This window comes from Petromyzon marinus, chromosome 21 (genome assembly GCF_048934315.1).
Source record: "Petromyzon marinus isolate PM22_M1 ecotype Great Lakes invasive population chromosome 21, UKy_Petmar_22M1.pri1.0, whole genome shotgun sequence".
Classification (NCBI taxonomy): domain Eukaryota; kingdom Metazoa; phylum Chordata; class Hyperoartia; order Petromyzontiformes; family Petromyzontidae; genus Petromyzon; species Petromyzon marinus.
In genome coordinates, this window is record NC_133687.1 from 11830285 (window position 1) to 11887703 (window position 57419).

At 52.4% G+C, this 57419-nt stretch overlaps 1 protein-coding gene across 1 annotated transcript; it reads right to left on the reverse strand.

Moving 5' to 3' along the window:
- Positions 1-421: 421 nt before the first annotated feature.
- LOC116944387 (fibroblast growth factor 4A-like) lies at positions 422-28306 on the reverse strand. The gene is made up of 3 exons (XM_032957966.2): positions 26958-28306; positions 5354-5457; positions 422-1236 (listed from the first exon to the last, which is right to left on the reverse strand). The coding sequence occupies exons 1-3, from the start codon at positions 27478-27480 to the stop codon at positions 1060-1062; spliced, it is 804 nt and encodes a 267-aa protein (XP_032813857.2). The 5' UTR covers positions 27481-28306; the 3' UTR covers positions 422-1059.
- Between the last annotated feature and the right edge of the window lie 29113 nt (positions 28307-57419).

The window sequence follows — 57419 nt, forward strand, 5'->3', positions numbered from 1 at the left end:
GGTTCAATCACAGGCAGTGTGGGCTGAGAGCCGGATTCGATCCCGGTTGTCGGAGTCTCTGACCTCTGACCCCCCCCCCTCCTATACGCCCAGAACACGTGTTCACGCATGCTTGTTGTGCCGAGTCGAGGGATGGGGCCCACCACGTCCTACTGTTGTTTTGTAACCTCGGTGAAGTCTCGCGGACACGCCTCGCGTGACGTGTCCACAGCTGACAGCCGTGCGGAATCACCAAGCAAAACGAGACTACCACTTTGTGGGAAGTCAACAGTGGCTCACGGAGATGAAGCCACCGCCAGTTGTTCGCTTGGTTCAGTGGGTCTTACCTGGTGAAGTGAAACAAAATTAAAATGATTTGCGGAACTAACATCCCATCTTTAAAAAGGCCAACACTGATGGCATTGACGATGAATCCAGTATGTAGCGTGCGTTCCGCAGACAACATTTATTCGCTGTCATCTCTACTTCCCGTACACATCGCTCGACAAAAAATCACTCGTCCCTCTCTCTCTGTCTCTCCTAGTCGCCTCTCTTCGCAGCTCGTTCGTCTCCCTCGACGCCAGAACTCTGTCCGCCGCGGAACCGTCGCGCTGGGCGTCACCTCCGCCCTCTTTCCGGAAAGGACATCGAGTTATTTCCTTCGCGGAGTGCAAGCGCCCCGAGAGCTTCTTCACTCGCACGTGCCGGGGCACGACAAGCGATGGGTCTCAGATCCTCTGGCTTTCAGTTCCTGGATTTCAGATCCTGGATTTCAATTCTTGGATTTCAGATCCTGGATTTCAGTTTCTGGATTTCAGTTCCTGGATTTCAGATTCTGTGTTTCAATTATTGGATTTCAGATCCTGGATCTCTTGGATTTCAGTTTCTGGAATAAAATTCCTGGATTTCAATTCTTGAATTTCAGAGCCTGGATGTAAAAAATTCCAACAAAACGAATATTCGCGACTTAGCGTGGAGAGGGTGTGCGGTGGTTTCCAACCTCCACCGTGATCATCATCATCATCATCAGCGTCGTCGCCATCATCATGACCATCATCAACATCGTCATCGTCACCCGCGTCATATCCTGGGCAAGAAGTGCGTCACGCTCATGCGAGGAGACACCTTGCTTCCACGCTTAGTCCTGCCGCCCTTGTTGAGAGCGATGTACATTCCCGGGTAGGCGTCCGACTCGTACGAGTTGTAGTTGTTGGGGAGCAGATGCTCCCGGAACTTACACTCCGTACCGAATTTATCCTGAGAAAGGTGAAAGGAGGAGGAGGAGGGGGGTGGGGGAGGCGGTGGGGGATATGGGGAGGGGGTGAAAAGAGAGGACGACAAACGCGGTCATCACGGGGGCCGTGATGCTCGCCGCTCGGTTTGCAGAGGTCCGCGGTTGTGTTCCGGCAGGCCGACCTGGTTAATGCTTGTTTTTAAAAATAAATATGTTGTAATGATACTACACCGCCATCTGCTTCTTCACTCACAGTGGACGTTAAACATCCCGTGACGTCGTTCGTAAGAGCAGGGGAATCGCGTGCACCGCCTAGCGTCGCGGTCCAAATCTGCCAACCTTGACCCGATCGGGGAAATCGCTTCACGGCAGCCACCTCAACGGAGCCGGGGAGTCGAATCCAGGGCCCCCCTTTTATTTGTGTCACCCATCTGCGCCCCCCCCCCGCCTGATCGCCGACGCTAAGATCCCGACGGCTCACTCGGAGGCGCCTTCCGTCCCCTCCCTCCCTCCCCTCCCTTCCACCCTCCCTCCCTCCCCTTCCTCCCTCCCCTCCCTTCCACCTCCCCTCCCTCCCTCCATACCACCCTCCCCTCCCTTCCACCCTCCCTCCATACCCCCCTCCCTCCCCTCCCTTCCACCCTCCCTCCCTCCACTCCCTTCCTCCTCCCCTCCCTCCCCTCCCTCCAACCCACCCTCTCGTCCCTCCCTCCCCCTGTCTCTCGCGCGCGAGGCACCGCGCGCGCTGCTGCACCAGCTGACCTCACGTCACCGCGTGCCTTGAGAGAGGCAGGGCGCTATTTTAACGGCGCCCATCTGTCAGGATCATGTTAAAAGGGAGAGAGGTTTTTGAAAATGTCGCCGGCCAGGCTGGTGCAAGAAGGACGGACGAAACGAGCGGCTCTGTACGGGGTGGTGGTGCGGGCTCGGGGAGATGGGGGGGGGAGAGGCTCATAATGGTCGCGTTATAGACACTGAGCCAGAACTGCCGAGAGCCAGGGTTCGAGCACTGGGTTTGGCTGTTTACGCGGGAGTCTCTGTCGCTCTCTCACGGACGTTCGCGATGGCTGTGTCACAGACTCTGGGTCATCACCGCTGAGATCTCGGGGTTCAAGGCCTGGGTCTGGGTGGTGTCTCGTTCTCTCTCGCAGGGTTCATAATGGCTGTGTTACAGACACATAGCTGGCATTGTTGAGATCCAGGGTTCAAACTCTGGGTGTGGGTTTCTAGATCTCTCGCTCTCTCTGAAGGGGCTCGTGATAGCCGTGTCAGAGACACTGAGCTGGCACCGTTGCAGCTTGGGTTCGAGCCCTGGGTCTGGGTATTTACCGCAAGTTTCTCTCTCGCTCTCTCACAGGTTTCACAATGGCCGTGTCAGAGACACTGAGCAGGAATTCTCAGGTGTCCTGAATTGATGACAATAGCCTGGTCATCAATGGCTGGACACACACAAAAATCAATCACCATCATATTAAACGTGGGGTTTTCACTGGATTTAGCTGCATTACAGACGTCCACGGACGGGTGAGTGCAGGAGGTCGTGGGTTCGATCCCTACCCTGACAACTGCTGTGTATTTGGAGTTTGCGGTGTCATTCCCGCGGTCGCGTGGATTTTTCCCTGGGTCCTGGCGGTTTTTCACTCCACATTTAGAAAGAGCATCACACGTTGATTTGAAGCTTTCGTGACTGCAAGAATCCATACTCTTTGGTTCTTTCGGTAAAGTCACGTGTTTCCAACTACGTGACTTTACGGAAAGAACCAAAGAGTAAGCATCACACGTTTAGAGTGTCTGGCTGCTATACATTTCCACGTGATGAGCCGCTGTCATTTGCGGCCAGGTCGCGTCTGAAAAGGAGCGAATTGTTCAGTGGGCCTAACCTGGTGGTTGTGTTTGAGTAATCGAGTGAGTGGATGAGTGGATGAGTGGCTGAGCGGATGGGTGGTTGAGCGAGTGAGCGGTCGATTGTTTTCGCATTTAGTGACCGCGGCTGAATAAATTGTACAAGTTGGCGGAGCGGTTGTGTGAGAGGCCGAGCAGTCGATCGAGTTAGTGAGTTGGCGTCGAGCGATTTGCGTGCGTGCGTGGATGGCCGATTGGGGCGGCAGTGCGGGTGGCCGAGTAGCCCGCCGGACGAGCGAGCGAGTCAGCGAGCGGCCCAGATCGTGAGTGAGCATTTCGAGTGGCTGAGTGTTTGAGAGGCATCAGCAGGGGGGGGGATGTGGGGTCAGTACCGGAGTATCCTAGGAGCAAAAGTAGCTACATATGTCGTAGCTTCGGGCCCCGCACTTTCATGGGCCCCGCGCTAAATGCTTTCAAGCTATCAATTCCGGTTCAGTGATTCTGCACTTGCTCTATCACTATAGTACTATACTGCCTTCGACTTTGACGAACGACTGGGTGTTTAAGTTTAGCGATTTGTCGTATTATCTGGCTGTGGAGCAAATGAAAAAATAGAATTACTTTACTGTGCAATAAAGCTTATTGGGTTAGATCGCGTTTATTTATAAATGTGTCGTAACCCTCCACCACCCGACACGGCCAATCAGCAAAAAAAAGTGTCACGTTGACAAAAGACAATTCACTACTTTAGCCCACCGGTGTGTTGAAGAGTGAATCCACATTTACAAGTTGAGTACGACGTTTCGCTGGTAAATACATCCAGCATCATCGGGCAATTCGCCAGAATGGTAAAGCCCTCGCTTGCTCCCGGTTTTATATAGAGCAGCAGGGTGACGTCATCACTTAACTCATATCAGGTGCAGTGATTAGAGGCGGGGGGGGGGGGTATTGTAATTATATAATGGATTAGTAATCAGTCATTGGTTATGATCAGTAATGAGTTGTAGATTAGTAATTCTTTAAATCAAAATGTAATGTGTATTATTTAATAATACGCTTCCAGGCCGCACTAAGCCTGTAGCTGTCAGAGCGATTAAAGTTATTCTTGTTCCTCTCAATTTCAATGGATTCTCTAATTAGTCTTTGCCAGTAATAATTAGTTTTACACACCACTGCAACATTGTCAAAATCAATTGAGTGTCCTTGTTGACAAGCATGTTCTGCCACTGCCGACAGTTGTGTTTGAGATAATTTAATATTTCTCTGATGTTCTTTTAGTCTTACGCTGATGTTACGTCCCGTCTGTCCAATGTAGCAACTGCCACATAAACAATTAATCCGATATACACCTTCTGTTGATAATTTAGGTAATGCATCTTTAGTGCAAGATACTAGTTTTTGAATTTTGTGTACTGTACCAAATCTTACTGTAATGTTTTGTTTTTGCAAAACACGGGCTAATTTGTCAGTTACTCCTGAGATATATGGAATTTTTATTGTTTTAACAATCTGGTCGCTTTCAGCAGTATTGCTTTGCATCGTGATTTGGCATTCAGTGCTCTGTTAATTTGAGCATTATTGTAGCCATTCTGTCGTAGTGCGTCTTTAACGTGTTTAATCTCTCTCACTAGACTCTCTGACAGCTACAGGCTTAGTGCGGCATGGAAGCGTATTATCAAATAATACACATTACATTTTGATTTAAAGAATTACTAATCTACAACTCATTAATAATCATAACCAATGACTGATTACTAATCCATTATATAATTACAATACCCCCCCCCCCCGCCTCTAATCACTGCACCTGATATGAGTTAAGTGATGACGTCACCCTGCTGCTCTATTTAAAACCGGGAGCAAGCGAGGGCTTTACCATTCCGGCGAATTGCCCGATGATGCTGGATGTATTTACCAGCGAAACGTCGTACTCAACCTGTAAATGTGGATTCACTCTTCAACACACCGGTGGGCTAAAGTAGTGAATTGTCTTTTGTCAACGTGACACTTTTTTTTGCTGATTGGCCGTGTCGGGTGGTGGAGGGTTACGACACATTTATAAATAAACGCGAACTAACCCAAAAACCTTTATTATGAATAATATTGGTCGCGAAAGCCTACATGTTAAACTTTACTGTGCAAGTTAAACATTAATGTGTTTTAATATTTAGGTGTTTTTTTTTTCGTAAAATTTAGGGCCCCTTTAAAACATCGTGTTACAGGCCCCGCACTCGCTTCATCCGGCACGGGGGGTGGGGGGGGGGGCGAGGTGGACACGCGTGTGGTTGTGAGCCTTACCGCTGCGTACATCTTCCCGCGTGCGTTCATCGCCACGAATCGCCCGCCCTTCATGCCGAACATGCTCACCACCCCTCGCTCCACCGTGGAGATCTCCAGGACACCTACATCGCAAACACGAGCGCACGCCACGCACAGGCAGACGTGCTGTTAGCGAGCGCCTATTAAGGCCGGAACGGAGAGCGAGAGGGGGGCGGTGGTGGCCCGCACCACGGCTGTGTGTTAATGCGCTCCCACCCCCCCACCCCCCATTCCATGATTCATAATTCATTGTTCGGCTCGCATCGAGTAACCAAAACGTCGTTGTGTCGTGCACCCTCCTCCACCCGACGCATGAATATAGTTGTCACGGGAATCAAAGGGGGCCAAATTGTTACAGCAGCAGCACCGGTGTGGCGTGTTTGTTCATCACGTGACAACTTTATTCATTGGCTGTGTCGTGTGGGGGAGGGGTGCACGACACACAAATTTCACTTGCACAATCCGACCCAAAAATGAATTGCGAATGGTGATTTTTTTTATTATTATATTGCTTGCGAAAGGCCGCCTGTTGAAAACTTCATTCAAAAAAATAATTATCATCGGGCCCTCTGCCTATTGTGTAAACAAGCGCAGCCTCCGACTCCTATGCTCATCAATCATCTACTATGTGTTTTCTCTGGCCTCACCATCCATGTGCTACTAAAGGGGCCCATTGCCCGAAACGTCGCCGCCTGCTACGTATCTAATTTTCGGGACGCGCCCGCCCACGCTGCGGTAGTGACGGACGCGTTGGGATATTCCTCGAGGCTCTCCCCCCACCCCCCCGCGTTCCCATTGGACGGCGCTAACGCAGCCTGGCCCAGTGCCACTGGCACCCCCCCCCCCCCCTTCAACACCCCACACTGAGCCCGGCAAAGGATTCTACCCACGACCCCAACGCTCGTTACGGAAGTCGGGGCTCATCGCCCCGCGCCGCCATAGATTACGCCACAGATTGTCCTCAACCAGAGATAACGCCGCCGATTGTCCACAACAAGAGATAACGCCACAGATTGCCCACAACCAGAGATTACGCCACAGATTGTCCACAACCAGAGATAACGCCACCGATTGCCCACAACCAGAGATAACGCCACAGATTGCCCACAACCAGAGATTACGCCACAGATTGTCCACAACCAGAGATAACGCCACCGATTGCCCACAACCAGAGATAACGCCACAGATTGTCCACAACCAGAGATAACGCCACAGATTGCCCACAACCAGAGATAACGCCACCGATTGCCCACAACCAGAGATAACGCCACCCATTGCCCACAACCAGAGATAACGCCACCCATTGCCCACAACCAGAGATAATGCCACAGATTGCCCACAACCAGAGATAATGCCACCCATTGCCCAAAACCAGAGATAACGCCGCCGATTTTCCACAACCAGAGATAACGCCACCGGTGTCCACAACCAGAGATAACGCCACAGATTGCCCACAACCAGAGATAACGCCGCCGATTTTCCACAACCAGAGATAACGCCACAGATTGCCCACAACCAGAGATGGGGGGCGGGGAGGGCGGGACAGGAAGCTCGTCTCGTCATCCAGAGAGTCCGGCGGGCGGTGTTGGCCCGCGCGCTCCCTCCCGGGCTTGGGCACCGAGCGTCGAGCATCGATTCTCGTGGCCGACACCGAGAGGGCCACCGACACGCGCCCTGGTCACCAGCACCCTCGCCTCCGCTTCGGGCCGCGCTTGTCACGGTGCACAACGCGCTCGCGCGTAGACCGAAGCGCCACCCAAACATCGAACGTTTGCGCACCTCATCCCGTTGGCACGTTCCGAGGGGAAAAAAAGGCGCAGCCCCTGCAAGTGCCCGCCCCGCGGCACTGCTGATGGAAGGGCCTCCGCTTGAGCGGAGCTCTCGAGAGTCACCCTCTAGTCGTGTGTATTTGGCCTACTCTTTTAACGCCAACGAAGACGTGGAAGTGCTCACACTTTACCCCACCACGAACTGCCTGCTGATCGACTGTGGTAAACCCGCGTGTTGCTGTGCCGCTGGACGAGCAGAGGAGGTGGGAGGGGTTGAGGACCCTGCCCCGTTCTTTGATCGCCTGGAGTCCAAACGGCGGCCGCTGGATTTGCACGTCCAGTGCGCTGCTGACCAACAACACCGCGGCGTTCGACTGGTATCAGCAATGATTTTTTTTGCAAAGGACACTTTTACGACGAAATTCTACAATTAACACCGGTATATTGTTTTGTAATGTAAAATCATTCTCCTGGAGGGAGAGAGATAGCGAGGACGACTCAGAGGTGCGAGGGGGAGCCACAGGCGAAGAGCTTGAAGGCAGCGCGCCGGGGCTACCGACGATTTCCCAAGCTCTGCAGACCTCCGCTTATCTTAAAATGCCTTCAGCCAAATTCACAAACGTTGCCTACATGTGGGAGGAAATCGAAGCGCCAGGTAAAACAAAACAAAAAATGTAAATCCACGCGTTGCGAAGGGACAACACTCTATCCCACGCAAAGCTGGAACAGGTGGAGTCCACATTTGCGGTCCTATCTTCCCCTGGCCAGCCAGGGTGCCGGCTTCTCATCGACGCCGATGGGCAAGGAGTGTCGTGACATCGCTGTGCGGTGATCCGTCAACCCTCTCTGCTGCCTCCACAGTGCTGGATTGCAGGCAGCCACGTGGCTCAGCGCGGCAGGAAACTCGAGAACCCGAGAGCAAACTCAGCACCGCGCTGTGTACGAGGAGCTGACACTCAAGAGATCCGTACGAATGGTTTCGCGAAACCCGCTTGCTCTTCTTAGCACGACACCAGGCCGGCCGCAAGGTGTGGACATTTGACCGTGTGATCCACCCAACCCTTGCCTCCAAAGTGTTGGGTCACAGACGTGTGAGTGCGAAACCGCACCTGATGGCAGATGAGTGATTGATTAATATTGCTTGACTCAAGGCCGTAATTATAATATGTTGGCGGGGGGACACATCCCCCCCCCCAATATTCAAATATGCTCAAAATGTCCCCCCCAATATATTGCTATAAAATAGATTTATGTTTATATGATTGTGGTTCTGGTTTTACTTTATAAATCCTTAATCTCTGCCATGACATACAATGAAACAAGAAAAGGTAAACAATAAAAAAAAACAGAGCAATGTAATACAATATACACTATTAGACATTATTGTACAAAATACAATTAAAAAGTCCATCCTATGTGTTAATGAATTTTAGTTATATTTTAGGCAGGAAATGAGTTTTCAAATTTAGATTTTTTTCCTGGGGGGGGGGCCCTCAAGCCCCCTAGAAGATTTGGTCCCCCCCCCCAATGTTGACTCCATGGCTCCGGCCTTGGTCTGACCCCTCGACCTAAAGGTCAAAGGGTCAACTCTCTCTTCTGAACCTCAAACTGAGTTCCTGTTCAAATGAGCATTAAGGCAATGGAGCTCAATCTCCTGTTTTCAGCCCTGAGCCGGTGGTGGAAATTCCACATTCCTATGGCGACGACGAGAAACCTACATGTGTGGGAAGCCGGGCGTCCCTGGGGGTCAGAGACACCGATCCAGCACTGCTGAGACCCTAGGTTCCAAGCCGGGATTCAGCCGCTCCTGATGAAGCCGGCAATCTCAAGATGCGGAGAGTTTGACGGTCTCAAACCGGTCGCCAGTGACCGCTGCACACACAAACATCGGATCACATTCGGCTCTGCGCTTCATGTGTCTGAACGCCGAGCTCTGAGAATGTAGGTCTCCTCCTCGCCTCTGTCTTCAACCTACTGTCGGTCTCGGTCCCCTTGCACGCCTCCACCACCCTGCACACCACGCGTCCCACCCATCGCCACCAACAACCACCACCTCCTCCTATGCCTAACCTCCAAATTGGTTAACCCACACCCTGCCGTAACATTTCTAACACCATGTAGCGTTCATACTTGAGTCGGATATTATTTGACGACAACGTGGCGGGATAGTCCTGCTGCATTGAGATGTTTGGCCAACTCGACAAAAAGAGAGTTTGGTTTCATGTTGCACGATGGTAAATGTTATTGGTGCTGCTCATGATGATGATGCTAAATATGCTGCTGCTGATGACTATGGCGTTGTTGTTGATGCTGATGCTGTTGCTGCTGCTGTTGCTTCAACAGCTGCAGATGATGATGATGCTGCTGATGCTGCTGACGATGATAATGACGATTAAGCCAATGCTGCTATCATTGCTGCTGCTGCTGCCACTGAAGATAATGATTTCATATTTTACAAAGCGTTCGAAATTCCACATTCCTATGGCGGGGTCAGTTATGTCTCTCTGTCGCGACTTCACACACAGGCCGGCTGATCGAGTGGCTTGGCCCCGTAAATAAGTTCGACACCTGTTGTCTGACCCTGCGTGTGCCCAAGTTCTGGCCCCAACTTATAAACGCGTATTCTTAGATTTAACAGGACGGTCTCCTTCGTTAAATCTATCGAGCGTGCAGCATGAGAAAAACGCGAATCATCCCAGCCAAGGTGACGCTTTATGCAACTCGAACCCTGGGGCCGTAGTCTGCGCGACTTTCAACGTAGGAGGATGAAGAGGAACAGCAAAAAACGACACGAACTTTCTCTCTCTCTCCCTCTCTCCCTGTCTCTCTCCTTGAAGCCCGCTTGCTTAAAAAAAACAAAAATGCGTTTTTATATATATAGAGGATGTTCAAATTTGCGTGCAGTAAATTTTAAATGTATTTGTAATTGTATTGTTTGTTGCGGTTGCACCCGAATCAAGAGCCGAATTGGCTCACAGGGTAAAACCAAATAAATAAAACTCAAAACTGAAAACTGTCGTGTCCAGCGCCACACCTCGACACGGGCACCTTTAAACATCGCGCCGCTGCCACCACGCGCAAGAATACAATACAATAATTGTGGAGGGCGAAGGGGGGGGGTAACTACTGAATCTCCAGGGACAAAGGCCATGAAGTCACCCTCCTGGCTTGATGGACTTTTAAGTTTGACTTCATGCGAATGCGTTCAGTGTGCAGAGCGCTCTGCACGTGGCGCTGCTACGAGGTGGAATTTTAGCTCTCGTTGTACGGGGGGGGCGGGGCTCGGGCGACGTCACGCGCCCGCTCAGCCAATGAGCGCGCGCTTTTGCACGCGCTCCTCCAATTGGCTGTTTTTGGACCCCGCGCACACCTTCACCGCTGGCACTGGCAAAGAATAAAAAAATTATCCCACGATGCAGGGGCTCACCCCGAGCAATAAATGCTCTGATACGTGCATTGGCTTTGTACTGTTCGCCTTTTGCCGTTGTTCGCTGGTCTGACACACCGATGCCGAGACTAGGCACTACGGGCCCGTCCATAAATGACGTCACGCGATTTTAACGATTTTTGACACCCCCCTTCGTCATACGGCGTCACAAAAAGTCAGACCCCCCCCTCAAATATGACGTCACAAAGCTCTGCCCTCCCCCCCCAAAATTTTTTTAAAACATGCTTCAAATCGCTTTAAACTATTGTCATTGTAGTGCGTATTTAACGTGGCGCTGCACTCGGATGTTGTAGGAGAAAAACATTTATATATAAAAAAGTCTATTTAATTAAGTATAACGTGTTGTCTAGATTTATTTAAAGTTGCGGATTTTGATGTGACGTCACATTTTTCACCCCCCCCCTCGTCACACATCGTCACAAATGTCTGACCCCACCCCCCAGGTGCGTGACGTCATTTATGGACGGCCCCTAGGCCCTACAGGAGGCTGTCACTATCGTAGACCAATCAGTTTCAAAGACAATGCCATATATATTATCAGAGCATGTTCGTTTGCATTTTCGCCACGAGTACTGTGTTGGAAAACGCAATAACTTTATTCCGTGCAAAAGGTTGCAGTTTGGTGCTTGGACATCTTAACACCAATACTCTTTGGTTGTTTCGTAGGTAGAAAAAAATTAATAGATCACGACGTTTCAGTCACAACTCAAGCGACCGTCTTCAGGTGAGAGAGAGAGAGAAAGCTACCCTCTCTCTCTCTCTCTCACCTGAAGACGATCGCTTGTGCTACCATCGAATCGTCGTGATCTATTATTTTACTTCTACCTACTACGTGACTTTACCGAAAGAGTGTGGATTCCTGCAGTCACGAAAGCTTCAAATCAAGATCTTCACACCTCCTGTTATATTGCCAGAGATGATAAAAAAACCTCTTCTTACTTTTTCACACATAACCGCTCGGTGTTACGATGGAGTTGCGCTGTTTTCCCATTAAAAGCGCATTTTTGGGTTTCCGACCTGAAGATGCTTGACGCAGTTTCGAGCGTGAACACCGCATGAGGTCTAGTCGCCGATAACATTTGGTGATGAGGATTTGTCCTTTGACCTCGGGACCTTGTTTCCCCCCCCGCGTGGAGCCGAGAGCACGAATGATTGGCGCACGTGACAATTTAAAAATGTGCGTGGCTGCGTCGGGTGGTGGAGGGACTTACGACACACCTCGGCCAGAACATTACGTGACCAAAACCCTGAAAAATGGTCATTAATATGCTTAACGACCTGGTTACTATTGGCGGGTTGCTGTTACAAGACGCTCGCTCTCGTAGAGGGTCGTGCACCACCCTGTATCACGAAGCGGTCTCTGGTCCGGTGCAGTCGGGCGGACGGGTGGGGTGGGGGATGGCGGTCGTTATGTGTAACCCCTTTGTCAATGCACTGCTGGATAAAGACCTCCACACTCGGTGTCGGTCATGGAGGTTGATTGACCATACTTCACCTGCGCTGGTCGGATGAATAAGTACCCAATGTGGAAGTCTCGTGCCACCGCGTGTTAAGAGAACGGCCCGTGGAAGTTGACGTCACAGATCTACTTCTGAGGTCCCCTTCAATTGCCTGTCATCACATCACGTGACGCTGCAGCTTCTCACGTGCGCTGCTGTGGAGGTGTCGACTGCCTGCCCCTGATTACAGAGAGGCCCAGAGACTCACAAAACAATGCATGTACTCACACAAATCCATAGACTCACACAGAGACCCATAGACTCACGCGAATCCATCGACTCACACAGAGACCCACAGACTCACACAGAGGCCCATAGACTCACACAGAGAGCCACAGACTCACACAGAGACCCACAGACTCATACAGAGACCCATAGACTCACACAGAGACCCACAGACTCACACAGAGACCCATAGACTCACACAGAGACCCACAGACTCACACAGAGACCCGTAGACTCACACAGAGGCCCACAGACTCACACAGAGACCCACAGACTCACACAGAGACCCACAGACTCACACAGAGGCCCACAGACTCACACAGAGACCCACAGACTCACACAGAGACCCACAGACTCACACAGAGGCCCACAGACTCACACAGAGACCCACAGACTCACACAGAGACCCATAGACTCACACAGAGACCCGTAGACTCACGCAGAGACCCGTAGATTCACAGAAACTCAACGAGCTCTACACGAGGCCGATTCCAGAGCAATCCTTTCACATACCAGGCCGGGCGCTGCTGCTGCTGCTGCCCACCACCCCACCGCTGTAGAGAGCCGCGGTCCCAGTATGCTCCACCTCGTGATTCATATTGCGATTTCTAAATTTGCGCGTGAATATCGACCGCTGTATATATATCCCTCCGAATATCCGCTTGGCAAGGACGCTCCGTGCGTGTATTTGCAGACCCTCATTTTTCAGGACTTATTTTTACACTTTTTTTTGTTGGCAAATGCAGACGGGGTTGAGAGAAAACGTTCGCTGGGCTCGGCCACGATGGTAGTGGTGGAGGAGGGCTACTGCTGAACATTGACATCATCCTCTACACGACGAGTTGGCCCAACATTAACTCATTACGAATCGCGACTTATTGATCGTGAAAGTCCACGCGTAAGATGATGATGATGATGTCGATGATGACGATGATGGAGCCACCGGTGGTCGAGAGCAGCTCGGAGTGGCAGTCAAATGCACGGGGAGGCAACTCGAGCTTGGGATTGCCCCCGAGGGCAGGCGACGAAGAGAGCCAGGAGAGGCGCCCGGCACCGCGCACACCGCCTCCGTCGATCACGCTCCTCACAGAGACCGACCTCGCCACAGAAATGTGGAACTTCCATCATTATGGCGGGTGGGCCCCCTCGTGCACAGCAGCAGCGGCAGCGCTGGGGTTGTCTCCGCGTGTTCTGCAGGGGGGGGGGGGGGCAGGGGGTTTCCCTACTTCGCACGCACGAAGCCAAACCCTCGCCGCCGATGGAATCCGTGGCTACCTATCAGCAGCGTAGCGGCGGCCCTCCTGGGTTCGTTGGTTTGGGACTCGTCTCTCCGCGTTGGCGGCATTCTTACACGCGGGCTGCAATGTCACATGCTGGTCCCTAAATACACGGGGCGGGCGGGCGGGCGGGCGAGTGACCGGCGATTGACGGGCGAGTGGATGAGTTTCCTGTTCGTCGCCTCATTAGGTAATTATAGAGGGCGGGCTGGAGGGGGGGGACGAGCGACCTCGCTAGGGCCGCGGGAACAAAATCCGCCGAGAGCGCGCGGACAAGGTCAAGAGGTCACGAAGTCAAGGTCAAGAGGTCACCCGCCTGGCTCCTGCGAGCGCGCTCAGCAGCGGTGCTGGGATCTCCCCCTTGTGTTGTTGTTGTTGTTGTCATGGTTGCCTAGACAGGGTGCGAAAGAAGTTCAACATACACGCATGCCGACTGAAACGTCGTGTTTGCATTGCTCCCGCAGTTGTTTAATAAATAGTACTCTAATTCACGTATCAGTGGTTACGAGACCACACCGTGAGTGGAGTCGCGCTCCACTACTTCATGAGTCGCGTGCTGAGAGAGAACGACCAGCGAACACCGCACGGGGTGGTGCACTGCTCTCTGCGGGAGCTGTCTTGGTCATGTGACCATGGTGAGTACGTGGGTCTCTATGCGAGTGAGTGGGTCTCTTGTTTAAGTCTGTGTGTCTCTGTGTGTGAGTCTGTGGGTCTCTGTGTGAGTCGGTGTCTCTGTGTGAGTCTGTGTCTCTGTGTGAATCTGTGGGTCTCTTGTGTGAGTTTGTGGGTCTCTTGTGTGAGTTTGTGGCTCTCTGTGTGAGTCCGTGGCTCTCTGTGTGAGTCCGCGGCTCTGTGTGAGTCTGTGGCTCTCTATGTGAGTCCGTGGCTCTCTGTGTGAGTCTGTGACTCTCTGTGTGAGTCTGTGGCTCTCTGTGTGAGTCTGTGGCTCTCTGTGTGAGTCTGTGGCTCTCTGTATGAGTCTGTGGCTCTCTGTGTGAGTCTGTGGCTCTCTGTGTGAGTCCGTGGCTCTCTGTGTGAGTCTGTTACTCTATGTGTGAGTCTGTGGCTCTCTGTGTGAGTCTGTGGCTCTCTGTGTGAGTCCGTGGCTCTCTGTGTGAGTCTGTGGCTCTCTCTGGCGTGGGTACCGGTTATTTCGAGGGCACTCGCCACTGATGTCAACCGTGAGCGGGGAACTCGGGGTGCTGGATTCGTAGCGCGGCGCGTCAACAGCCGCACCTCCCATCCTCCCTTAGTGCATTGCTCATCACTCGAATGAATAAAAAATAGTCGTGTGACTCAGGCTGAGGCTTTCCCGGATAAGTACAGGACGGCGATTATTATTATTATCATCATCATCATTATTACCGCGCGGTATTCCTTACTTGGCACCCACCGTAGGGAATGTGGAATTTCCGCCAGCGGCTTCGGCCTCGGCCAATGGAGGTTTATCGCGGGCCACTCAGTCATTCGCCAGAGCGGTAGAGAAGCGAATAAACGTCAATGGTACGTGGGTCATCGATCCCACTTTAGATTAAGTGATTCATTGATGCTCTTCAAATCACACATTTAAAATAAAAAGAGGAGGCCGGATAGCCGCCCAGAGGTCAGAGGTCAGAGGGCTGGTGCGGATGAGAGCACATGGGTCCCAATCCGGGTCTCAGCCACTGCCTGTGATTGAACTGGACTGTGTCGCGAGTTGGTGGTGGTCTCAGCACAGGAGTCAATGACTGACATAGAGACCCATAGACATACATAGAGCCCCATAGACTCACATAGAGACTCAGACTCACATAGAGACTCATAGACTTACATAGAGACCCATAGACTCACATAGAGACTCAAAGACTAACATAGATACCCATAGACTCACATAGATACCCATAGACTCATATATAGACCCATAAACTTACACAGAGACCCATAGACTCACACAGAGACCCATAGACTCACACAGAGACCCATAGACTCACATAGAGACCCATATACTTACTCAGAACCCCATACACAGTGCTCACACGGAGACCTACAGACTCCTATAGACAGCCATAGACCCCCATAGACCCCCATAGACCCCCATAGACACCCAGAGACTCACATAAAGACCCATAGACTTGCAGAGATACTCATATTCTCACAAAGAGACCCATAGACTCACATTGAGACCCATAGAGTTGCAGAGAGAAGCATCGCCTCATATAGACTGAGATGCGTTCAATCACAGCTCGTTTGACAGGTGTGGCATTAAGGGTGTCTGTGTGTCTACTGAACTCCATGTGAGTCTGTAAGTTTCTATGCTAGTATGAGTGACTTTGTGTGAGTCCATGGGTTTCTGTGTTATTATATGGTCAATGTGTGAGTCAATGGGTCTCTGTATGAGTCTCGGGTCTCTGTGTGAGTCTACGGGTCTCTGTGTGAGTCTATGGGTCTCTGTGTGAGTCTATGCGTCTGTGTGTGAGTCTATGGATTTGTGTGAGTCTACGGGTCTCTGTGTGAGTCTACGGGTCTCTGTGTGAGTCTACGGCTCTTTGTGTGAGTCTATGGATTTGTGTGAGTCTATGGGTTTCTGTGTGAGTCTATGGCTTTTTGTGTGAGTCTATGGATTTGTGTGAGTCTACGGGTCTCTTTGTGAGTCTACGGCTTTTTGTGTGAGTCTATTGATTTGTGTGAGTCTATGGGTCTCTTTGTGAGTCTACGGCTTTTTGTGTGAGTCTATGGATTTGTGTGAGTCTACGGGTCTCTGTGTGAGTCTATGCGAGTGGGGGAAGCATAGTGAGGCGGTCGTAGGCGACAATCGGAACCCACTCTTTCTTTAATCGCCGCTTCGCCGAGGTCGACTCCGCATCACACTAAAGTCGCGGTGTTCAAACATCACCACGATGGCCACGGATGTGGCCTGGCCGAGGCCATCAAAGTCGCCGCACCTGAGACATCCCAGGACGGTGGCGTCTCCCCCTCCCCTCCCCACCACTCCCCCCCACCCGGATCCCCGCCCGCATGCTCCGAGTCGCCACCTCCCCGTGGAGGTGATGACGATAACTCACGGTGGGCCAACAGGTGCCACGCGTGACGCCAGAGGGATCCTCGCGCGATAAATTCCGGGGGTGGTGGTGGTGGGGTGGTGGTGGTGGGGTAGTGGTGGTGGTGTGGTGGTGGTGGTGTGGTGGTGGTGTGGTGGTGGTGTGGTGGTGGTGGTGTGGTGGTGGTGGTGTGGTGGTGGTGGTGGTGGTGTGGTGGTGGTGTGGTGGTGGTGGGGTAGTGGTGGTGGTGGGGTAGTGGTGGTGTGGTGGTGGTGTGGTGGTGGGGTAGTGGTGGTGTGGTGGTGGTGGTGTGGTGGTGGTGGGGTAGTGGTGGTAGTGGTGTGGTGGTGGTGGTGTGGTGATGGTGTGGTGGTGGTGTGGTGGTGGTGGTGGTGGTGGTGTGGTGGTGGTGGTGGGGTAGTGGTGGTGGGGTAGTGGTGGTGGTGGTGGTGGGGTAGTGGTGGTGGTGGTGGTGAGGTAGTGGTGGTGGTGGTGGTTTGGTGGTGGTGGGGTAGTGGTGGTGGTGTGGTGGTGGTGTGGTGGTGGTGTGGTGGTGGTAGGTGGTGGTGTGGTGGTTGTGGTGGTGGTGGGGTGGTGGTAGTGGTTGTGGTTGTGGTGGTGGTGGGGTAGTGGTGGTGGTGGTTGTGGTGGTGGTGGGGTGGTGGTAGTGGTGGTGGTGGGGTAGTGGTGGTGTGGTGGTGGTGGGGTAGTGGTGGTGTGGTGGTTGTGGTGGTGGTGGTGGTGGTGTGGTGGTGGTGTGGTGGTGGTGGGGTAGTGGTGGTGGGGTGGTGGTGGTAGTGGTGTGGGAGGTTTCGCGACCGAGCCACGCGGGGCCGAGTGGCGAGGGGGCCCAGGGCACCCCGAGTCCCGGCACGCGGCGCGCAGTCCGAGCCGTGTTTGTGGGCACACACGGAGGGGCCTTGGGGAGGAGGCGCGCGCCGATGAGAGACGAGGGGGCGGGCGGGGTTGGTTTCGGGTTTGTGGTGGGTTGGTGGGTGGGTGGGTGGTTTGGGTTGGTTGGTGGGTGGGTGGTTTGGGTGGGTCGGTGGGTGGGTGGTTTGGGTGGGTTGGTGGGTGGGTGGTTTGGGTGGATTGGTGGGTGGGTGGTTTGGGTGGGTTGGTGGGTGGGTGGTTTGGGTGGATTGGTGGGTGGTTTGGGTGGATTGGTGGGTGGGTGGTTTGGGTGGATTGGTGGGTGGGTGGTTTGGGTGGGTTGGTGGGTGGGTGGTTTGGGTGGATTGGTGGGTGGTTTGGGTGGATTGGTGGGTGGGTGGTTTGGTGGGTAGGTGGGCGGGTTGGGTTGGTGGGTGGGTGGTTTGGGCGGGTTGCGTTGGTGGGTGGGTGGTTTGGGTGGGTTGGTGGGTGGGTGGTTTGGGTGGGTTGGTGGGTGGGTGGTTTGAGTGGGCTGGTGGGTGGGTGGTTTGGTGGGTAGGTGGGTGGGTTGGGTTGGTGGGTGGGTGGTTTGGGTGGGTTGGGTTGATGGTGGGTGGTTTGGGTCGGTTGGTGGGTAGGCGCGTGGATGCTGTGCTAGTGGGTTAGCGATATAGTTAGTGGGAGGGTGAAAGAGTATAGGTGAGTGAGAAAGTGTGTGGGTGAGTGATCGGATAGAAGACTGAGCGTGAGGCTGAGTGAATGGTTAGGTGGATGAGTGGATGAATGGGGTGGATAAACGGGTAGGTAGGTGAGTGGGTCGGTGGATGGGTGAGTTCGATCGTGGGTGAGTGGTTATATAGAAGACCGAGCGAGTGGTAGAGTGAGCGGGTGGGTGAATTCATGAATAGGTGGACATAAGATTGACATGTGAAAGGGCGGGTGAGTGAATACATGGGTGGATAATCAAGATTGGTGTTATTATTGTTACAAGAGCTTGGAGGGAAATGAGACCACGATGACGAGATGAGTGGATCAGTGCAAGGGAAGAAGCAGCAAGAAGTAGCGAGTGCGATGACCTGCGGGTGTGGTGAGTGGATGATTGAGTGAGCGGCTGGGTGGGTGAATGAGCAAGCGCATTTGTTGCAGTCCGGCGGCGGTGGCGGCGGTGGTGGCGGCGGTGGTGGAACACATTCAATAGTCAGGCAGAGACCGAATTCTCGTCCAAGTGTGGAGACAATCAGCGAGTGAAGTTCACGGGGGAACAGTAATCACGGTCGGGTGCGATGCAAGAGCGATTGAGGTTTGTGACCGCGAGAGTGGCGTGGGCGTGCTGAGAAGAGGAGACGCGGGGTCGGTGGAGGGGAGGAGGAGGAGGAGGAAGGGGTGGTGGTGTGCAGGGTTGGAGATGTAACGGGAGACTGTGTTGTGCAGTAATTCGTTACTGTAATCGGATTACGCACTGCGAGAGTGTTCCTGGTAATCGGGGAGCGGCACTGTTTTTAACGGCTCGCAATCGGATGTCGCGATGCGTGCACCTGTGCGCGCGCGCAGGTGCACGTGCGCGCGCGCAGGTGAGTGGGGAGCGGTGGCGTAGTGGTTAGCGCGCTGTGCTTACGAACCCGCCTGCCCGGGTTCGATTCCCGCTCACGGCCAATACCGGTGACGATTATAATTATCTGCACCGGTCCTGGGCCTCCCCCTGGGTCGACTCAGCCTCGAATGAGTACCCGGTACGATGTGTAAACATCGCCATTGGGGAGACAAAGGCGGCCAGGCGTGGTGGTGGCCACCCACCCCCTCGTGTGCCGTGCCGGCCTTCGTAGGTGTTCGCTAACAGCACTTGCCCCAACAGTCTGTTCAGGCTATACGGGGGATTTTTGTCTTTTATGTGAGTGTGGAGAGCGGTGGGACAGCGGTAGCGCACTGAGCTATGAACCAAGTGATTACTGCTCACGGCCACCAGTCCTGGGCCTCGCCTAGGTCGACTCAGCCGTCTGACATCGAGGTGGTGGGGGTTGTTTTGCCAGAAACACACACACGCAAACACACACACAAAGACACACACAAAGACCCCCCGTATAGCCTCAGCAGACTGTTGCGGCAAGTCCTGTTAGCGAGCAGCTATGATTTTTGTTGGAGACCAACACCACACCAGGCCGCCTTTGTCTCCCGAGTGACGATGTTTATACCCCCGTACCGCGTACTCATTTAAGACTCAGTCGACCTAGGGGAGGCCCGGGAGCGGTGGGGCTGGGTTAGAGTCTCATTCGCGACCACAACATCGGTGACGAATATTTGAACGGGTCCTGGGTCTCCCCTGGGTCGACTCAGCCTCAAATGAGTACCTGGTGCGATGTGGAATCATCGCTACTGGGAAGACAAAGGCGGTCCAGAGTGGTGCTTTACCACCCACGCCCTCATGGCCAGTGCCGGCCTATCTATGGGTGTAATTGTGCACCATACAACCGCATTTGTCTCTCCCGGTGATGGTGTTTACACACCGTACCATTATTTAAGGCTGAGTCAACCTAGGGAAAGCCCAGGATAAAAAATGGGTTCAGATTTTCGTCTATGACTGACTACCTCACTCTGCTTCTCAGTCTCTCACAGAGTTCCACACACTCACACAGCGACCCACAGACTCGCATAGAGACCCATAGACTCGCATAGAGACCCATAGACTCACATAGAAACCCATAGACTCACACGGTGACTCACAGACTCAAATAGAGACGCACAGACTCACACAAAGACCCACAGACTCACACCGAAACCCATAGAGACCCACAGACTCAGAGTCCCACAGACTCACACCGAGACCCACAGAGACCCACAATATTACACAATGACCCATAAGACTCACACAGAGAGCTATAGACTCGCACAGAGACCCAATAGACAACATGGTATTTTCAAATTGGTCTAGTTTAACCAGGGAGGGGGGGGGACGCAGGAGACTTGGATTGAGTCTAATTTGCAAGAGTTGCCTAGGTCACCGAAGCAACAATATCAATATGAGCACAAACACTACGCAGGACGGAGACGGCCACATAGACATCAGAACAGAGACAACCAAAGCTAAATCGGAGCAAAAGCAATGGCACTGCAAGAGGAATCGAAAACAGTGAGCGCGCATACGATACGTGAACATCAAATAACTGCATCACCTGTGCGTGTGCTCTAGCACAGGTGATGGGAGGAGGGAGGAGGAGAGAGAGGAGGGAGAGGAGGAGGAGGAGGAGGAAGGAGGAGGAGCAGGAGGAGGAGGGAGGAGGGGAGAGGAGGGAGGAGGGGGGAGGAGAAGGGGAGAGGAGGAGAGGGGAGGAGGAGGGATGAGGAGGGAGAAGGAGGAGGGAGGAGGAGGAGGAGAGAGGAGGAGGGAGGTGTGAGTGTGCGCTATGAGAATAGGAGAGGCAGGAGAGGGGATACGGAGATTGGAGATGGGGGTGGGAGGGAGAGGGCGACATTCTTAGCGGTCTCAAAGAGCTGACTTGAGGATCCAAAATTGAACATGCCTCGTGCGTGTGTGTGTAGGTGTGTGTGTGTAGGTGTGTGTGTAGGTGTGTGTGTTGGTGTGTGTAGGTGTGTGTGTAGGTGTGTGTGTGTGTAAAGTGTGTGTGTAGGTGTTTGTGTGTGTAGGTGTGTGTGTTGGTGTGTGTGTAGGTGTGTGTGTGTAGGTGTGTGTAGTTTAACAGCAGAGGTCTTACTCCGAATCAGTCGAGCGGCAATATCTTTTCATCGGTTGCATAACGCTGTGTGGAAGCTACCTGGTCTGTCGCTCCGCACTAAGCTTCAGGTCTTCTCGGCCACGGTCATTCCCTCCCTTCTCTACGCTTGCGAAACGTGGATCCCCCTAATGGAACATCTTCGCCGGTTAGAAACATTTAGGCTAGCCTGCCTACGATCCATCCTGGGTTTAACCAGGCTGGATTGTGTGAGGAGCTCACAAATCCTTGAAAGATCTGGGCAAGGTCCCATCGGTGAGCTCCTCCGGCAGGCAATGCTGCGTTGACTGGGCCATGTAGCTCGCATGCCCAGCCACCGCATGCCGAAACAGCTTTTGTTCGGCCGGATCGAGGGCGCTTAACGGGCGCGGCATGGACTAGAGAAGAGATGGAGTGATGTGGTACAGGAGGACGTGGAGCTGAGTGGACTTGCCGATGACTGGTACCAGCGGTGTCAAGATCGGCCTCTGTGGAGGAGGCTCGTGAAGGATGCTACTGGGCAGTTGGAGGCAGTCGCCCTCCAACAACAACGGAGGGCGGAGGAGCGACGCTCACAACAACGAGCGGAGCGCCGGGTGGCTAAAGCACAGCAGGTTGGTACAGTAGGGGGCACAGGTGGTGCATCAGCCAGTCATCTCAGTCATCTTAGTCAGTCGACCCGTGGCACTTGGGTCTGCCCCGTGACCTCCTGCCATCGGGCGTTCGACACTTCATGTGGCCTCAAGGTGCACATGGCCTGGCACAAGCGTCGTGGTGACGTCACCGCCACTTAGTGGCGAATGGCGGTTGTTGTTGTGTGTGTAGGTGTGTTTAGGTGTGTGTGTGTAGGTGTGTGTGTGTAGGTGTATGTGTGTGTAGGTTTGTGTGTGTGTGTAGGTGTGTGGGTGTGTGTGTAAGTGGGGGTGTGTAAGTGTAGGTGTGTGTGTGCGTGTGTGTAGGTGTGTGTATGTGTAAGTGGGGGTGTGTAAGTGTAGGTGTGCGCGTGTGTGTAGGTGTGTGTGCGTGTGTGTAGGTGTGTGTGTGTAAGTGGGGGGGTGTAAATGTAGGTGTAGGCACGGGTGTGTAAGTGGGTGTGTAAGTGGGGGTGTGTAAGTGTAGGTGTGAGCACGGATGTGTGTGTGTGTTTGTAGGTGTGCGCGCGTGTGTAGGTGTGTGTGTGTGTAAGTGGGGGTGTGTAAGTGTAGGTGTGTGCACGGGTGTGTGTGTGTTTGTAGGTGTGTGTGCGTGTGTGTAGGTGTGTGTGTAAGTGGGGGTGTGTAAGTGTAGGTGTGTGCACGGGTGTGTGTGTGTTTGTAGGTGTATGTGCGTGTGTGTAGGTGTGTGTGTATGTAAGTGGGGGTGTGTAAGTGTAGGTGTGCGCGTGTGTGTAGGTGTGTGTGTAAGTGGGGGTGTGTAAGTGTAGGTGTGTGCACGGGTGTGTGTGTGTTTGTAGGTGTATGTGCGTGTGTGTAGGTGTGTGTATGTAAGTGGGGGTGTGTAAGTGGGGGTGTGTAAGTGTAGGTGTGTGTGTGTAAGTGGGGGTGTGTAGGTGTGCGCGTGTGTGTAAGTGTGTGTGTGTGTAAGTGGGGGTGTGTAAGTGGGGGTGTGTAAGTGGGGGTGTGTAAGTGTGTGTGTGTAGGTGTGCGCGTGTGTGTAGGTGTGTGTGTGTACGCACATCTATGTGTATGGGTGTGTGTAAGTATTTTGTGTGTGTGTAGGGTGTATAAGTGTGTGTGTGCGTCTGTGATTGTGTGGGTAGGCACTTTGCCCCAATAGCCTATTTAGACTATTCAGGGAATCTTTGTTTTCACGTGTAGGTATATTTGCGTGTGTCTGTGTGCGATATTGCGTCCGTGTGCACGTGTTCACCATGTGTTTGTGTCAGAGTGTCTGCCCCCATGGGGAGCGGTAGCGTCGCGCGCTCCCATTCACGGCCAACACGAGGGACGATTATCTGAACCGATACTGGGCCTCCTCTAAGTCGACTCAGCCTCAAATGAGTACCCAGTGCGGTGTGCAAACATCGCCACTGGGGAGACTAAGGCGGCCAGGCTTGGTCTTGGCCACCCACCCGCTCGTGTACCGTTCCGGCCTTCATAGGTGCTCGCTAACAGCACTTGCCCCAGCAGTCCGTTAACGCTACACGGGGAGGAATCTTTGTATTTGTGGGGGGCGGTGGCGCCAATGGTGAGCGCACTGCGCTTCGAACCCGGCTAACCGAGTTCGACTCCCGCTCGTGGCCTACAAACACCGACGCCCAACGCAGGGACCGGTCCTGAGCACCCCCTCCACCGACAGCAGCAGTGGCGAATACGCGAACCGGTCGTGATGTCGACTCAGCCTCGCACGAGAACCCTGGTGCAGTGTGCAGTAAACAGCAGCACTGGGGAGACAAAGGCGGCCGGGCGTGGCGTTTGCCGCCCTCCCGCATCCACCGTGCCGATCCAGCCAATCATTGTCGCCCGCAAAACAACACTTGCCCCCAATATTCTGTGAAAGCTATAGATGGGGTGGTGGTGGTGGTGATGATGGTGTTGGTGGTCTTTGTCTTAGTGGCTACCGCCTAAAAACTCCACTCCGCCGCTCTCTCTCTCTCTGTGTGCATTGGTGTGGCTAATTTGTTTCCTTATTGCCTCTTCCCCCCCCTACACCCACACGCGCATTGGGGGGGGAGGGGGTGTAGGGGGGGGGGGCTGCGTGGCCGAATGTGTGTAAGCCGTGACTCGAGGACGTCCAGGATGTGAATCGCGCGACCTCGAGATTTGTCGTGACACCGACTCGGGCAAAGTCGCCCGCGGCCAGCAACCAACACTGGCACCGCGGGCCCACACTCGAGCCGCAAGACGACGATGACGATGTCTTTCAAGAAGTGGTTCGTCCGGTGGATGGACTGGTCACCGTCATGGGAATGTGGAATTTGTTCCCACTACTGGTTCAAGGGGGCCCGCTAAACTGAGATAACCACTTGCTCGCTTGAGACGGGAGTGGTGGGTGTGGGGGGGGGGGGTTGGTGAGCTTTTGCGTGCACGTGTTAATCAAATAATTTTTTTAAAATTCCATTCAATCTGTAAAATAATTGCGGGGAACGGTGGCGCTTCGGTTAGCGCGCCGCGCTACGAACGCCGTCGTCTCGAGTTCGAGACAAAGGCATCGCTCCCCCCCCCCCCCCTTCAATAGGTGCTCGCTAACATCACTTGCCCCGGCAGTCTGTTAAGGCCACGCGGGGGGCAGGGGGGGGGGGGTCGTATAAACTCAACGAAATCGCCACCACGTTGCCTACATCCAACCTCACGACGGCGACTCTGCAGGACAACCTCGCTGGCGATTGTGTTGAACGCGCATCTTCTATGCATGCTCACGAACTCGTCTAGTCGTCGCCAGAGAGCCGATGGGCGTCTCTCTACATTCGCCACGAGCTGCAGGAAATGTAACGTCCTCTGGACGTTTGGTTCACTAGCGGCGGTGACTGACTCTTGGTTGGTCTTTGCCCTGAGCGGCGGTCGAATCGAGTCGCTCTATGAACTCGCATCCGTCTCGCTTCGGTATCGACCGACACTGAGACCCATAGACTCACGCAGCGACCCGTAGACTCGCACAGAGTCCCATAGCCTCATGCAGGGACCCATGGACACAGAGACACGTAGACTCACGCAGAGAGCCAAACGTTGTACGCTACTCACGTGGACGCCGAAATGCTCACAGAGACCCACAGTCTCAAGCAGAGACCCACAGCCTCATCCAGGGACCCATAGACATAGAAACCCATAGACTCACACAGAGACCCACAGACTCACGGAGAAACCCACAGCCTTATGCAGGGACACATATACACAGAGACCCACAGTCTCAAGCAGAGACCCAAAGCCTCACATAGAAACCCACAGCCTCATACAGGGACCCATAGACACAGAGACCCACAGTCTCAAGCAGAGACCCACAGCCTCACGTAGGAACCCAAGCCTCATATATGGACACATAGACACAGAGACCCACAGTCTCAAGCAGAGACCCACAGACTCACGTAAAAACCCACAGCCTCATCCAGGGACCCATAGACACAGAAACCTATAGACTCACACAGAAACCTCAATTCCTCAACGTAGAAACCCACAGACTCACGCAGCGACCCATAGACACGGAGACCCATAGAACCACACAGGGTCCTAAAGCCTCATACAGAGACTCATAGACACAGAGACCAACAGACTCACGGAGCGACCCATCGACCCACATAGACACCAATTATTGGGCTCGCAAATACACATGGCCACTAATTTTGTGCAATGTTTGAGATGCTGTCACATTTAGAGACCTCTATATTGATCTACAATGTGTTGTACGAAGTGCAACTTTGTCAAGTTCTTGTAAAACAAGTATTGTTTCTGTTCATATCAGACGTTAACAAGTTGCGTGATCAGCAACATCATCATTAATGTCACCTCCTTAATCACGAACCGCTCACTCTCGGCATGCAGAGGTACAGCCATTGAAGCTCACCGCTCGTGTTTAGTGCACTAACCGTGCAATAACAACCATCAGCATCATCATCATCATCGCCGTTACCAGCCGTGGTCGATCCACTGCTGGATGAAGGCTTCCATCCCTCCCAAGTCGCCGCCGCCGCCTCCTCTCGCGACGCCTGGCGGCGCGGCGATCCGCCCGTCGCCGCTCTACACACGAGGAGCGACGATTCCGTTTCCTGGTCGCTCCGTCTCCTCCACGGTGGTTCCCGACATCCGCCAGGACGCGCTCCGATTCCTCGGCTGCCGCTCTCCCTTTATTATTATCGACCACCGTCGGAGTCCCTTCTGGCCGTGACGACGCGTCTCCCTGCCTCAAGCCCCACTCGTTTGTTGTCGTATGAGCACTGCGGATGATGATGATGATGCCACTCACCCGCGTGTCATTCCTAGCAGTGCGGCTCCGCACAATTCCTTGGTGCATTTCTCAAATGTTGCTCCGAATATTTTGCCCATGACCGTGTTTATGATCCACGTGTCAAAGCAGACTACACCTGCTATGACACCCCCACTGCCTCCAACACCGCCACTGCTACCGTCACCACAACTACCATAACCGATACAGCAACAATGCCAACCACTACCACCAAAATGACCACTTCAATTACCACCACAACAACAATTACCACCTCAATGGCCATCACCACTATCGCCAGCACCACCTCAATCACCACCACCACAATCACCACCACAATCATCACCACTATCACCGCCATCACCATCATCATAACCACCACAATAATTATCACCACTATCAACAGCACCACATCATTCACCACCACAATCACCACCTCAGTCACCACCACCACCGTCGCAATGACCACATCAATCACCACCTCAATAATCACCACCACCATCACAATGACCACATCAATCACCACCACAATCACCACCTCAATCACCACCACCATCACAATGACCACATCAATCACCACCTCAATAATCACCACCACCACCACCATCACTATGACCACATCATTCACCACCACAATCATCACCTCAATCACCATCACAATGACCACATCATTCACCACCACAATCACCACCTCAGTCACCACCACCACCACCGTCGCAATGACCACATCAATCACCACCTCAATAATCACCATCACAATGACCACATCATTCACCACCACAATCACCACGTCAATCACCACCACCACTACCATCACAATGACCACATCAATCACTACCTCGACCACCACCACCAAAATGGCCACCATCCACGTGCACCGCGCGCCCGGGACTCACTGTAGGGACTCTCGCTGTGCACGCCGCTGATTTTGCCTTCGGCCGTGACCTGCAGGTGGAAGCCGATGCCCACGTTGCAGTAGAGCCTCCTCAACCTCTTGATGACCCCGCCCAGGTAGGCTGCTCCGCTCTCTCGCGACCTCAGGGGCGTCACGTGAAGTCCAAACGCCAGCCCGAGACCCCCGAAGGGTCCCAGACCGCCGAGGCCGACTCCCTGGCCGCTCTTGGCCACCGGGGTCCCCCAGAATCCACCGGGCTGCTGGGACAGCGACCTCGAGGAGGCCGCCTGCTGCTGTCCCGTGGGATTCCATGGTCTCGCTCGCTCGGGCGGGGCCACGTGGAGTCGACGCACCAGCACCGGAGTCGACGGGGGTCTTCTGGGAAGGCCTTCGGAAGACGCCAGCAGCAAGACCTGCAGGATCAGCCACCATCGCTCCAGGGACCGGCAGCGTGATGGCATCGTCACCATCACGGCCATCATCATCATCATCGTCGCCGCCGCCACAACCGCCATCATCGCCATCACCACCACCAGCACCGCCACTCTTCTGTGATCCAGTCTCCAAAAGCTGTCCCTCGCTTGCCGCCTGTTGCTGCTGCTGCTGCTGCTGTTTAAAGCTTATGACGGTGAATTATTATGCCCTGGTAAATGTAATTCGTTGACCACGTGCTAATAATAATTATATCTGAAATAAATTAGACATATAAAGTGTAACAATGAACAATCAATAAATCAACTTGGATTTCCAGTATCTTCTGTAATCCAAAAAAAAAACAACCCCAAGGCTCTTCTTTGCTCTTAGTATTCTTATTTTTTTACGCTGTTGATGATGATGATGAAAGTGGATCGATGGATAAGGCGCCCTTATCTCGAAGCAGTTCAAATGGCAGGCGTGTTATCTCCGAGTGGTCATGATGAGAATCCGTCTCTCTCCTCCACTCGCAGCGACCTCGGGATCGAACCTCGCGCGCGAAGAACCTCCTCGCTCGGCGTCGTCATGGGGCACACGGCGCATCCCACCGGGTCCGAGTGGGAGGCCCCTCCCGTGCCCAGCACCACCGCCACCACCGCCACCACCACCACCGCACGTGCTCGCAGCCTCAGTGTCACATCCCGCGGGTGTCCAGTGAGCGCGTACGCGTGTAGGTACACGTGCGCGTGTGTGTAGGTACACGTGCGCGTGTGTGTGAGTACACGTGTAAGTACACGTGTGTGTGTGTGTGTGAGTACACGCGTGTGTGTGTGTAAGTACACGCGTGTGTGTGTGTGTGAGTACACGCGTGTGTGTGTGTGCGAAGGCGATCAAACACTGAACTCGAGGCGCTCAGGGCTGTGACCGGCAGCTGAGTCGTCTCACGCGCGAGTGTCTTCCCACGACCACCACCAGCACCCTCCTCCTCCTCCTCCTACACGCCACCCTCCTCTCCAGCCACGCGTCTCCCCCTCTCTAAAAATACCCGCAGCGGCCTCGAAGCCCCACGAAAGAAGCGGCTATTAATATTCAAATTCGTCTGTTATAACACGCTCAGGCCTGGAGAGACTGCACGCGGCCAGGGCCGTTCCGTTCGATCTCCCGTCGCGGCAAGGGGATTCTGCAGCGGTCCCAAGATGTCTCGAATCTCCACGTCGCGCCCTGTCGCCCTGCAGCGGTCTAAACGCATTGGGGTACGCTGCCACAACCACCACCACCACCACGACTACCGCCACCACCACCGCCACTACCGACCACCGCCGCCACCACCACCGCCAACCACCACCGCCACCACCACCACCCACCACCACCCACCGCCACCCCCCACCGCCACCACGTTCGTCTATGGTGGCGTGTGGTGGGGGTATCGTCTGTGTACTCCCACCCCTTCCACAACGTCCTGAGAAGCATGGAAGAGTAGGCCAAGAACAGCATCTTATCGGGTTTGCTCTCTGTGACGAGTGCGAATATGATGCTGCTGCTGCCATGATAATATGTCTCATGCTCGCCCCGTGCAGTATTTAAAGCAAAGCCGTAATTTTAATATATAATAAGATATGCTCAAAATGTCCCCCCCCCAATATATTGCTATAAAAATATATATTTTTAAATAATTGTGATGCTATGTAAATAAAAACAACAATTTGCTAAACTTTGGCCACAATATCTGGACTTCGACTTCATCTAACAATGCATAGATTTCTGTTCATATGATTGTGGTTATGGTTGTACTTTATTAATCCCTAATCTCAAACTTTACATACAATGAAACAAGAAAAGGTAAAAAAGTAAAAACAGAGCAATGTAATACAATATACACTATTAGACATTATTGTAAAACATAAATAAAAAGTCCATTCCATGTGTTAGTGAATGTTTTTTAATATTTTAGGCAGGAAATTAGTTTTCAAATTTCGATTTTTTTTTCTGGGGGAGGGGACCCCAGACCCCCTAGAAGATTTGCCCCCCCCCAATCTTGACTCCATAGCTACGGCCTTGATTTAAAGCAAACTTTTTTGGGGGGGGGGGCGCGTGTATAGCTTTAGTAGGCGTGTGTGCGTGTGTGTGTGATTAAATTTGTGTAACTTTATTGAACCCGGACAAATAAAATCCCATGTCATTAAATGTGTTCCTCCACCCTCCTCCCCTTACCTTGGATGCATTTCAGCTCTGAGAGGTTACAATACCATATTCTTTGGGTCTTTCGGTAAAGCCACGTAGATGTAAAATAATTTCATCAAAATAATAACAATATCGCGACGTTTCGATCGCGACACAAGCAGTCGTCTTCAGGTGAATGAAGACGAGATCTGTGTGACGCCTTTTGGGCTCTTCTTGTCTAACACCGTTTTGAGACGAGGCTCAACAGAAAGCTGTCTCTGGTGTGGATCAATTCGTTTCAAAGACGATGCATATGCTATCAGAGTACGTTTTTTTGTTTGCATTTTGACCACAAGTGTTGCGGTTAATGCAGACATGATTCCATGTAAAAGGTTTAAGTTTGGTGTTTTAACAACGTAACACCTGTTCTGTTGCCAGAAAAAAAGTGGAAAAAAACCTATTCTCACGATTGCTTGTGTTGCCATCGTCGTGATATTGATATTATTTTGATTTTTTTTTATATCTACGTGGCTTTACCGAAAGACCGGAAGAATATGAATTCCTGCAGTCACGAAAGCTTCAAGTCGAGCTCCAATATTAGTTTGAACATTTATGCGACTGTGAACAATTTCTCTCGTGCGGGGCAGAGCGGCTGTGGCAGTGCCTCCCCTTCTCCCTCTCTCTGTGGACCGGAGCGTCGCGTGAGGATTTAGGATTGGGGGGGGGGGTGGTTCACTCCGTCTCAATCTTGCGAGTTTTCCGAATGGATTCCCTCCGTCTCGTGGTGCCGAGATGGAGAGAAGGGCGGCGTGCGTGCGTGCGTGCGTTGTGCGCGGTCCGCTAGAACGCACGCGTCTCTCGCTGTCTCTCCCCACGCCGCGTCCTTTCCCAGAGACGTCGGCGACCGCGGCCTGCAACCCACTCGGCTCTCTCCGGAGATATTTACTCACCAGTCCTGCTTCACCCTCCTCCCAGTTCACTCCGATCGTTCGCATCGCTCGTGGGACTCAATTCGCTCTCTTAACGGCTGCGTGTGGCACCAACCCCCCCCCCCCCCAATGTGCCCAGTCTGACCCCCGCGTTATTTGCCGGCTCCCTTGCTGCTATCGTTTCATGATCCATTCAATCTAACACTGCCTCGTTCGAAATATTCATCTTCTTTTTTTAGTTAAAGCTTTCGTGACTGCAGGGATTCATATTCTTGGTTCTTTCGGTAAAGTCACCACGTAGAAGGGAAACAATAAAATAATAATAAAAATTAACAATAAAAAATTATCACGACGTTTTGACTGCAACACAAGCAATCATCATCAGGTGTGAAAATCGCAACAAGAAAATGTGTGGTTTTCACACCTGATGATGATTGCTTGTGTTGCAGTCGAAACGTCGTGAGAATTTTATTGTTTTATATATTTTATATTATTTAATTGTTTCGTTTCTACGTGACTTTACCGAAAGAACCGAGAATATAATATTCATATCCTTCTTACGTGTGTAATGATAGACGTATGGAGGAGGTACGGTAACGGAAGACACTTTTTTATTTATACTTACGCATACATTATTTAGATCACCATCAACAACCGTGAGCTATTAACGGCGTCAATTTCGCCTCGATGATACAAGCTGCTGTGGTGCGACTGTGGCCATACAGCCCAAACTATGGGACCATAACGAAAACCCGTAGAAAAAAACCTATACAGCCCAAACTACGGACCACATCGTAAACCCATGGAGACCCATAGAGACTCCTGCAGATACACCGAGACACATTAAAGACAAGCTGCAGTGGTGCGACTGTGACCATGTAACCTTTGTTATGGACTGTACAGCAAACCACTGTGGTAGCAGCAGCAGCAGCAGTCTGCGCTCCTCCATCGTAGGAGGAACAGCAAAACGACACCAACTCTCTCTCTCTCTCCACTGTGGTAGCAGCAGCAGCAGCAGTCTGCGCTCCTCCATCGTAGGAGGAACAGCAAAACGACACCAACTCTCTCTCTCCACAGTGGTAGCAGCAGCAGCAGTCTGCGCTCCTCCATTGTAGGAGGAACAGCAAAACGACACCAACTCTCTCTCCACTGTGGTAGCAGCAGCAGCAGCAGTCTGCGCTCCTCCATTGTAGGAGGAACAGCAAAACGACACCAACTCTCTCTCTCTCTCCACAGTGGTAGCAGCAGCAGCAGTCTGCGCTCCTCCATTGTAGGAGGAACAGCAAAACGACACCAACTCTCTCTCTCTCTCTCTCCCTCTCCTGAAGCCCTCTCGACGTGACCAGCAGCAGGCCTCGACATCGCCACATCGGCTCTTGAACATCCTCGCTGACGTCACACGCAAGGGTGGACACCGACTCTCTCTCTTGAACATCCTCGCTGACGTCACACGCAAGGGTGGACACCAACTCTCTCTCTCTCTTGAACATCCTCGCTGACGTCACACGCAAGGGTGGACACCAACTCTCTCTCTCTCTTGAACATCCTCGCTGACGTCACACGCAAGGGTGGACACCAACTCTCTCTCTCTCTTGAACATCCTCGCTGACGTCACACGCAAGGGTGGACGCCAACTCTCTCTCTCTTGAACATCCTCGCTGCCGTTACACGCAAGGGTGGACACCAACTCTCTCTCTCTCTCTTGAACATCCTCGCTGCCGTCACACGCAAGGGTGGACACCGAGTCGCCGTCTATCGAACCGCGGGACCCAGAATTGGTTCCACGTACCCCCCCCCCCCCGTGAACCATCATCCCCACGGCGTCGACCAAGTCGCAGAGCAGCAACATTCATCCGGGACCGCCGCGCTCAGCGCCGACGCAGCACCCGCGCGGCGTCTACTCGGAGCGCGGGGGGCTTCCCGCCGGCCACTCGCCGTGCACGAGGCGTAGGGGCACGCGGGCCCTGCACTCTGCTCGGCTCACGCTACCGCCGGGGGTCTCCGCTCGAGGCGAGCTCAATTTGCACACAGCGTTGGTGTACGGTGCTATTTCAGGAATATTTTGATGGGGTTTTTTTTTCCTGGATTTTCTGTTTGCACAGCCAACACATAGTCACTTTAAGATGTTTTTCTTGTTCGTGTTTTTTTTTGTTTGTTGCAGTTGCACCCGATTCAAGAGCCGAATGGCTCACAGGGCTATACCAAAATAAATGGAACTAAGACGAGAGCCTGCGGGGTGGGCAGCGCTGTGGGAGCAGCCGTCCACGGTGGCCGGTACGTCCTCGTGGAACGGTGTGGGAGTATCCCTCACACTACCTCCACCGCACGCGACTTGCCCCATCGTTAGAACTCAACCGCTGTGTACCCTTTATGCCGCTGCTGCTGTGCACGGAGGAGTGGCGGGCGGTGGGTGAGTGTGGGGGGTGGGGGTGGAGGATTTGCATCATTGTTTAAACGACGGCGAAATCTCTGCATTGCGAGTCCGACGAGTGTGGTGCTGCTGCTGCTGCTGCTCCCATCTGCTTGATGTGCGAGTGAACGTGTTGATGGCTGCGCGCGCTCTGGGCGCGTCAGCCAGCCACCCGGCTCTAGGCATGAGCTCATAGAGGGCCCGCGACCAGATATATTTACTCGTGGCCAATAAATTAGAGGCCGCGCATTCACTCGGGCAGACGCGTGCCAGATTTAGCGACTCGACACCCTTCACGCGTGGCAAGCCACGAGGCCACGGGTATCATTATCAGCATCATGATGACCACTTTCGTCGTGATGGCCGGTATCAGCCTCATCATCATCACGAGTGTCGTCATCATCATCATTCCTATTTATGTCGCAATCATCATCATTGCCAGCACCATCACCCGCAGAATCACCATCGTCATTAATGCCATCATCATCACCACGATTGCAAGCATCATATCACTATCACCACCATCATCATGCTATTCACGCGGCCCAGCGGTAGCGCGTTTGTCGCTCGTTGCCGAGGTTCGTGGTTGAAACCCGGTAGCCCGCACTGGTTAACACTGCGGTGTGGCATTAACCGTAAACAAAATACTGCGTCTTGGAGACAGGGAGACACAACAACAAGGCAGGAGACGAGGGTCAGAAGCGGTGGTTCGCAGCGTCGTCCAGTGATGCTGAATGTCAGCAGCTACCCCGCAGCCCGCTGTGCGCGTGATCTCTGCGGCAGGGCGGGTGTCATTCAAGCATCGGGTCTCGCTCAGTCACAAGCGAACTCACGGGAAGCAAACACAACGACCGCGTGCGGAGGTCCCAAGGATCACCGGACTCCAGATGCGAGAGACATCTTCGTCCTTGGGCGAGGGACTGCACGCTTATGATGGTGATGATGATGAGAGTGGTGGTGCCCAGAGGATACGTTACGGAGAGACTCCCTGGGATCGCATCTCAGGAACACCGACGGTGTGGACGCCTCCATCAGGCAGTGGGAACGCTTCGAGGAGAAGGGAGAGAATAGGCAGCAGATGAGGCACAGAGAGGGCACAGAGAGGGGAGAGCAAGAAGGGAGAGGCAACGTCGTCTGCACCTTTTTTTGCGGGCGGGTCTGCGGTTCCAGGATGAGCTCCCCGAGTCATCCCAGGGCTCATTTGGTAATTGCAGGAGGAGGCGTCACGGCCATTCGACCACTGCGCTACTCCTTGAAGCAATCACCGGGCTCATCATCCTCAATGTACAACTACAGCCGTCGCTCAACATCAAACGTCAGACATCGGAAGAAGATGAAGAAGATGAAGAAGAGGAAGAAGGGGAAGAAGAAGAAGACGAAGAAGAAGAAGAAGAAGAAGAGGAAGAGGTCGACGAACATCAACGCGCTTGAGACCTGCTACGACCAGCACCACACGCCGAACTCCACTCCAGTCAAGCACCCCATCATCATCTTCTTCTTCTCTCTCGGTGGCAAAGGAGAGCCGCCTGCCGAGCGAAACCTGATCTCGATTCGTAAATATCGCCTCGCCTGCCGATCCCGGCGTGCAGCAGTGCCCACGTGGCCGTCACCGTCAAGTTTACCACGTGGTGGAGACTTCGCGACCAATATAATCCATAATGCAGGCGGGGGGGGGGGGAGGTTAGATTGTGTACATGTGTCGTTAAACCCGCCACCACCCGACACAGCCAACTAGTAAGGTTATGCGGCGTAAACAGAACGTGCCCATTCGTCACTAGTACAGCATCACCGGCGTGTTGGAGAGCCAAGCTACAACATTTACAATTACAATTGTTTCATTGCGTCGACAGGCGGTTTTATCACATCAAACCTTATTTGGTAACAGCACCGCCCCCCCTCTGAACACCATCTGACTCTCCGGTCCTTTGAACGGAAGATTTGGTACCCGAGGCAACATTCACCGGCTCTATCAATGAAGATTCCAGTGTTCCACTCACTAACACCGTCTTCCCTGGTTCCCTCTCGATATTCCATACGTGCCTCGCCGTGATTGGCACTGGTCATGTGCACAGGAAGCTTTTCCCACACACCAATCGGGTGTTCGTTCTGACGGGGCTATCTCTACCCGTACTGCGCTACCTTTCCTCACCATCTCAGGCACTTTCTTCTCTTCCACCAGAGTGCTTGATTCTTCATCGCCCTGCGAATCACAATTCACGTTGGTTCGTTGAGGCTTTTATTCTGAAAGGTGACTTAAAAACGTTTGCCCTATCCCCAAATTCAGATAACCACTCCCCCATCATCCTCCCCGAGAATGCCTTGAGGCCACACGACCTCTAATTCTTGGAAATGGCGCTGAAAAAATGGTCGTAAAAATGTCACGTGTTGGACTCCCATACTGCAACCCGAGCCTATTTCAACCAATCTGCAGATTTTTTGTGTGGGAGTTTCAGTTACCTCGAAAGGTCCAGAAAAGAGATGTCCACCCACTTTTCCGTTCCCCGGAGCTGTCCTCAAAAGAACTCTATCTCCCACTCGATAGGAAACTTCTCAAAGTCTGTGATCGTATCTAGCTTTTTGTTGTTCGGTCGCATGTTTCCTCTTCAATTTAACCTTTTCCCAAATGGCCTCTGATGCTTCCCAAGTTTCCCCAGGGATGTCTTTAGGACACTTTCCCTAGGAAGCTACCTCCGGAGGAGAGGTTGGATCCTGGCCCAGGACAATTTGGTATGCCGAAAAGCTAGTGGTTTCCTGAGCGTCTGTCCGCAAGGACCATGCAAGTTCAGGCATAAATTTCTCCCAGGTCTTTCGATGCCCATGGCAATAAATCTTCAAAAAGCCACTTACGTCGCGATTTATTATTTCCGTCCAATTCGTTTGTGGTTGATACGGTGGCGTCCTAGCATGTTGAATGCCATGGTCCCCACACCATTTGGTGAATTGAGGCCCATTATCTGTATGGAGGAAGGTGGGAGTGCCCCACCGCCAAAGGATTTCCTTTTCAAAGACTCTATGAGCAGATCGAGAGGAAATTTGGCGCATCGGAACAATTTCACACCATTTTTCTGAAATGGTCAACAACGACCAACAAATAATCAAATCCTTGTGCGCTCCTTGGCAAAGGCCCCTTTAAATCCAAAGAGATTTGGTGCCAAGGTCTGGAGGCCGGGGTGGACTTCATTTTCCCATTCGGTGATAAATTACTGGATTTCGTTCGTTGACAACATTCACCCAGTTTTTATGTATTTCTTCACATCTGTATTCATCCCCTTCTATGTAAATATTTGCTTAATCCTAGCCAATGTTTTTCGGGCTCCCAAAATGTCCACCGTGTGGTTGGTCATGGTAATAATGCATTACCTGATCCCTCAGATTTGCAGGCACCCAAGCGCACCACTGTCATTGCCCTGATCTCACCACCAGTAACTCCACCACACCACTATTTTTCCGAATTGTCTCGTCTCCCAAAGCCGGACAATCTGCGGCTGCAAGTTTGCCCACCTCCTCGGCATTACTCCGAGGCATACACACAAAGCTGCCTGATTAGCGTGAACAGTAACAACCTGCGGCTCCGAGCGGTCATGTTCAGGGCCTCTATCACTAATGTGTAGCACCGGTGAAGGTGCAAGTGAGCCACTTGCAGGGACCACAAACATTTCTCGCGAGTTTCCAGTGCCGTGCAACAGTACTTCATCCTGATCGTCCAGGCTCTCAACAGGTAAGTCCCATGTTGCCCTTGACAGGCAATCTACATAATTTATTCTGTTTCCCTGATAGATGTTTCACTTCAAAATTAAAACTTCGCAACTCCAACGACCAGCGTGGCAGTTTTGGCAGCACGGTTTTTCATTGTATGCAGGCATTGCAAAGCCTTGCTGTCAGTTCGCAATTTGAAGGTTTGGCCCTCCAAATAATCCCTACGTGACTTTACCGAAAGAACCAAAGAGTATGGATTCTTGCAGTCACGACAGCTTCAAATCAAGATTAACCGCTAAACTTGCTTAGGGCCCATACTATTGCGAGGCATTCCAAATCGTTGATATGATACTGTCGCTCTGTATCATTGACAGACCGACGATCAAATGTTATCACTCCGGGGTCTGGCCCTTCCTCCTGACAGAGCATGGCACCCAGCCCAATTTGACTAGCATCCGTTTGCACGACGAGTTGCATTCCTGGGCGAGGGTAATGCAACTGCGTGCGCTCACACATCTCCCGCTTAGCCCGGACAAATGCGCGCTCGCACTCCTCCGTCCAAACCCATTTGGCTCTTTTTATCTTGCGCAACCCATTCATCGGGGCACAGATGAATGGATAAAGTGCGGCACAAAACGGGCGTACCATTGGCACAGCCCTTCGAATCTGCAATTCTTTTAGCTTCGTAGGTCTGGGGAAGTCTTGCACCCCCTGAACCTTTGCAGGATCCGTATGGATTCCTTGTGGAGTCAAGATATGGCCCAGGTATTCCACTTCTTTCGTCAAAAAGGAGCATTTTTCTAGCTTACAAGTTAATCCATATTGCCGCAACCTGGCAAAAACTAAATGCTCCACATGTTGGCGAAAAAACGTTGAAAATATTATGATATTACCGATGTACACATAGCAAAATGTTCCAATCAGTCTTTGGAACGTCGTAGGGGCATTTCGTACCAATTTAAGGCTGAGTCGACCTAGGGGAGGCCCAGGTCCGGTTTAGATAATCGTCACTGGTGTTAGCCGTGGGCGGGATTCGAACTCGGGTCGCCGGGTTCTTCGGACAAAGCACTAAGCGCTACATTGCCGCTCCCCACTTGGGTGGGTGGACACAAAGACAAAGATCCCCCATATAGCCTTAACAGACTGTTGGGGCAATTGCTGTTAGCGAGCACCTTTGAAGGCCGGAACGGCACACGATGGGCTGGGTGTCCAGCACCCGGCCCGATCGCCTTTGTCTCCCCAGTGGCGATGTTTTTACGCACCCCACCAGGTACTCAATTGAGGCTGAGTCGACCTAGGGGAGGAGGCCCAGAACAGGTTCAGATAATCGTCACTGGGTGTTGGCCATGAGCGAGAATCGAACCCGGGTCGCCGGGTTCGTAGCGCAGCGCGCTAACGGCTACACTGCTGTGTGGGTGGACACACACAGACACACAGATACACAGGGAGGCTGATATTGTGTCAGGAATGGCTGGTGACGCACGATTACGCCCGCGCACTTTGCAGCGCAATCGGAAATCCCACGAAACCAATTGGCAAATACTGCATCGCGCCTACGCACGAAGCCAGTGTCAGCGAACATAAGGTCATCAAGGTCAACGGGTGTTTTTTGTTGGTTTTGTTACGATCTTACATGAAGTAGGGAAACACACTCAAGGTCATCGTGATCGTCGTCGTCATTAGCCACGGTGAAGCCGCCGCTGGAGGAAGGCTTCCTCTTCCCCAAGCCCCCGCCCCTGCCCACGATCCTGAGATGAAACGGATCCACCCAGCGCTTGCACACCGAACGTGGCTCCAAGGCGTCGTCCTCCGTTATTCACCCTGACCGTCATCGTCGCAACATGCCCTGCCCAGGCCCACTTTTTTTTCTAATAGTTGGGATGGATGCCATTAATCGAAGCGTTGATTTTTCTGCCTTTCAACAACATTTCCAGGCGTGCACTCACGATTTAGAAATTATTTCATCGCTCTGGCTACGCGGCTGAGACCCGGAGTGGAACCGAGGCATTCAGCGGTGCCGGCTCAGCGTCTCTGACCTCTGACCCACCCGGCCTCATCTGAGACCCGGATTCAAACCCAGGCTCTGAGCGGTGCCGGCTCAGCGTCTCTGACCTCTGACCCACCCGGCCTCATCTGAGACCCGGATTGAAACCCAGGCTCTGAGCGGTGCCGGCTCAGCGTCTCTGACCTCTGACCCACCCGGCCTCATCTGAGACCCGGATTCAAACCCAGGCTCTGAGCGGTGCCGGCTCAGCGTCTCTGACCTCTGACCCACCCGGCCTCATCTGAGACCCGGATTCAAACCCAGGCTCTGAGCGGTGCCGGCTCAGCGTCTCCGCTGACCTCAGCGCTGCCACTGCTGCTGCTATCTGGCGTGAGTCACAACTCGAGGCGGATGCGAGTGAAATGTGCGGCCGCAGGGAGATTGAGGAGGGAAGAGGAAGGAGGAAATGGTAAACTCAGTTCCAAAGGGAAGGGTCACGTCTGTTATTCGCCAATAATTTACTGCATTCAACGGATTATCGGCAGGACACTCCCCCAAACAAATAAAACACGCGCGTCCGGTATCGATGCAGTTAGATCTGGTCACGTACACACACACATACGCACACGTGTATCGGATTATAAGACGCACGCCCACCCTTTACCGGGACTGTTGGAGAGTAATCCGCGCACGTGCGTTTAAACGTTAGACGGCGCAACATTTCGCCGGTGGTTATGACCGGCATCATCAGGCAGTTGGCGAAAATCTGATGCCCGGTCGTCCAATGTTGTTGCGGATCGCTCTCCAGCGTCGCTGCGGCGGTGCTGCTGAGTCAGCAATCAGTTGGTCACGTGCATTCACGGCACGACTTTATGGGCCATCGTCCCATCACGGGGCCACGGCGCGTTCTGGCCAAAAGCCCCACTTTCCTCAACACTTCGGACGATGTCACCGACCGGCATGTTGTTCTCGAACCCACGTGGCTCCTCCTTCTGCCCCTCAATACGGGTGATAGCGTGCACTCCCGCACCTCCCTATGAGCACGGTTGGCTATGTACGGTGAGAAAGAAGTGCAGCATACATACACACGTACACTCGTGATTTGGGGATTATTTCATCGCTGTGGTTGGGCTGAGCTGAAACCCGGATTTAAAACCCAGGCTGTGTCAGGGCTGAGGTGGGTGGACGAAAGGCATTGTTACTTTTACGCGATCTCCCCCCCCCCCACCATCATCCCCCCCCCACCACCAAAAACAAAGACGTAAATTGTGAATCGCAATGCTGGCCGCGACAAGCTCCGCGTTCTAATAAATCGCTTCGTGGTTCTGTGCGTGGTCGCCGCCCCGCGATGCAGGTCCCTTGGCACAGAGTTCAGCCACTGCGATTTATAAGCCGGTTAAGGTGGGGGGGGGGGGTGGAGGGGGTTGAGAGGAAATCGTGAAATCGGGAAATCGTGAAATCGTGAAATCGTGCCACACGCTTAGATCGCGTGGCTCCCCGAACGTCCCTTGAATTGGCAGCACGGAACCTGATGGCTTCCACCGCAGGGCAGCACGCGATTAATAAATAAATAATCATTATTATTATTATTATTGACATTTATTCGTGAAGCGACTTCCACTAATGTCATTGCAAATTCGCATAATAAAAGGGCCGTATGATGCTGCTGCTGCGTTGGCGGTGGTGCACAAGCCAACAAGGAAAGCAATAACTCGACGACTTGGGCAGTAACAACACTGCCGCGGACTTCCAGGGAAGAAGAAGGATAATAAACAAATGATTGGTGACAAATTAAACAATGGCCATGAAGATGGGACATTGCCCGAAAAATCGCCTCCGATATATTTCTCCTTCAAGGCCAGCGGCGTATATTGGCGAATGTGTTCAGGTTTTTTTCTGTTTGTTTTCGTCCGTCAATATTTGCAAATCGTTTTTTTTTCATTCATCGCGTGAGTTTGTGCCTCCACGTTTAACACAACCCTTTGCATCGACGTGTCGGCTTTGTTGTTCGGGTGAGCCCCGAATACCCAGTGGACTTTTACTGAAGGTTTCATTCACATGGGATCGCCTTCACGAGCGTTACACACGGACAGACCGAGCTCATTCGTGAACCCTTGGTTCAATGTGTCCGCTTTTTCTCTCGAGTGAGTCCCGAACAGCAACTCGACTTCTCATACTCTTTGGTTCTATCCGGGTAAAGTCACGTAGGTAGAAATAAAATAAAACAAATCACGACGTTTCGATCGCAACACAAGCTGCCACGGCAGCTCCCCCGTCGACTTCAGCATCTCCTCGCTGTGGCTGTCCCACCTGATGAAGTTCGCTTGTGTTGCGATAGAAACGGCGTGAATTGTTTGATATTATTTCTACCCTTCGTGACTTTACCGAAAGAACCAAAGAGACTGGATTCCTGCAGTCACGAAAGCTTCAAATCCAGATTCGACTTCTCATCTTCACGTGATCGCGGCCCACACCTTGCGGACAAGACGGGCGAGCGGACGGACGGAGCTGATGCGTTTACACCTCTCAATCCCTCGGGCCCTCCGAGATTCCTCAGGAACCACGGCACGCGAAGCGGAACGTCGGAACACCGTGCCCCAGCGACACGCGATGCAAGCCGCGAACAGGTCGGAGAGCAACTGCTCACGCTCGCCACCGCTGGCGGGGAGGGCATTCAGCCACCCCGGGCGAACTCTGGATGGCGTATTCGGCCTACTCTTCCACGTTCACCGGACGTGTTTTGACGACGTGGGCGTACCCAACGCCGTACCCCATCAGTCGCGCACTGCCGATCAACGAAGACCGTCAAATATTTTTTTTTGTTTAACCGGCTCAAATGAATATAAGAGCAATTTGTCGCTCATTCTCCTGTTTACACGGCCCGCTAACCGGTGCTGGAAAATCCGCATTCCTATTGCGGGGCCGGGTCTATCCATAGGACAACCGCTGGCTACTTACGCACGAAGCGGTACTCATTTTATTCACCACGGAGGGAGGGGATGATGGGGAATCCCCCCCCCCACCCCACACCGTCCAGCGAGGCTTCGAATTTGCAGCCTTCTGATGACTCAGTGTGGTTCACCCATTTCATCTAAATCTTAACTGAAGGCTTCCGTGACTGCAGGAATTCATATTCTGTGGGTCTCTCGGTAGTAAAGTTACGTAGATAGGTTCAAAGAAAATAACAACAAAAAACTACGACTTCTGGGGGGGGGCTTCTGGGGGGGGGGCGGAGGTGCGGCCGGGGGTGGGGGGCAGTGGGGTGCCGCGCCTGGAGATGCAATGGGACCGGCGGAGTCCCCGAGATCGCAAGGCCATCGCAATCGCGGCAGCGTCGCGTACAGCAGGTCCCCGAGTGCCAGCAAAACAGAAGAGCAACAAAAAAAAACCTCTCCCAACGTGGCTAAAAATAGCGCCGGAGGGCACGATCCATTGATGTCAGCGGCTTAACTTAGTAAAAAATGGGAACTACAATATCCTGTCATCGGAGACCTACGTCGGAGAGGCGGGTGGCAGCCCGGCACATCATCCCTTCCAGCTGGATAAAACGAGTATTAACTGTGTTACCACTCAATAGTGGTTTGATCTTTGGAGAGACTGGCCCATGCCATGGGAACGTGGAATTTCCACCACTGGCTCTGCAGGCGATGAACACCAGCGGCTCAATGCTCCTTTGAGTTGGGGGGGGAGGGGGGAGTGAAATCACTTCGACCTTTGAGAGTTGCAATTTTGTAGAATTAAGTGCGAAATTAAATGTTAATGTGAGACGCTTTCTTTAAGTGCGGTCAATAGTGACCGGGCCGGGGCCATTAAGTACCAAATCACTCCACGTGACGACCCAGTCGACAAGTCCCTGCATAAATGTATGGGTCTCTTGTCTCTGCGTGAGCCAACGGGTCTGCATTTAGGTCTGAGTCTCGGTGTAACTCACTGGTGACTCGGCTCAACTCACGACACTTAAGAGAACCCGGTTCAATCACGGCCAGCGACTGACACCACGATTTGAACCCAGGAATCTCAGCGGTGCCGGCTCGGAGTCTCTGACCTCTGAGCCACCCTCCCCTCTCATTGAGCTTTTTAAAATGAGTGGTGTCACAGATGATATTTGTGTACTCCACTCTGTGGATGATTAAAGCATTCGGCAAATGAATCTCTATTACCAGAAATAATAATGGGTTCCCAACTTAGTACAGCATTTAAGCACTTCAAATATTTCGCATTTGCATCCTGAACCGTTACAGGAACATTACTCCGGGGTGGCCGAAACGAGTTACCACCCTGCTGGAAGTCGGCAGCGGTCATCCTAAGGATAGACTGACCTCCGCCATAGGAATGTGGAATTTCCGCCACTGGTTTTTAGAGGGGACGTGACCACCCCGTGGCTCGCTCGAGCCAGACAGGCGCCGCCTCGTCCCTCTCTCTATCACTCGAACGGCGACAAATTCTCGACGGCCTCTTCGCAGCGCTTTCCATCTGCGGTTTGGAAGCTCTCCGTCTCTGTCCGTCCGTCCCGCGGGGGCGTCGCGAAACACGTCCAGCAACGACGCTCCGACGTGGACCGAGCTCACGTCTCAAGTTGCGTCGCTTTTGGGGCAGGGGGGGGGCGACGACTCACCCGAGAGAACAGCGGCCGCGCTGATCGCGGCCGCTGTTCTCTCGGGTGAGTCCTCCCGGCCAGAGCCGTTGTCTCGTCGCGGCCTACGCTGCCACTGACACGTCTATCAAGCAGGGGCGGAGCCACAGGGGGGGGGGGCTGGGGGGGGGGGCTTAGCCCCCCCTGAAATTTTGGGAAGGTCGGTAATCGGGATAAGCGGATATCCGGCTGCTGCAAAATGCTGCAGGCTGCCACCTCGTGCTGCCCTGCAGGCTGCCACCTCGTGCACTGCCCTGCAGGCTGCCACCTTGTGCTGCCCTGCAGGCTGTCACCTCGTGCTGCCCTGCAGGCTGCCACCTTGTCCTGCCCTGCAGGCTGCCACCTTGTGTGCTGCCCTGCAGGCTGCCACCTCGTGTGCTACCCTGCAGGCTACCACCTCGTGCTGCCCTGCAGGCTGGCACCTTGTGCTGCCCTGCAGGCTGCCACCTTGTGTGCTGCCCTGCAGGCTGCCACCTTGTGCTGCCCTGCAGGCTGCCACCTTGTGTGCTGCCCTGCAGGCTGCCACCTTGTGTGCTGCCCTGCAGGTTGCTTGAGCGGCAGCCTTTCGAACTTATCGAACTTATTAGCCACATCAGCGGCTCCGAACCTATTAATAAACTCCGCGTTCAAATCCAATAAAATCAGTTTTATACATTTGTGGCGCCCATTGGAAAACATAAACACACTGAGATATCTCAGAATATTGAAGTCAGCCCCCCCTCATCCCCCCCAAGTCAAAATCCTGGCTCCGCCCCTGCTATCAAGGCAGACAGAACAGTCCCGCGACACGTCATCGCTCTCTGGTGTCTCAACAATATTAATACCCCCCCTCCAGTAGATTTTTGTGTTTTTTTTGTGTGCCGGAAAGGCTGAAGCCTATTCTGGTTTGCTTCGCCTTGATATCGGCAAACAGGGTACCCGGAGATGTCTCACCACTAGCCTACAAAGCTGTGCATGATGTGAACCTCTCCTGCTATATACGTCCTGACGAATGAACTCTCTCCCTCTCTCTTGTCAGACCCACAGGCATCGGCGCACCTGGCGTGGCGTGCCACTGGTTGCTGTCGTTATTGCTCATCAAATTACTTCCGAGGGCGAACGCACCTCAGCGAAAAGGGACGCACGGCATCCACGCGTGCGCCTGATTGTTCTCCGTTGCTTTTAGGGCACTTTAATCCTTCTCCTTCCCCCCCCCCCCCCCTTCCTTGCACCGCAGAAGAAAGAAATATGTTGGCGGTCACCAATAAGTTCAATCGGTATTCTTAGCACCAAGACCACAGCCTTCATTTAGCCACCGCAACCGAAATAAAAACAGAAATCCCCCTCCTACCACTGAAAATTCGCCGTCGAAACCCAACACTTGCCTCTGCCGATCAATCAGAGAGCGCAGCTGCGAGTATTTTAATGCAAACGGGGCAGGCGAGGCGGGTGGTGGTGGGGGGGGGGGGGAGCGTCTTTAATTGGGTCATTATTCCAGACCTGTTTGGGAGTTGGCCAAACATCCCAGTATAGGACCGCAGAGCTCGGGCAACCGATTGTTTGGTGGTGCCGATTTTCCCGGCCGATGAGCCCGAAATCGTCCGCCTGCCCCTTCCTGCGTCTCGGGCGGCGCGCACGGAGCGTGCGAAAGGAAGAGCTAAAGAGCTGTTGCTTATAATAATAATGATCATTGATGAACGACAAGGGTCCATCGGAACCCCTTTATAAGTATAACGCGTTCGCCGCGTCGCGAGCGCCCGCTCAATAGCTCCTGCGAGCGATGGCTTCTCGCAAGGAATTCTTAATCGGCCAGCGACTCCCCCACCACCCCCCCAGAAATAACTCCGCTTAATCCCGCGTCGCATTCACAATTACTTTTAATTTTTGTTGCAAGGCTGAATGTGTGCCCCCCCCCCCCCCCCCCCGACACGGTGTTTGTGCAGTGCTATCGCCTATAAGGTCGCACGGTGTAGCGCATTGGAAAAGGGCAACACGGGGAGCGTCGTGGTCCAGTGGGACAAAGGCGGTTTGAGGATAGATTCAGAAGCCGTGAGGTTGGCAGGTGGTGTCACAGGAATCAAATGCGGGCATGATGGTGTGGCATTCGCTATGCAAAAACCCCCCAAAAAAACGCATCGGAGAGCTGAGGTTGAAATTGCTAAAGTTCATTTTGTTAAAGCGGGTGATCGAGTCTCACTTTGCAAGAGTGACCCCGGGGTTCACCAAAAATCACGAAAAGCCATAAACTAAAACAAAAAGTGAGTACAGCAATGGAGCAAATAGAATTCAGAGCAATGACAATGCCCAAAGTATAAATGAGAGCAGAATAACGCTCTCGCTCGAGAAGAGATCGACAAAGAGTCCGCAACTCAGGTCAAGGGCGGTCAACCACGCCTCTCATAACAACGAACCGATAGGAACACACACACAACAACAACAACGACAACAACCTCACAACAATAATTCCGCCACGCACACGCCGAATTGGTGTTCCATGCTTTAGTCATTGTTGGCGATCTGGGTCAACGCGGCCCGACTCTCTCCTCTCTCCCGCCGAGGAGTTTTCTTCTCCCGGCCCTCCGGTGTTTTCCCCTCCACATTTCGAAACACGCATTGGGATTATTGGGATTATTTTGGTGCTCTAAAGGGCCATGCATAAATGACGTCACGCACCTAGAGGGACGGGGGGACGGGGGGGGGTAAGACATTTGTGACGATGCGTGACGAGGGAGGGGGCGGGGGTTGAGAAATGTGACGTCACATCAAAATGCGCAACTTTAAATAAATATAGACAACGCGTTCTACTTAATTAAATAGACTTTTTAATCAATGTTTTCTCCTACAACATCAGAGTGCAGCGCCACATTAAATACGCACTACAATGACAACAGTTTAAAGCGATTTGAAGCATGGTTTATATTTTGGGGGGGGGGGGGGACAGAGCTTTGTGACGTCATATTTGAGGGGGGGGGCTGACTTATGGACGGCCCCTAAATGTCCAAATGATGGGACCACTTTCCTGAGCTATCATTTGTGGCCAGGTCGCTTCTGGAAAATAAGTCAATGCCTCAGTGGGCTTCGTCCGATAGGATGGTGATGGGTTTAGTTTTATTGGTACGTGTTTGGGTGACTTGTTCACCTTGCTCGTGCAGAGGAGTAATTGATGACGTCATGTCACCCTAGGGGAGATAATGGTTGACGTCAGGTGACCCTAGGATATAAGGAGGGAACCGTGACGTGAGCGGGGTCGTCGTCGGGGCTCGGGAACGAGAGGGGTACAGAGTCGAGACCCAGGGTAGGGGGAAATTAGCACCAGGCTAGGGGGGGGGGGGCTACTTCACCCGGCTGCCCGAGTTGGCTGATCCCTCGGTCGGTGCTGAGGGAAGAGCCCGAATAGCCTGGGTGGGTGTTAGGGACCTCCCAGTACCCTTTCCCTGGGGAGAATTATAAATAGACCAACCATCCATTGTTAGGCGTAAGCCCTGTTTAATTCCTAGGCATAAGCCCCTAAAATAAACCGGCATCAGCCCTGACCAAAGAACCGCGTCAGCGTCGTCATTTGCACCACAACACTCGTGCTCTGCAACTACCATTATGTTTCTGTACTGTTTGGCGTTGCAGCGTCCTTACCCGCCCCTGCTGGGCACGTGTGGAATGGAGCTTTATAGCTCATCGGATTCCTGCAGTATGAATAAATATTCCGATTCTAATTCTGCAATCGTAACGAGAGGAACGAGCCGTTTTAACCCTAACACACATTTCGGGGACGACTGAAGGTGCCGAGTTTGCGTGGTGCTGTCGTGCCCCTTCCACTCGGCTGCTTGAAACGGCCGGGACAATATCACGAAAGCGCGAGAAAAAAACACACGCACACAAGTGGTCAACTTATACGGCAACACTTTATTAACATTCCATACATATTGTTTTGCGATTGAAAACCAAAGGGGTGCCAGGCTGCAATAAAGGTTAAGAACCACTACACTATACACTACACCACTGTACACTACACTATACACTACGCTATACATTACACTACTATACACTACACTATACACTACACTACTATACACTACACTATACATTACTATACACTACACTATACACTACGCTATATACTATACACTACTATACACTACACTATACACTACACTGCTATACACTGCGCTATACACTACACTACTATACGCTGCACTATGCACTACGCTGTACACTACGATACACTACACTATACACTACGCTGTACACTACTATACACTATGCTATACACTACGCTATACACTACACTATACACTACACTACTATACACTACACTATACACTACGCTATACAATACTCCAGTGGTTCTTAACCTGGGGTGTACGCACCCCCTGGGGGTGTGAGATGCCCATTCTGGGGGTGCGAGACAGGGCAAAGCTACAGCAAGGGTTGAGAACCACTCCTTTATTCAAAAGCGTGTGCCACTCCTTCTGGCTTGCTGACCCTCCCCCCAATCTTCAGCCGATCTGGCACTGCATGGAACCCTCCACCCATAAAACGTGACGCTTTACATCCGCTGCCTGGGCGTGGCCTAATGTGCACCTGTGGCCTAAGGGGGTCCAATTGCTGCGTCACGACTGCGTCACGTGCACACCGCTCCCTGACGCGGTACGGCAACTACATGGCGCAGCAACACCGCCTCGACTCTCTCCACGCGCCATTTTCTCCCGAGCGCGTGGCACGCGGCGGCAAGACGCAATGCGCAACGCTCACCTGGCGCGTCTGCACCATGCACTCCTGCGCGCGATTCGCCACAGGTCAGCCCCAAATCGGCGACCCCTTTCAAAATGAGAATTCTCGCCCGGTTTAACGAGGTCGACTTGAAAAAGCTGCGTGAATTGATCCGTAAAGCCGTTCGTTCTGTGGCACGTTACCTGAGGGGCCGTCCATAAATGACGTCACGCGATTTTGGAAGATTTTTTTACCCCCCTTCGTCACACGGCGTCACAAAAAATCAGACCCCCGCTCAAATATGACGTCACAAAGCTCTGCCCCCCCCCCCAAAAAATATATAAACACGCTTCAAATCGCTTTAAACTATTGTGATTGTAGTGCGTATTTAATGTGGCGCTGCACTCTGATGTTGTAGGAGAAAACATTGGTTTAAAAGTCTATTTAATCAAGTAGAACGTGTTGTCTATATTCATTTAAAGTTGCGCATTTTTATGTGACGTCACATTTCTCAAACCCCCCACCCCCTCGTCACACATCGTCACAAATGTCTGACCCCCCCCCCCCCCCCGCCAGGTGCGAGACGTCATTTATGGACGGCCCCTTAGAGCTTCACTTGAAGGATAGACAACAACACGAATGGTTAAAATCAAAGTAAAATGATCCACATCAATAATAATAATAATTCACAATACAGTGTCAATTTCACTGCTTGACGAAAGAGCCTCGCCACACTTTTGAGTTGCTTGACAATACTTCACCCCCGCTGGTGAGTATGGTGTGCAATCGGGAAGACGCAGACAGTACCACTCGCCGCTGCTGATCAGAGCCGTGGCCGAGAATCAAACTCAGGTTCTCGATGCTCGGAGCGCACAGAGTATCACAAAAAGATAATTAATTGATTAAACGTCCATGAAGAGGGGGCTTGTTGTGTGCCAGTGTTGACTAATGTGCTGAGTTATGAATGTGTGCTTCTGCGCTAATGCTAACGCAAGATCACAAAAGATAGAGATTCCCCCATATAGGTTTTAGCAGGCTGTTGGGGCAAGTGCGGTTGGCGAGTGCCTATTAAGGCCGATACAGCACACAGATGGGTGATTGTCCAGCACCACCCCCGACCGCCTTTATCTCCCCACAGTGCTGATGTTTATTACACACGGAACCATGTACTATTTTAAGGCTGAGTCGACCTGGGGGAGACCCAGGGCTGGTTCAGATATGCGCCAACTGCTATTGATTGTGAGCGGGAATCAAACTCGTGTCGCCAGATTCGTATGCAGTATCACAAAACAAAGAAAAAGTTCCCCCGTGTAGCCTTTAACAGACCGTTGGGGGCAAGTGCTGTTAGCGAGCACTTTCGAAGGCCGGCACGGCACACGAGGGGGTGAGGTGGCCAACATCACTCCCGGCCGCCCTTGTCTCCCTAGTGGCGATGTTGACACACTGCACCAGGTACTCACTTGAGGCTGAGTAGACCTAGGGAAGGCCCAGGAACGGTTCAGCTAATCGTCACCACTGGTTGTTGGCCGTGAGCGGGAATCGAACTCGAACTCGCTGGGTTCGTAGCGCAGCGCGCTAACCGCTACGCCACAGCTCCCCCATGCAGCATCACACACACACACGGAAACATTTTCAATTCTAAATACTATTTCACTCATCCCATCAGCCCCCCGCCCTCAGAGAGTAAAAAAAATAAAATAAAGCACCACTCATTCGCTTTCATTCTGCCGCCGCACGTTCCTAAGAATCCAGTGTCGAGCTTGTTCTGGCCTCGTGTGACACTTGGTGACCTTACAAACAACGATGTCTCCAGACTGGAAGACGGCGCGTGAGGGGTATGCACGGGGTATGCACGGAGCCAGATCGCACACACGGGGAGGGGGGGGGGGTATGTGAGCTGAGACGCGATATTCATCTTGGTATTGTTGTTGTTTTGATTTAAAGCTTTCGTGACTGCAGTGATTCATATTCTTGGCTCTTTCGGTAAAGTCACGTTGAAGGGAAACAATAAAATAAAAATAATAAAAATATATAAAACAATAAAATTCTCACGACGTTTCGACTGCAGGTGTGAAAACCTGATGATGATGACTGCTTGTGCTGCAGTCGAAACGTCGCGAGAATTTTTATTGTTTTATATAGATTTTATTATTTTATTGTTTCCCCTCGACGTGACTTTACCGAAAGAACCAAGAATATTGTTGTTGTCAAGCCGTTAGAACCCTCGCAGGGCAATGCAACGCCCTTCGAGTTAGAGAGAACGGTCCGCCGAAGCGGACATCGCAGAGCTACCGCCGAGAGCCCGTCCACAGGTGGCGGCACCGTGGCACGGCAACAGCAGAGGACAAAGCACTTTCCCACCTGCTGTGCCATTTAAGAGTTGCAGTCATGTTCTCTACATACGACAGAGATGCGTCACGACGACCCCCGTCGTAAGTCAAAAATATCGTAAGTCGAAGAGGGCCTCGCCTACCCAGGTGATCATTAGAGCAAAACAGAGAAATTCACAGTACCGTACTGTATAAACTATATACTGTATGTATTTATTAATTACAATACTGTATTGCACAGTAAAATGTAAAGTAAAAAAGCAAGGTAAATTCTTAGCCTACCTATATGAACTGCAATTTAATATAAATGCGGGAGACGCGTACATCCCGGCAGCGTCCCTACGTACGGTATCGTAGTACCGCGTACGCTGCTGCGTTTGCCTGCCGCGCGAAATTTAAAATACTTGACAATTTTGTCGTATCGCTATCGCCATCGTAAGATCTAAATTTTCGTAAGTGGGGGACTATCTGTACAGTCATGTTCGCCGCATATATTTTAGCCCGACATTTTCATTCTCAGAACTGTAATTCCGCTTAATATTACGTGCAGAAACAAATTTAATATGATGGGGTTTTTTCGTTGTTTGCCGGTATTGGTGACCGAGTTGCAACCATTAATTCGCTGCCTTTGAGAATCCAGTTTAATCGTAACTCAGTCTATGCAAGTCTCTATGCAAGTCTTTGGGTCTCATTAAGTAATGTGGATATATGTATAAGTCTACGTGCCTCTGTCTAAGTCTAAGGACCTCCATGCGAATCTGTGGGTCTCTGCAATGCATCTACGGACCTATTTCATCCGAGGGTTACCTGTGTGTAATCTACGGCTATCTGTGTGAGCGCACGAGCCTCTACGTAAGTCGATGGGTCTCTGGGTAAAGCTGTGGACATCTGCGTGAGTCCAACGCTCGTGCGGCTGCAACCGGATGTCTTAAGATCTCACCGACATGACCAGTACCCCGTCGGGCGCAAGCGACGCTGCGTGACTTATTTTTTATAGCCGTATTTTTTACAATTTCAAAAAAGTCAGAGACCCGAGTGTCACTTCGCTCGCTCGCTCACTCGCTCGCTCGCTCCCCTCATTGGCTCTCACTCGCTCAGTACCAGCAGGACCCAGGCACGGGGGCCCTTAAACTCATTACCGTAATTACCGACCCCACGCGCGCACGCGGAGCGACCGACCCCACGCGCCGAGGTCGGGCCTCGAACTTAAAACAAACACAACACCGAGCTCTGAGTGAGCCGTGGAGCCGGGGGTGGGTGGGGTGCCGTGCGTTACCGACACGTGCGAGCTCACCCGCAGCCATCGAGCCCGCTCACAAGCGCTCGCTCGAAGCGAGCCTGGACTCCCGACTGTTTGGCGAGACACCGAGGGCCGAAACGGGTCCAGATTATTACTATTATTATTTCATTCAGTCGGTGAAGGCGACGATGGTATCGATGATCGATTGATGATGATGTTGGTCGTGGTCGCGATTTGGTAGCCAGAGTCGATCCACGACCAGAAGGTTGACCCCTCGCAAGTTCCGAGATGATGAGCGTCACCGTCTATGACTGTACCAACCCCTGCGACACTCATTCGCAATCGTGGGCAATGACGAACGAATTTTTCCAGTTTCGTAAATCCATCCGGTCAGTGAACTCCCCCCACCACCACCACCCTCGCCCTCCTCTCCCTCCTCCCCTCCCCGCGAATCACTGCGGACACGCAGGGGCGGGGGGGGGGGGTTGATGACTCTCAAACAAAAATACACCGGAGCAACGATCGCGCGCCTCCAATAATATGAGTAAACAAACTCTCGCAAGGCGGAACGAGTTAAATATTAACCGCGTCCCCTTAATAATAACACTGGGTCACGTCGCGATGCGTCGGTGCGGGTTCACGCGGGTTCACTTGGGAAAGTCTGAGATCGGAACGTTGCTATTGTCCGCGGGTCATTGACCTCTTCCTTTGCCCGAGACGAACATTCGTCACGTTTCCGTTTTGGACTCCCTTTTGTTTTCTGTTTGTTTGTTGAACTCAAAATTGCACGGACGAACGAAGTAACCGCCACAGCGAGTAGCGTCGATGTTGGTCATCGAATTCACGCACTTTGGAGATCTTAGAACAAATTAAAATCGATTCTGGAAACTCAATGCACAAGCCACGGTAGTGCGATTGTGGCCATGCAACCTCAACTATATACCCATATATTGAACCCATAGAGACACATGGACATACACAGAGACCCGTAGAGATACACGCAGACCCATTCAGACACATTGCCACTCATAAAAGATTCATAAACACGCATAGAGGCGCATTAATGACAAGCCACGGTAGTGCGATTGTGCCCATGCAACCTCAACTATATACCCATATATTGAACCCATAGAGACACATGGACATACACAGAGACTCGTAGAGATACACGGAGACCCATTCAGACACATTGACACTCGTAAAAGATTCATAAACACGCATAGAGGCGCATTAATGACAAGCTACAGTCGTGCTGTTGTGCCCATGCAACCTCAACTATATACCCATATATTGAACCCATAGAGACACATGGACATACACAGAGACTTGTAGAGATACACGCAGACCCATTCAGACACATTGACACTCATAAAAGATAGATAAACACGCATAGAGGCGCATTAATGACAAGCCACAGTCGTGCTGTTGTGGCCATGCAACCCAAACTATGAACCGTACAGGAAGCCGGCTTGAGTAGTCTGTACTCCTGCCACGGAGGAGGAGGAACAGGACGCGAACTGTCTCTCTCGGCTGAAGCCCTCTCGTCGTGGCCAGCAGTAGACCACGACATTGGCAATGGATTTCCTACGTAGACACTTCGGTTCTTTTAAGAAATAAATTAAAATAAAACAAATCACGACGTTTCGATTGCAACACAAGCAATCATCATCAGGTTGGAAAACCACAGCAAGAACACGTTTTTTTTTCTTGCTAAAGTGGGAGAGAGAGAGAGCTGCCGTGGCAAGAGGTTATATAGGTAAGAAGGGGGGGAGGGTCAAGGGGGAAGAGAGAGTGGGAGGCCGAGAAAGCCTGGGATGCGGGAGGGGGGGGGAATGCTTGAAATCAAGATTCGCACGTAGACTTTCGCGCGAGCAATGCGACTCGTCGAATCGACTAATTTTGGGTGAGATCGTCGACAAGGTGGGGTGGTGAACTCATTTCTATTCCTGGGTGGACAGAGGCGGGACCGCGGGTGGGAGGTGTCAGGGGGATGGGATGTGATGGGTAGGGGGGTGAAAACACTTTTAAATGGGTGATAGCTACCGCGCCGGGAGAAAGAAATAGAACCGGCGACCACTGGATTTCTGCTAACCACTACAGGCATGGCAGCATTCCATACGCCCTCCCAACAAAAATGATATGCAAATATATATAGTTTATATATATAGATACGAGACGTGTGTGTAATGTAATTCTTCACACAGTGTTGTGATGTCAACCACGTGATTGACTTGGCCTGCGAGGGCTCTCCCTGGTGCTGAACACGGGAAGTGAATTCGTCCCTCTGGAAGTCGCCGTACACTCTGCCGCGCCTCTCACACTCGCCCCCTCGCATCATGATGATCACGATGATCACCATGATGATCACGATGATCACCATGATGATCATGATGATCATCATGATGATTTACACTTCTAAAGCGCCTTTCACTCGGAAATCACAAGGTGATGTATCAACGCACAAGACAACAACCCTCCGTGTAGCCTTAACAGGCTGTTGGGGCAAGTGCTTCGAGCGAGCACCTATGAAGGTCGGCACGGCACACCAGGTGGTGGGTGGCCAGGACCACACCCGGCCGCCTTTGTCTCCCCAGTGGCGATGTTTACACACCGCATCAGGTACTCATTTGAGGCTGAGTCACACGTCTTTATTTATTAGAAAACGCAGTTCGTATTTTGTTTTACGTTCAGCTGCCACGCCATCGCTCGTCTCCCGGCCATCAACCCCCTCTCGCGACGGGCGTCTCGTCTCCCGCTGCCCAGCCCAGCCCGTGGGAGATGGCGTGTGCACTTCGTGCGATTCAACCGAGGGACAGCGACAGCCAGGGTGATTGGTGATTCAGCACTCAAAGGGTCACTCCAGTTAATCGCTCACCAGAGGTCAGTCAACTCTGCGTTATTAGTCTACCGCTGTTACCGCGGTGGCTGTTCCCGCGAGCTTCATTCGTTCATTCCTCCACTCGTGTCGTGGACAGGGGTCTAACCAGACACGGAGCGTGTTCAACCACCGCACTCTGCAGGTCACAACAGCACACTCACTCACTCACCCACTCACCCAACCGCTCACCCACCCACTCATCCATCCACTCACTCACTCACCCAATCACTCGTTCACCCAACCACTCGATCACCCACCCAGTCACACACCCACTCACCCATCCATTTACTCACTCACCCACCCATTCACTAACTCACTCACTCATCCATCAACTCACCCATCCACTCACTCACCCACCCAAACACTCGCTCACCCAACCACTCGCTCACCCACCCAGTCACATACCCACTGACCCATCCATTCACTCACTCACCCACCCATTAACTCACTCACTCATCCATCAACTCATCCATTCCCCCAGTCACCGACCCACCCACCCATTCACTCACATACTCACCCATCAACTCACCCATTCACCCACTCAACCACCCACCCATTCATTCACATACTCACCCACCCATTAACTCACATATTCACCCACTCACTCACCAACTCACCAATTCACCCATTCCCCCACTCACTCACCCATTAACTCACATATTCACCCACTCACTCACCAACTCACCAATTCACCCATTCCCCCACTCACTCACCCATTAACTCACATATTCACCCACTCACTCACCAACTCACCAATTCACCCATTCCCCCACTCACTCACCCATTAACTCACATATTCACTCACTCACTCACCCATTAACCCACTGCACCACAAAGCAGGGCACACCAATTCCCTGTCTGCTTCTTCCCTCGCGCAACTCCAGGTGTGAATTTCCTCCTGCCATCGTCCTCACCCCCCCCCCTCCCCCACGCTCTTACACCAATGACCTTGTTCAATGCAGGACGCGTGCCACACTCTAATCTATGTGCACCTTCAATAATGGCGTTTGCTGCTGGTCGACTTGGCCTGTTGGCGCTTTGAAGGTGGGTTGCTGTGTGTGTGTGTAGCTGTGATGTCTTCGACCTGCGTGCGTTGTGTAATCCACGCAAACCGCACATTTCCCCACTCTCACGCGGTGGTGGATGATTTATTTACCCCCCCCCACTTCGCTCTTTTGCGATTCCTTCGGAAGCCGCGGAGTCATCGCGGGGTTTGTGTGTGCGTGTGTGTGCGTGTGTGTGTGTGTATGTGTGTGTATGTGTGCGTGTGGGTGTGTGTGCGTGTGTGTGTGTGCGTGTGTGTGTGTGTGGGTGTGTGTATTTATGTGTGTATGTGTGTGTGTGCGTGTGTGTGTGTGTGTGCGTGTGTGCGCGTGTGTGCGTGCGTATGTGTGCGTGTGTGTGTGTGTGCGCGCGTGTGTGTGTGTGGGTGTGTGTGGGTGTGCGTGTGTGTGTGTGTGTGCGTGTGTGTGTGTATGCGTGTGTGTGTGTGCGTGTGTGTGTGCGTGTGTGCGCGTGTGTGCGTGCGTATGTGTGTGTGTGTGCGTGTGTGCGCGTGTGTGCGTGCGTATGTGTGCGTGTGTGTGCGCGCGTGTGTGTGCGTGCGTGTGTGTGCGCGTGTGTGCGTGTGTGTGTGTGCGTGTGTGTGTGTGCGCGCCGAATGACGTTCAAGAATATAACCCGACCACGATTGCGGCTCCTGCCAGACGCCCTCCTCCGCCTCCTGCTCCCACTATCGGTGCATGACGACATCAAATATGCGATGTTGAAACGCGCGATCTTGAAAGTTTATTTAAATGTTATATCCAGGCACGTGAGGCCACGTGTCCCATTGCCGGCCCCTGCTTTGCTCGGGGGGGGGGGGGGTGTTGTGTGGGGGGAGAGGGGTCAGTGGCCGCACGGGCAATGAGATTTGTCTCAAAACTTTTTTTTAGGGGGGGGGGGGGGGGGAGTTTGTTCGGCGGTCTGAGCTCACGAAGCCTGGAGAGAAAAACACGCAGCGAGTTTGCCGAGGCGAGGGAGGCAGCGGCTGTGGTTCAATACACCACTGGTGTAGTGTATAGTGTAGTGTATAGTGTATATTGTATAGCGTAGTGTACTATACACTACGCTATACAATATACACTACACTACTATACACTACGCTATACACTACACTACTATACACTACACTATACACTACACTACTATGCACTACTATACACTACTATACACTACACTACACACTACACTACTATACACTATACTATACACTACACCACTACACACTACACTATACACTACACTATTATACACTACGCTATACACTACACTATACACTACACTACTATACACTACACTACTATACACTACACTACACTATACACTACTATACACTACGCTATACACTACACTACTATACACTACACTATACACTACTATACACTACACTATACACTACACTACTATACACTACACTATACACTACACTATACAATACACCAGTGGTTCTTAACCTGGTGGTGCAAGACGCGGCCAGATTTGTTTGGCAGCTAATTAATCGAAAACACAAACCAAGCACGTCAATTACAATTGCTTTGTGTAATCAAACTCTAATGTATTTATTATTAACATTATGTTAGTATTGAGAGCCAAAGGAGGGATGCCAGGCGGCAGGAAAAGCCAAGAACGACTGCCCCATATGAAGGACGCCTTGCCATACGATGATAAATAACCCTGCCACGCAACACTCCGTGGACAGAAGCTCCCTCCTAATCCTGCTCCTGATCCTGATCCTGCTTCTTCTTGTTCACTCTGCCCTCCTGATACGGAGCTTGCCTCCCTGAATACATTGTCGGCGAAACCGACGATTCTGGCTATCCGGCCTTCAAATGCCGAGCAGCACACACGTGACATCTCGTAGCTTCGCCACACGCCTTGTAGGGACTGAGTCTCTTGAGCTGCAGTGAACCCAATGATCATGCCGATCACCCAATAGACAAAAAGAGTCCCGGATGGACAAATACCGCCGTAGAGACAGGATTGTTGGGGCAAGAACTGGACACGAGGGGGTGGGTGGTCAGCATCACTCCCGGCAGCCTTTGTATCCCAGGCGGTGATGTTT

Bases quoted from the DNA above. Each gene is read 5' to 3' on its own strand.
- LOC116944387 (XM_032957966.2), bottom strand. From the start codon at position 27,480: ATGGCGATGATGGCGGTTGTGGCGGCGGCGACGATGATGATGATGATG. The intron at 5,458-26,957 runs GTGAGTCCCGGG...TTTGCGATGTAG, and splicing joins GCACAGCGAGAGTCCCTACA to GTGTCCTGGAGATCTCCACG. The intron at 1,237-5,353 runs GTAAGGCTCACA...CACCTTTCTCAG, and splicing joins GCGGGAAGATGTACGCAGCG to GATAAATTCGGTACGGAGTG.